General features: G+C 38.1%; 1 protein-coding gene across 1 annotated transcript; it reads left to right on the plus strand.

Moving 5' to 3' along the window:
- Positions 1 to 11,692: 11,692 nt before the first annotated feature.
- LOC146001286 (uncharacterized) lies at positions 11,693 to 41,299 on the plus strand. The gene is made up of 3 exons (XM_083138587.1): positions 11,693 to 11,936; positions 31,253 to 31,310; positions 40,796 to 41,299. Exons 1-3 carry the CDS (start codon positions 11,715 to 11,717, stop codon positions 41,077 to 41,079), a joined length of 564 nt encoding a protein of 187 aa, XP_082994713.1. The 5' UTR covers positions 11,693 to 11,714; the 3' UTR covers positions 41,080 to 41,299.
- The last annotated feature ends 30,790 nt before the right edge of the window (positions 41,300 to 72,089 follow it).

Below are 72,089 nucleotides of genomic sequence, written 5' to 3' on the forward strand. Positions count from 1 at the left end.
TTTAATTCACTCGAATTCACAATGACTAATATATACTTGACCTATATTTTTAAATGCAAAATCTGGGTGACAAAAATGTGCCTCAACACGAAATGAAAATGCAATTTTCATTAAATACACTAAAACTATTGACGAAAGCAGACTTTATTATATAAATATTATGAACAACACTACACACTTAATCCTCTAACAGGGTTTTCTTCGGAATGAGATTCACGAGGCTTAATAAGATTATCATTCTCTACAAAGCAATAGCTACAAACATGAAATAAACCTGAAATATGGGGTTCCTTTACACCATAAAGAGAAGTGCAGCAGGTAAAACGAAATACATATTTAAGGAAGAGGTGTGTAAGTGTAAGTTTCTATGTGAAAATTATCTGAGTGGTAGCACTAGACGCTTTTACGGTCCCAGGTTCGAATACCGACCTGTTCATTGGTGTTATTTTTGAATGTTCTATTTATCATATGTTCACTCATCTTCATCGTTGCGATTGCCCAAAAGTGGCAGAAAAGCGACGGTAAGTAACAAAAATAAAAATATATGTGAAAATTCAAAGGTGAATTAAGAGCTGATAGGTAAAATATATTTCATGAGCGATGTTCGATAGAAGTTCTGTTAAGATGTCAAACCTGTAGCAAGCAAATAGCGAAGTTGTGATAAGTTGAAGATAATTTCTATCACATTTCATCTAAGCTCACACGAAGAATTAGAGCAATGCAAAGCAAAGCAAAGCAATGCAAGGCACTTAATTATTGAGAGAAACAATGAATTTCAAGGCTGCAAATTTCTGCAAACGTCCTAATTTGAACTCTTAAATAATAATATGTGACGAATAGTATCATGTTGTAAGTCAGTGGGGATATGAGGTGCTTTGCATATTGTTGCTTTCGAAATCATTTTTCGTTGTTACCATTCTTGACATAGGCAGCATTTCACAATAAGTTCTTAATTAGTTTGGGTTTTTGATTCAAGTCCATTTTATGCACAGATAGGCTGATCGAAACTGGGCATACAGTATAAAGTGGGATCCAAACCTTTATGTGTCTCCACCGGGTATGGAACCCAGGGCCCCTTGATTGCAAGGCTTGACGTTATCACTACGTCATCGTGAAGGCCCTCCGTAATGGGTTACATCTGCATGGATTAACATAAATTTATTTTATTTCGGACACTAAATAGAGTTCATTATCACCACAGACTGGAAATCAGTTTTTTTGTGAAAATACGAGGAATACTTATCGCTCTTCTCTTGTTTCTATTCATTAGAAAATAAGAATAATTGCATTTCACTCTCACGGTCTATCGTTGCTATTAATTGACGAAACAGCAATGCTTCAAGCTCAGAAGCAGACACCGAAGGTTCGATTTATGTGATTTCACGCCATTGTTCTACCAGTCTCAGTAGTATAAAATACTATAGGATGAGGACAAAAATCATACAAATGAAGAGCTCATATGATTAAACAGACTGATTTGGCTATACTTAAAACTATGTCAAGATGCCCATATGAGTCAATTGCCCAAGTGTGTTACACAGTTAAATCCAAAGAATCTTGAGCCCTAGTGTACAAATGAAGAATTACAGTGTACAAATGAAGAAGCCTCAACAGAGTGATTTGGCCATGTGTACAAAAGCTGCATCTGTCAGTCTGTTGTCTGTAAGCCTGTTAAAAATATAGTCTTCTTGACATTGTTATGGCTACACTTAAAACTAAGCCAAAAATTCTCATGTAGGTGCCTCTAACAACTTACAGATCTAATACAATACAGGATTACCTTGGACAAATTCAGGCTGCAAATTGAACTGTTACCTGCTTGTTTCCTAACCTTTGATCAGTTTATTGCCCGGGGCACTAATTACTTAGCTCAGAAATACTTCAGTCTGCCGCCTAGACAGTTTCGATCGGGGAGATCGATGCATTGCTTGGCCTGGAAATAAATTATGCAGGCTTGGGACTTTCATATTCCCCTTTGCATGCTTCCATGCAGACCTGACACACGCTTCTAGGAATTCTTACTAAAAGGACATTACCCCTTTGCATGCTCCCATGCAGACCTGACACACGCTACTGACTCCAATTCGCTGGAAGGGCGAAACTTTAATTGATATTTCTGTATAATTCTAGGAAAAAAATCTTACTAAAAGGACATTACCCCAGACCTGACACGCGCTACTGACTCCAATTCCAGAAGTCTATGCTCTGAAATAATATCCCCACACGTGAGACTTTGAGAATATTCACTGCAGATTCAAAGTCCAACTTTGACTGTATTAGCTGATATCCAGCTGATGGCTCCCGGGTTTGATACTCGGTAGAGTGTGGGCTTAGTCCCAATGGCTTATATGCCTTGTAATCAAGAAGCTCCCGGGTTTGATACTCGGTAGAGTGTGTGGGCCTCCTTGATAGCTCAGTACTAGTCTTGCTGCCTTGTAATCAAAGGCTCCCGGGTTTGAGGCCTCCCCGATGGTGAAGTGTTAGTCTTGCTGCCTTGTAATCAAGGGCTCCCGGGTTTGATACCTGGTAGAGTGTGTGGGCTTAGTCCCGATTAGCTTTACTGTGCATAAAGTGGACTTTAAAAACATATGAGCAAATGCTGGGCTGTGGAATATTTATGAATAGCTCTATGCTGTTAAGCATTTGCTAGTATTTAAATTGTCTATTGCTGTGAGCAAATCCAAACTGATTGGCTTTTTGGATAACAATTGTGTTAATTCTATTTGGTATAATATAATTGTACCCAACTAATTTCAAGTCTGTTATACAACAGCATAATAGAGCAAAACTACTCTACATTGGAGATCACCAGAGCCTAGTTACTGCTGTTGTCTGGGTATAAGAGCACCCGCTCAGCCACTAACGGCTGTTATAATTGTTTTGGCATAGTTATGTTTTTTTGGTCCAAGAAATTTTATATAAATAAACAATAAAAATGCCAAACTTGAAATATTGCAATCAGTGTAATAAAAATATATCTAGTTCTAATTGGGCTAGGCACCGGCATAATTGTGATCCTAAGAAATGTAGAAACCCTACTATAATGTGCTCAAAATGCCATAAAATATTTAGCAAAGCATATTACAATAGGCATAAGTATACTTGTTATGTACAGCCTTCTACTTCATCACAGCCATCTAAATCTTTTCTAATAAGGAAACTTGAAACACCCGATAATCATAGACCAACAAAGCAGCCGCGCAATGCACCCATCCATAGCAGTTTTAATGGTCAACTTAGTGATTACTGTTTTGTATCAGAGCCAAAATGTGACATTAAGAATTTTTTTGAACAGTATAAATCCTGATGTGCAGGATATTCTAAATAAACAAAATGGCTCTTATAAGCTGTCCCTCAAATTGTTTACACAATATATGAAAGCAAATGGCACAAAATTTACACAGTCCCACATAACAGAAACTGTACCTGTATACTCAAATATAAACTCAGACAAAATACTAAGCAGGTTGATAGAGCAATTGCTTATCAAACACTCTGAGTTTGCTGCTAAGGAATCGGGTTGGAGCCTATGTGGATCTCCACACAAGTTTTATATTAATATTTCTGAATTCAGCCCACTACAAGGTTCTACATATCAGCCATTACCTGACAATATCAGACACAAAAAAGCTGTGGTCAACCTAAAAAAAAATGATGATCAAAAAAGCTTCTTGTGGAGTATATTGGCAGCTTTGTTTCCAGTTTTAGATCATCCAGAGAGAATAAGTTATTATAAACAGCATGAACATGATTTTGATGATGCTATGGAGGGCTTAGAATATCCAATGTCTGTTCAGAATATTGATAAATTTGAAAAAAGGCCAGAGATATCAATGGCAGGCCATTATCTATTAATGTATTTATTAATTCTACTGGTCGCGGCAATTGCTTGATAGAACCTCTCAGAATCAGTACACTTGATGATGATTCTGCTGTCCCGATTGATCTGCTCTTAACTGAAGAGGATGGCACATACCATTATGATCTGATACACAGTTTTGAAGCTTTAGTCAGAAAACAACTAGACAAATCTAAGACAATATTCAAGTTGTGTCGAAGATGTTTGACTGTATTTGATGGTCAAAAAATAATAAATGGTGTTCATGAACAGAATACAGAAATTGCTGAAAACAAGTTAGTTGAGCATCTGAAATACTGTGACAACCATAAACCTGTTCATATGGTTATGCCTAAGCCAGATGAAAATGCCAAATCCAAAAAATTTGAAGCCTTGTTGGAACACCCAGCATATATAGTCTGTGATTTTGAATCAAACCTCAAACCCCTTGCATTATGCAGCCCAGATCCTGATGAATCTTCAAGTACATCATACCAGCTACATGAACCTTCTAGTTTTTGTTATGTGGTTGTACAGGATGGTGTTGTTAGTAAAGAATATTTATACATGGGACCAGATGACATCAAAGAATTTGCACATAGAATAGAAAATGAGTGCCATTACATAGCATCTAATGTATTATTAAATTCAAAACCTATGTTGCCTTTAAGAGAGGATCAGATTGAAGATTTCAACAATGCAGGAAAATGCCCGGTATGTGATTCTGAATTTTCAGACACAAATATTAAGCAGCATCACCATTCTCATACAGATGGTAAATTCAAAATGGCAACGTGTAATAGCTGTAATATTAAGATCCAGAGACCAAAATTTGTCCCCGGTATTTTGTCACGGGGCATCCAATTATGATTTTCATCATCTGATCAGGTACGAGGGGTTTGAGAAGCAGAATTTAAATATTTTAGCCGAAAATGATGAGAAATATATTGCTATTAGCAAGATAATTAAAGCTAATGGTGATCCCATTCACTTAAGATTTCTTGATTCATACAGAATTCTGTCGGCTAGCCTAGCTACTCTGGCCAGTCAATTATCTGATGATCAATTCAAAATCACATGTGCTATGTTTCCAAATCAGGACCTGAAATTAATTAGGCGGAAGGGTGTATACCCATATGACTATGTTACAGATTTTTCTAAATTTCATGAGTGTGCTCTGCCACCACAACAAGAGTTCTACAGCAAACTCAGGGCATCTGGAATCACTGATGAAGATTATCACCATGCCCAGTTGATGTGGACCAACTTAAAATGCCAGACACTTGGTGATTATCATAGGGCATACTTGAAACTTGATGTGACTCTCTTAGCTGATATACTTCAGGCATTTAGAAAATCATCGATGGAAAATTATAAGCTGGATCCAATCTATTTCTACAGTGCTCCGGGCATAGCATGGTCTGCCATGTTTTTGAACACTAAAATGCAATTGGATCTGATCCAGGATCTGGACATGTATCTGTTTATGGAACAATGTATACGAGGAGGCATGGTGCAATGCTCTCAGAGATATGCCAGAGCCAACAACAAGTTTATTCTTGATTATGATCCAGCACGGCCATCAAACTATATACTTTATGTGGATGCCAACAGCCTGTATGGTTATGCTATGATGGATAAACTGCCATATGCAGGGCTTGAGTGGGTTGAAGATTTCAACATTGAAGATCTTCAGGACTTTGATGACAGTAACTATGGCCTGTTCTTAGAGGTTGATCTGACAATTCCTGATGATTTACACAATCAGTTTTCTGATCTGCCCCCAATTCCTGAGGTTGAGTGTTCACCTGGTTCTAAACAGAAGAAGCTAATGATGACTCTAAAACCAAAACAGGGTTATGTCATATACTACAAAAACCTCCAGTTCCTGATGCATCACGGTGTTCAAGTGACCAAGGTTGGCAAAGTCTTGAGGTTTAAGCACTCAAGATGGTTGAAGCAATACATTGATACAAACACAGAGCTTGGAACATGTGCAGTAAGCCAATTTGATAAGACCTTGTTCAAATTGATGGTCAATTCAGTGTATGGTAAAACTATAGAAAATGTCAGAAAACATACTGATGTCAAGTTGGTTACCTACCCCAGCCAGAGCAAAAAATTGGTGGCAAAGCCTAATTTCAATACAGAAGAATTTATGATGATAATCTGGCACTTTTTAATATGAAAAAAAAACAAAGATTAAGTTTGATAAGCCTATTTATGTAGGGGCTGTGATATTAGAATTGGCCAAATTACACATGCTAAAGCTCTATTATGATGTGCTGAAGCCTTTTTATGGTGATCGTGTAAAACTGATGTACATGGACACAGATAGCTTTATCCTTGATATTCAGACAGAAGATGTCTATCAAGATATATCACAGCCTGCATTGCTTAAATATTTTGATGCTAGTGAACATCCAAAGATTCAACCCTACAACAAAAAGTTGTCTGGCAAGTTAAAAGATGAGACACTTGGCGATGTTATTGTAGGATTTGCTGGGTTAAGGGCCAAGATGTACAGCTTTGAAACATGTAGTGGTGCTGTTGCCAAAAAAGCCAAGGGCATTGGTAGAGTAACTGTGGACAAAGAGCTCCAATTTAAAGATTATGAAGATTGTCTCAAATCATATAATACAATCAGAACATCAGAATGTAGAATTCAGAGTGTGGATCACTTGTTGACTACAAATATTGTAAGAAAAGTGGCTCTGGACCCACATGATGATAAGAGGTGTATTTTATCATGTGGCATACATACTTTACCATGGGGTCATTGTGACTTGATAAGTGTCAATCAATGCCCAATCACATAGCATGGTTTGCATTAAATAAACATGCCGATGAACTTATTTGGGTTCAAAAAACAGGCTATTATGGACCTGCCAACACCAGCACCCTCTACTGATATACAATCTATGCTATCTAAACTAAGTGGTTTGTTAATTATTCATCTGAATAGCATACTTACAGATGTTGATGTTAATACAGGTAAAACATTGTACATATTTAACAATAACTTAAACCACTACCAGTTACCTGTAGGTGGTCAATTACAATTTATTACAACCCCCGAGGGCGATGTCAAGGTTTCAGTAGGCAGAAATATTTACAGAATTAAGCACTCAAACATGGTTTCTGGCACTGTATATACTGTCTCTGCCGGTGACTGTTTCTATATTGAGATTCTAGGACACTATGACAAGCTTATACCTCTTTTTATAGAATTAAGAATCAGATACTCTATAATAAATAACCGATAAAAAACACAATGCCTAATGATATTTTTGGCCATACAAGGCGCGAAGATCAGAGTGATGAGATTCTGATGCTTGATGTCAGAGTCAAAAAAATTAAGAAGTGATTTACAAGCTCTACAAACTACACTCAATGCCAGTCTTCAACTAGAGATTACCAATTTACAATCACAATGCATGGACCCTCTTCTTAAAATTGACTCAGAACTGAAATTGCTGCTTCAAAAATATACTGACTTGGCCACATTAGATAATTTTCAAAGTTTAGAGGAGGCTATAGTAGCTCTTCAAACCAAATTTAAGACTCAGGCTACCAACTCTGAACAATTGAAACAGCAACTAGAAGAGCAGATTGGTAGTGTCCAGACACAGCTCCAAACAATTGTCAAAAGCATAAAGTCACAAGAAGATTTTGATCAAGTAATTTCTACTCTTAAAGAACAGATTCAGTCACTGGAGATACCTAATCTGGACCCCTTAAACAATGCCATAGCCGAGGTCAAAGAAAAAATCGAGACACTTGAGAATTTTATGGACAACCTACCATCTTCTGATGCTCTGAGTGCTATCACTCGTAGTGTTGCCAACATCAAGCTGCAACTCGAGACATGAAGATTTTGGAAAAATTCAGAGCACCACAAGCCATCTTGAGGGTACCATAGCAGCAGTACAAAATGATCTAACAAATGTACAAGAAACTCTAGAATCCCGCTTACCTGGTATTGTAGACACCCTTGTCAGTGTCCAGCAAAAGATCAGCAAACTTGAAAACCTCAACACTGAATCTGAGCTATCTCATTTTCGTCACTTGATCGATGATATCCAAACAAAGCTTGAAATTTTACAACAATCAACACCTACTCAGGCAGACATAGCCCTGCTCCAAGATGCTATGCGTAGTGTGGTTGATGCTACTGAATTAAATGCTGTGAAATCAGCCCTGGAGTCTTTGCAGAATACTGTAGCCAATCTGCCTACATCACAGGAGCTGAAAAATATTAAAAGAGCCGTACATCGCATATTGAAATCTGAAGATATCAAGAATATCCAGACAGAGATCAAACAGCTTACTCAGACAGTGGCCACTCTACCAACTAATCAACATATTAGTGAACTGCATGCCCTGTTTGAGGATATCAGAAGCCAAGTCCACGATCTTACAGCCCAAAGTTCAAAATTGGCTGTTGTTGAAAATCTACAGCAAATTGTAGCCAACATCAAACAACAGCTAGGGACTATAGAATCCAACTAAGCAAATGCTCTGTTGTGTTTTTACCACACAGCTTCAAGAGATTGTGTAACAATACAAGAAACTTGCTGTGGACATAAGAATCAAACCAGGCCACGATGAGATCGTTAGGACTATCAACGAGCACCTTGAATCTGTAACAAACCAAAGGTCACCAGGGTGGAGTTAGAGGATTTTACAGACAGATTCCTCAAATTATATGAGGCCTATACAGCATACAAAAGAGTTACAACCGGGAATACTGACATGTATTACTCACCAGATGAATTCAAAGCACAGAGACCCATGTTTGTCATCAACACCTCAAAAAGGAAACAGGTTGTGGTTAATGACAGGACAAATATTAAAAGTATCTGTGGATTCCATGATACTCTCACTGATGACACCATATGTAGTGTTATTCTTATGAAAAATCATATGTTTATGATGTAAGAAATGAGAGAGTCACAGAGCAATTCTAGAAGACCTCTGCACAATGCATTGTTTTAGTATTAGATATATGAGTTGAGCCTGGTCCTGAATTAAAATATTCAGCATATTCCAGGTAAACATATTAACATAACAGTAACAAGTATTTAAGCATATATTACAGTATACTACTGTGTAAGCAAAAAGCTCTTATGAGCATTTTTGGCTTAGTTTTAAGTGTAGCCATGACAATATCAAGAAGACTATATTTTTAGCAGGCTTACAGACAACAGACTGACAGATTCAGCTTTTGTACACATGGCCAAATCACTCTGTTGAGGCTTCTTCATTTGTACACTGTAATTCTTCATTTGTACACTAGGGTTCAAGATTCTTTGGATTTAACTGTGTAGCACACTTGGGCAATTGACTCATATGGGCATCTTGACATAGTTTTAAGTATAGCCAAATCAGTCTGTTTAATCATATGATCTCTTCATTTGTATGATTTTTGTCCTCATTCTATAGTATTTTATACTACTAGTCTCCGTTCATTTCGTTAAAAAAAGATTAAATATGTGATAGGTGCAGGTGGGATGAAGGCCAGGTTCTAAACCAAGCTATTCGACTTTGAAGCGCATTACGCTAACCAATTTGCCACGGGGTTGGCTTTTCAGTTCATCAAATCACTCTATTCGTCATTCAAATTCCAGAGGTTGCAAAGCAACGTAAAATAACTTAAACAGAAAACAATAACAATAACAAACACACACAAACTTCTTCTGGTATTCGTTTTGCAGAATGGACTTGATTAAAGATCGCCCACTTCCTGGTTCAGCTCGAGACAATTCAGGTGCCTTATCAAAGCTGCCCTGAAGCAAGGAGGGTTTCTAATCCACTTCGCCTTGGCTGGCTGTGGGGTCTACTATTACCTTTGCTGTTGCTTGTACAATCAAATGTGGTCTGACATGTGTGGTCTTGCTTACTTTCGCATCACTTCGATACTTTGTGGCATTCAAATGTCAGCATTGAAGCTTACACCGCTGGCTATGTTGAAAGATTATTTTCAGCATACACTGTGTATATCCTCACAGAAAAAAATTGCGGAGTGTGATTGTGGATAACATGAAAAACAATGTTTACCTAACTGTATGGCGAAGAGTGGATTTTAATATCAAATTCTCAATGGTAAGTTCTGCCATTGCCATAGGAATAGGCAACACATATAATGTTATGCAAGATAGTGCGCATTTCAGGATATAGGTGTCCCATTTTCATTGCCGGTGACTATACCTAATCAGCGTTTTTCAAGAATTTTGAACTATTTTAAGTTTTTTGAACCTACTTCAGGATTTTTCGACCCTAACTTAAGATTTTTAGGACCTCTTTTAGGATTTATAGAACCTATTTTAGAATTTTTAGTCTATTTTAGGAACCTAAAAGCACACTTTTTAGAACCTAAAATTCAGAGGTCTAATCATCACTCAACCTGCCAGAACAAGTGGCTGCCATTGTTGCCAGTGATAGCTAAATTTTCTGACTGAAAACAATGAATTTCTACTACGCTATGGACAAACTGTGCAGCCAATAAATGCAAGCACTGCTCTCTGGAATGTGAGTAATTCCGTACAAAACTTACGGAGACATTCTTAAATCCAAAAACACAAAATAAGACGTGTATCGTCTATCTTAGTAATAGAAAATAATAAAACAAAATTACAATTATATCCTTTTTCAAATATATTTTTCAATATATTAGCTAAGATTCTTTTTTATAGTAACTGAGTTACAGTTACTGGAGCTTAACTACATAATAGGCTATGTCTTCATATATTTATATTATTGCAACAATTAAATGATGGTTGGTTTAATTTTAGGATCCGGATCCGGGACTTTCGGATCCAGAACTTTCGGCTCCGGATCCAGAACTTTCGGATTTTTCAGGTCCGGATCCGTTTTGCCATCCCACATGAGCGCTTTTTTGGAAAGTAAGAATGTGTTTATAACATATTGTTACCTGCTAATATACATATATATATAATACACACACACACACACACACACACACACACACACACACATATATATATATATATATATATACATATATACACACACACACACATACACACACCCACACACACACATACACACACATACACACACACACGCACACACATTTCGTGTGTTAAAATAAAAAGCGTTTAGTTCTTATTCTAACCTATGAAGCGTTCCGTTGCGTACGGCCAGAATAAAAGCACTGTAGCGCGCGTGTGTGTGTGTTTTGCAGTGGCGTACGCAGAGGTGTCTGATGGGGCTAGCCCCCTCCGAAATTTTCATAAAATCAACATTTTGAAATAGAAGCAGTGAAGAACTCAGGAGAAAGCAGAGTAGTAAATACACCCCCCTTAAAATGACCCCCGATTTCCATTTTTGAAAGTGGAAAACTAAAAATATAAGAAATATATTATTGTTTATGCCGCCCCCTCTAGAAAGCAGCTATGTACTACCTACCTTTACAATTCCAGCCCCTGCGAAAAGAATCCTGTGTACGCCAGTTTGTGCGTGTGTGTGTATGAATCATTTGGTTTATTTTACTTCGTCTTTCTGTCAGTTTTGGCAAATCTCAAAGATGAGGATGAAGATGAGTGATGAAATTAATGAAGGGACACTCACAAAGAACACTCATGCGCAGACTGGGATTTGAACCCGGTACTCCCGACTTCGTAGCGCACTGTTCTAACTACTCCGCCACGGAAATCGGTAATTACTATTTTAAAATTATTATTCATTTACTTTACAAAATATGCTGATGTTTCGAAGCAAGGTACTTGAATCACCCAACTAATATTCTTTTCAAATACCACACTGCGCGCGCGCACGCGCACACAAAACTACTTTCCCGCCAATATTTAATCTTCCTTCATTTCAGAACAACACATCATCAACAGTGCCAACAATGAATTGCAACAATGGCAACTTCGGCGAAGGCGGGAAGAAGAACTACGGTCTGAAGCACATCCCGTCGCTGTCCAGCCTGAAGGAGGTGGTGGTAGGGGGGCTGGTGTCCCCCACCTCCTCCCTCGGCAGCACGGCCACCCCCCGCAGCAGCGTGGAGGACCTCAGCGAGTACACGGACGCCGACGAGACCATCTCGGCTCCCACAGAGTTCCTGGCAGAGGTACGCTATGCAAACATTCAGAGTCGACACCAAAGACCGATTGACACGCAACAGGATGCCCAGTAGGAATGTCCTAGTTGGCGCTGGACTGGCTACCCATTTGCTAGTTTTCGCCTCACACGATACTTGTTACTGTACTTGTGGTCATGCTATTGTTCCCATAAGACATTGCGCAGAGCAGACAAGCTAAAAAGATGGACGAGCAAATTGAAGAACGTTGTAAGAGAATTACTGGTCTATTAAAAATTAAAAAAGAAAAACTATAGACTAGAAATTGGTTCGAAAGAAAATATGGTAATGAATGCGTACTGAACAAACTTTTTAATGAACTCGGATATGCATTTTCTGCACGAAGTTCGAAGGATTCTTTTATAAAAAAAAAAATATCTTGTTCAACAAAATATATTAAACATTTCATACACTTAAAGATTTTCATTATCGTCTAATCATATTTATCACGTACAAAACTATCGCTTTGCATAAATACCCTAATGAACTGAACACGAATGCACATCGTTTCTATTACTCGTTCTTTTATCGAGAAGCGAACAAAACAAACCAACACTCGGAAACCACAGACAAAAACTTTCCTTCGACGAACACAGATTATCTTCTCATGGCAAAACTTCGCTCTGATTGGATGTTACATAGAATCCAACCGGGAAAGCCAGTTGCAATTAGAACATGGCCTATTCCTCAAAACTAGTCAAGTTGTCAGCCAGGCAGTCATCACTTCCGGTCAGGTAGCCAGTTCAGCGCCAACTAGGGCATTCGTACTGGAAATCCAGTTCCGTGTGATTCCACCTTAACACTGGTCAACATTTTGGAAAAAAAAATTACGTTTTCAAACCAATAGGTGATTCTGGATCTGGAAGTATTTTGAATGCTGATAACGGAAATTACGTCCATTTCTTCCCATCATGTCAGGATATTTCCTCACGCCACACCAGGTTCAATCAACCCAACATATTACAACATTGAGTTCTAGACATTTTGTTAAGGAAATTTTTATGAGGGATTTCGAAAATAAAACTTACGTAACAAAAGTCTGTACAATTTTTATGCCAATTATATACGTGAAGGTGGAAGAGGATTAAATGTTTATTTTTCTATATTAATTTGTAGTTCAAAATTGGAGGATTTGTATTGTAGAGAAACAATATTTTATCACCATCTAAACAGAGCCATCTATTGAGGAAATGATGAAACTACACATTTTATTGTAAAATTGAGGTAGTTAATATATTGCTGTTTCCTGGAAAAAAAAAAAAAAACAGACGTGATGCGTAAAAATGGATTTCATTTTTGGATTTAGCATGCTGGGATTATTCAGAGCCAACAGTTATCTCCCAGACATCCAAACTCATGTCGACCAGTGTAATTGTTTGTGTACGGTTTAAAACGAGTTTAGAGGACGCTGGTGCTTTCAATTATTTTTCCTGATTTTATGGATTGTTTTGACATAAAAATATCCAAGTTTTTAAAAATCATACTTTAAACTAAGTACTGCCTGCATAAAAGTTTTTTTTTCAAATATTTCAATTAACATAGCATATACCTTTAGTGTAATTATAGTATGCACTATTCATTTAATTATGTAATGAAATCATATGAAAATATTATTTTATGTGAAAAAAGTGCCAATTCACTACAGCGTCAAACTAACTAACTAACTCTCTAGCCTTCTTAAACCCAAAGGGCCATGGCTGCAGCAACTACAGCGTCAAAATTCACTGAAAATCAAACAAAAGGGAATGGATTATGATAGAGAATGTTACTGGATTAAAAACTGCCACTTTGATAGGTAAAATAATAGTTTGATTTCGAATACATCCAATTTTGTAATTATATATAATTAACGTCACACCAGTGGTACATCAGAAATGTAAGGAAACAATAGTTAAAAAACTTTTAATAGCCTTCTATAAATCTTGGTTTTAACCTTCAACGTACAGCTTATTGCTCTTAGATAATAACAAAATATATAATCATCGTCAAAATGATTATATTGTAATGGCTAATGGTATAGGACGCCTGTGCTTCAGAGTAAGTAGTACAGCAAAGAGAATTCCACGCCCGAAAATGAGGTATAGTGAGGTACACAGTGTTGCCAACCTCTTACTCGAAAAAATAACCAAGGTTTTTCTTTTTCGGTCTAACCTAACCTCAAACAAGGAGCTGGCAACCTTGCTTGAGGCTTTTCTCGCAGTGTTGCCAGCTGGGGCTCGGTGGGGCTCAGTGCCAACCTCTTACTCGAAAAGTTACCAAGGTTTTTATTTCTTGGGCTAATCTAACCTAACGCGAGGAGCTGGCAATCTTGCTTGAGGCTTTTCTCGCAGTGTTGCCAGCTGGGGCTCGGTGGGGCTCGCAGTGTTGCCAACCTCTTACTCGAAAAAATGACCAAGGTTTTTATCTTGGTCTAACCTAACCTCAAGCAAGGAGCTGGCAATACTGCTTGAGGCTTGTCTTGCAGTGTTGCCAATATTTTACTCGAAAAGTTACCAAGGTTTTTATTTTGGTCTAACCTAACCTAAGGCAAGGAGCTGGCAATCTTGCTTGAGGCTTGAGGCTTGCTTTAATTAATTGCATAAATCAAGGTTGCCAACCTACTGGTATTTCTACCATGGTTTTTTTACAAAAAAAAAAGAGAGAGGGGGAAGAGTTAAACAACCGACAATGCTGCCAACACCTACCTATAGTTTTTCTTACTTGATAAGGGTTTAGCCAATTTATACACTGGCGTAACATACACACACTGGGCAATAGAGCCGGCAACAAATATATACTGCCGTAAAAGAGAGAGATGGATGGATGGCAACACAGTATGTGTGTGCGTGTGTGTGTATAATATGTAGCATTATTAACTAGAGTGTGTTGGCAACCCACCTGCAACTAAAAAAAAGATAGAGATACCAACATTGCTGTAAGATGAAAAGAGAGAGACCTAGAGCTGGCAACAGTGGTGAGCGAATACGTATTATTTCCAAGTCCCGGGCGCCAATGTATATCGGGATTTTTGTAAACCTCTCTCGCGGGAACGATGTGCTGCACACGCACGCGCGTGTTTTTTATTATTTTCGTATTGTGATGCAAACAAACAAATAATAATTGTTGTTTTTTTAGGATTTCTGACCCCTATAACCTCGCCAGGGTGCGTGGGTGCTCAACACCAGTTCTAACGGTCATGGCTATCAAAAGCCCAATGCCTCTGTAGAGTTTTGTGAGTTATTATTTTTTTTAATTTGCGCATCGAACTAACTTATATTGGATTTTGATCGTAGTGTGCAGTGTTAATTTGATCAGAGGTGTCTTATCGGCTGGATTGTTGTTATTCTGCAGCACTGTCGAGGTGAAATCCAAATTGTATATGTGCTTGTCGAAATGTTTTCGTATGCGTGGAAGGGTGTGCTTGGACCAGTGGGGAAATTTATTTTTCGCACCGAGGTCTGTCGCGGAAGTCTTCGTGCTCGAATTGTGCGAGGGGGTTGTCGTCGAAGATTCGTCCAATAGGAGTTGGCAACACTGACTAGTTGCTTCACAATTTTTTTTGTTTTTTTAAATATATGATATTTCACAGGCGAGGCTAACCTACAAGTTACAAGTTGACGGCGTAATCTTCTATAAGATGATAAGTATGCAATAAGATGAAGAAGACGCTAACTGGCAATAGCGGTGTTAATGTTTCTAGCTCTCTACCCTCTCTCACTGGGTTTTTTTTTTCTATGGCGCAGTGGTATTTAAGGATTTGATACTCGCACAAGTGGTTCTTGAAACTGTAGGTTTGATTTTTTTTTATTTCTAGTTCGATATGAGATACACACAATTTTATTTTTTGAAGTACAGTTAATATTACCTAGTTTGGGTTAAGCTGTAACATACAACTAGCGATCGACACGACCACCTGACACACAGACAGAGAGAGTGTGAGCAAATTCAAAGTGTGATCTATCGTGAACTAAACTAACCTCACTCACCCACCTACATATAGTTTTACAGGTAACTCAAAAAGCAGAAAGTAGTATATAGCATGACAGGTCGATCTATTGTAAACTAAACTAACCTCACTCGCCCACCCACATATAGCCTTACAGGTGACTCAAAGGCAGAAAGGCAGCTATATCACTTGTAAGGGTCAACACACAAGATCTAAATTAACCTACGACATAAGCCATGGACATATTTTCCAGACAGGGTATAAGCAACTTACCTCTTGCAATTGTATAACGGGAAAATTAACCTACAGCTGGCAACACTGTTTGAGTTGCTTTCGACGAGCCAAACTTATATTTTGCAAATAGGCTAAAGCTAATCTTCTACAGCTAGAAGCTTGAAACATATACTCTTGCAGATTATGCCAACTTACCTCATGTAAAAATATTACCTAGTACGGTTAAGCTGTGATATTCAACTAACGATCGACACGACTACCTGACACACATACGGAGAGAGTGAGACAGCTTATATGCAATATATTCCTACACATGTACTGGGTTTAAAAGGTAACTTGCAACAACTATTTCACTCACCCCCTATCAAAATTTCCTAACCTCATGTTTTTGATACTTGCTGCCAGAACATGGTGGTTTTAGACTGTAAATTCAACCCGATTATTCTATTTGTGCATGATGCCTGCATTTGGAATATTTTATTCTTGGCATACGGTATTTTGCGTGCTCCAGTAATTTTGCGCTCGATTCACGGAAGCTATGACGTGTATTTCCTGTTTCGCGAACATGCGAGAATTTTTCATAATAGATAATATATTGCAAGAGCGAGTTGTTTGTGTATATAAATCTAAATCTAGTTTTGGAAATGGACATGAATATAATGTCAAAAATTATTGCATAACTTAAAAATATTGATATTTATTGTACTAGCAAAGGTAAATGTGGAATGCCCTGCCCCCCTCAGCTGTTAGGTTAAACACCATAAAAATTTCATTACTGATAGCAAGCATTCTCATCTTGACAAAACAGATCTAGTAATGAGCTGTCTTGCAAGTCTCCCGAGTGAAGGAATATGATGCCACTATAAACTGTAAACAAGATATGCAGTCTCTTGCATGAGATGTACGAGGCTTATGAACCTCGACCTATAGAGTTGTACAATGGATGTTTTTCTTTTTTAAGCATAGCGGTGTGTTTTTGCTTATTTCAATGTCATCGAGCGGGCATGTAAAGAAGGGGAGAGAAAAAAAAGAGGAGGAGGGGTTATAACGGATAATTCATATTTCGATTTCAATATTTTTGCTAGTCACGATTCACCTGCTATTTAGAAGGATACTGGACGATGGCTAAAAGCGAGTGAAGGAGAGAAATGTTATTTTTTTTTTGATTGTGTGTGATGAAATAGTTTTAGATAATAATAGTAGGCTAATAGAATTGTAGAAAACGGCTGTATCGTGATGCGAGGCTGAAAGCAATTTCGAAAGCAGTCTCGGGCATCTTCGTGTTCATCTAACAAGGAAAATGCACATGGAGGGTGTAACGGTATTGTCCATGGATGGTTTTTCTGAATAAACATACATATCAGTTTTTGCAGTCTCCAGATGGGACCGGAGCTTTTGTTTTGGTTGGACAAGGGGGTTCAGATAAATGCATGGACATCAAAATAAAAGAAAAAAAATTTACTCCACCGCTCACATGTATTGAGTCTTCCAATAACATACCTCGCGGGGGCGTACCTACATGTATGCAAAATATAGTTAATGTCTTATTTCTCGAACCTGTGGTCTGTAGATTTGCTTTTGTTGGCAACAGAAACAGAAAAAATGCCACCATGTTATTGTATGCTGATATGGGTGTACTGTAATCATAACAATTTTTCTAGTTAAAAATCTATGTCGAAAAGCAATGTTGGGTGACTTGTCTGTGTTGGGTCTTATTAACAACTTCACAGCTGTACCTGCACAACTCATCGACTACAAGGCAACAATGTTAGGAAATGTGTGCATGGCTCCGAGAATACAATTTAAAATCACTAATGTGGCATGAACCCCCTCCACTTGTGTGTATTTGAATATGCGAAAATTAGATATTTTGAATAATCGAGGAGAACAATCACAAAAACAGCTTGCACCGGTATGACGTGTTCAAACTTCAGATGATTTTTGTTAATCTACAAAAGCCAAGTGCGAACGGAGATCACTACGAAAATTGGGAAAAAAGAAAGAAGCGAGGCTATTTCGGCTAATGGCAACAATGAGGATGAATAATGGTTGTTTTGATAAAATTGACGAAGTCAATATGCCTAGCCTAAAATAAAATTCAACAATTAATGTTAAACATTTGCTACTCTGAAATGGCGACGGCTATCATCATAACATCACTTGTTTCTAACTTGTCCATATTGACCCTCTCTCTACCCCTCCATAAATTTGATTCGAAAGGTACAATCATTCCAGTTCTTGAATAAGACTCGCATATGCCCTCAGAAAAAAAAAACAAGAGAAGAAATAAATAAATCAAGTTATGTATATTCTTCATCCCCCAATTTTCTTCCCACAACACCGCACGAAGCCTCGAGTTTCGGATATTGTTGTTGTGCGACAGGATAGGATAGATGAACCGTATGTTTACCGAGGACCAGACGTAATCAAATATTTTTTTTTGAAAAGATAGTTGAAGAGGTTGAGACCATTGGCAGCCTCTTATGTGAATCGAAACCAAAATGCTCTTATTATCCAGCGATGAACTTCAATCTCACAATAACATTGAAATGTGTCTGGTGTGCGATCAAAGGTTTCACCGACGAGAACCGGAAAGTAATTTCATCATAATTATTTTACCGGAAACTACATCGGTGGAATCTGTAACATAATGTATTCATGTATGTGTTTGACAATCATATATCACTTACTAGAACAATTTTCATATTGTTTTCACTACGTGAGATGATATTTTTTATTTATATTTACGATAAAATAGAGGTTTGGGTGTAATAACAGTTTTTATTAATTAATTTAGAGATGCATTTTTTATTTGTTGAGTTAATGATTAGGTTAATTTGTTATTTCTCGCGAAAAAAAAGAGGGAACCACAGCTGAAAGAAAATACACAACTTGTATTATTGAGGTCAAGAGTTTGTTTTAACATTATTTTTTGCACACATAGGCTAATCACGACTCGGGATACGTTTAAAATGGAATCTGAAATATTGATTATGCGACCTGACTGGAACTCGGAATAGGACACACTGATTACAAGACGTCGATATATTACCACTTGGTAAGAAATTGTAGTGTTTCAATTCACACACACACTCACAATTTAAAACAACTAAACTGATCGCAGGCCCAACTGGTGGCTGGCATACACAACTATCCATCCACCCGTCGTCTTCTGGGGTGTGTGTCTTGATGAGTGTCAACAACCTCTATTGTGAAGTAAAATCTGTAGGGGTAACATCACTCTCCAATTACAATGTTGGCAAACTTTCCAACTTCATCGTGAACGACGACAAGGTATCGGCTACCTGATCAAAATTATCAACATACTGCCTCCGAGATTCTGGAACGTTGCCGAAGGAAGGGACTCGTGAACGACATCATCAACAAGTTATTTTTCGAGATGCATTTACTTGGCTACCAATACTGCGGACCGGGTACCAAACTCGAGAAAAGATTGGAGAGAGGAGACAAGGGTGTGAATCCGTTGGACACACCATGCAAAAATCACGATATTGCTTACAACACGCACACGAATTTGGATGCACGTCACGAAGCAGACAAGAAATTGGAGCATGCCGCTTTCAGGAGGGTCATGAGCAAAGATGCTTCTTTGCGAGAAAAAGTTGCAGCATTGGGCACTACCATTGCCATGAACACGAAACAAAAATTTGGATGGGGAATCCTACCTAGAGTTATCTTTAACTGGCAACGAGGTGATCTTGGTCAGCACGACGAACCCTCAGCCGTTATAGAAGATATCTGAAACCAGCTTACACCAGTCACTCATAGCCCCTCCAATTTTCTCACGATGGTGGGTTGCTACCGACCCTATACGTAGGCCGAATAAATTCCGACCAGAGCCGGATTCGAACCTATGCCATCTCGCAGCGAACAATCTCAAGACGAGTGAACGTCGTAACTCGCTCAGCTACGGAGGAGGACTCTCTTTCTCTACTTTTTCTCTAATTTTCATCATTATTGTTAAAATTAATCCAAGAGAAAATATATATTTTGTGTTGACATGGGAAATATGCAATAAAAAATGCATGATCAATAGTTAAGGTCAAAATCTGAATAAACAGTGAGGGTGATACACGCAAGCTTCCAGGCATGTGATTTGCACAGAATTAAATATAAAATGAGAGATGGAAGGTTTTTGTTACTATTAGAATTTAAGGACGGAAAATATGTACAGCGAATGAATACTACGTTTGACTAATCGTGAAGATGAGTATTACAGTACGTTTTTATCGTTCTTATATAAACGTTGAAACGTTTAAGAACGTATAAGAACGTTTACCGAAACGTTTCAACATGTTGAAACGTTTCGGTAAACGTTCTTATACGTTCTTAAACGTTTCAACGTTTATATAAGAACGATAAAAACGTACTGTAATACTCATCTTCACGATTAGTCAAACGTAGTATTCATTCGCTGTACATATTTTCCGTCCTTAAATTCTAATAGTAACAAAAACCTTCCATCTCTCATTTTATATTTAATTCTGTGCAAATCACATGCCTGGAAGCTTGCGTGTATCACCCTCACTGTTTATTCAGATTTTGACCTTAACTATTGATCATGCATTTTTTATTGCATATTTCCCATGTCAACACAAAATATATATTTTCTCTTGGATTAATTTTAACAATAATGATGAAAATTAGAGAAAAAGTAGAGAAAGAGAGTCCTCCTCCGTAGCTGAGCGAGTTACGACGTTCACTCGTCTTGAGATTGTTCGCTGCGAGATGGCATAGGTTCGAATCCGGCTCTGGTCGGAATTTATTCGGCCTACGTATAGGGTCGGTAGCAACCCACCATCGTGAGAAAATTGGAGGGGCTATGAGTGACTGGTGTAAGCTGGTTTCAGATATCTTCTATAACGGCTGAGGGTTCGTCGTGCTGACCAAGATCACCTCGTTGCCAGTTAAAGATAACTCTAGGTAGGATTCCCCATCCAAATTTTTGTTTCGTGTTCATGGCAATGGTAGTGCCCAATGCTGCAACTTTTTCTCGCAAAGAAGCATCTTTGCTCATGACCCTCCTGAAAGCGGCATGCTCCAATTTCTTGTCTGCTTCGTGACGTGCATCCAAATTCGTGTGCGTGTTGTAAGCAATATCGTGATTTTTGCATGGTGTGTCCAACGGATTCACACCCTTGTCTCCTCTCTCCAATCTTTTCTCGAGTTTGGTACCCGGTCCGCAGTATTGGTAGCCAAGTAAATGCATCTCGAAAAATAACTTGTTGATGATGTCGTTCACGAGTCCCTTTCCTTCGGCAACGTTCCAGAATCTCGGAGGCAGTATGTTGATAATTTTGATCAGGTAGCCGATACCTTTGTCGTCGTTCACGATGAAGTTGGAAAGTTTGCCAACATTGTAATTGGAGAGTGATGTTACCCCTACAGATTTTACTTCACAATAGAGGTTGTTGACACTCATCAAGACACACACCCCAGAAGACGACGGGTGGATGGATAGTTGTGTATGCCAGCCACCAGTTGGGCCTGCGATCAGTTTAGTTGTTTTAAATTGTGAGTGTGTGTGTGAATTGAAACACTACAATTTCTTACCAAGTGGTAATATATCGACGTCTTGTAATCAGTGTGTCCTATTCCGAGTTCCAGTCAGGTCGCATAATCAATATTTCAGATTCCATTTTAAACGTATCCCGAGTCGTGATTAGCCTATGTGTGCAAAAAATAATGTTAAAACAAACTCTTGACCTCAATAATACAAGTTGTGTATTTTCTTTCAGCTGTGGTTCCCTCTTTTTTTTCGCGAGAAATAACAAATTAACCTAATCATTAACTCAACAAATAAAAAATGCATCTCTAAATTAATTAATAAAAACTGTTATTACACCCAAACCTCTATTTTATCGTAAATATAAATAAAATATCATCTCACGTAGTGAAAACAATATGAAAATTGTTCTAGTAAGTGATATATGATTGTCAAACACATACATGAATACATTATGTTACAGATTCCACCGATGTAGTTTCCGGTAAAATAATTATGATGAAATTACTTTCCGGTTCTCGTCGGTGAAACCTTTGATCGCACACCAGACACATTTCAATGTTATTGTGAGATTGAAGTTCATCGCTGGATAATAAGAGCATTTTGGTTTCGATTCACATAAGAGGCTGCCAATGGTCTCAACCTCTTCAACTATCTTTTCAAAAAAAAATATTTGATTACGTCTGGTCCTCGGTAAACATACGGTTCATCTATCCTATCCTGTCGCACAACAACAATATCCGAAACTCGAGGCTTCGTGCGGTGTTGTGGGAAGAAAATTGGGGGATGAAGAATATACATAACTTGATTTATTTATTTCTTCTCTTGTTTTTTTTTTCTGAGGGCATATGCGAGTCTTATTCAAGAACTGGAATGATTGTACCTTTCGAATCAAATTTATGGAGGGGTAGAGAGAGGGTCAATATGGACAAGTTAGAAACAAGTGATGTTATGATGATAGCCGTCGCCATTTCAGAGTAGCAAATGTTTAACATTAATTGTTGAATTTTATTTTAGGCTAGGCATATTGACTTCGTCAATTTTATCAAAACAACCATTATTCATCCTCATTGTTGCCATTAGCCGAAATAGCCTCGCTTCTTTCTTTTTTCCCAATTTTCGTAGTGATCTCCGTTCGCACTTGGCTTTTGTAGATTAACAAAAATCATCTGAAGTTTGAACACGTCATACCGGTGCAAGCTGTTTTTGTGATTGTTCTCCTCGATTATTCAAAATATCTAATTTTCGCATATTCAAATACACACAAGTGGAGGGGGTTCATGCCACATTAGTGATTTTAAATTGTATTCTCGGAGCCATGCACACATTTCCTAACATTGTTGCCTTGTAGTCGATGAGTTGTGCAGGTACAGCTGTGAAGTTGTTAATAAGACCCAACACAGACAAGTCACCCAACATTGCTTTTCGACATAGATTTTTAACTAGAAAAATTGTTATGATTACAGTACACCCATATCAGCATACAATAACATGGTGGCATTTTTTCTGTTTCTGTTGCCAACAAAAGCAAATCTACAGACCACAGGTTCGAGAAATAAGACATTAACTATATTTTGCATACATGTAGGTACGCCCCCGCGAGGTATGTTATTGGAAGACTCAATACATGTGAGCGGTGGAGTAAATTTTTTTTCTTTTATTTTGATGTCCATGCATTTATCTGAACCCCCTTGTCCAACCAAAACAAAAGCTCCGGTCCCATCTGGAGACTGCAAAAACTGATATGTATGTTTATTCAGAAAAACCATCCATGGACAATACCGTTACACCCTCCATGTGCATTTTCCTTGTTAGATGAACACGAAGATGCCCGAGACTGCTTTCGAAATTGCTTTCAGCCTCGCATCACGATACAGCCGTTTTCTACAATTCTATTAGCCTACTATTATTATCTAAAACTATTTCATCACACACAATCAAAAAAAAAATAACATTTCTCTCCTTCACTCGCTTTTAGCCATCGTCCAGTATCCTTCTAAATAGCAGGTGAATCGTGACTAGCAAAAATATTGAAATCGAAATATGAATTATCCGTTATAACCCCTCCTCCTCTTTTTTTTCTCTCCCCTTCTTTACATGCCCGCTCGATGACATTGAAATAAGCAAAAACACACCGCTATGCTTAAAAAAAAAAACATCCATTGTACAACTCTATAGGTCGAGGTTCATAAGCCTCGTACATCTCATGCAAGAGACTGCATATCTTGTTTACAGTTTATAGTGGCATCATATTCCTTCACTCGGGAGACTTGCAAGACAGCTCATTACTAGATCTGTTTTGTCAAGATGAGAATGCTTGCTATCAGTAATGAAATTTTTATGGTGTTTAACCTAACAGCTGAGGGGGGCAGGGCATTCCACATTTACCTTTGCTAGTACAATAAATATCAATATTTTTAAGTTATGCAATAATTTTTGACATTATATTCATGTCCATTTCCAAAACTAGATTTAGATTTATATACACAAACAACTCGCTCTTGCAATATATTATCTATTATGAAAAATTCTCGCATGTTCGCGAAACAGGAAATACACGTCATAGCTTCCGTGAATCGAGCGCAAAATTACTGGAGCACGCAAAATACCGTATGCCAAGAATAAAATATTCCAAATGCAGGCATCATGCACAAATAGAATAATCGGGTTGAATTTACAGTCTAAAACCACCATGTTCTGGCAGCAAGTATCAAAAACATGAGGTTAGGAAATTTTGATAGGGGGTGAGTGAAATAGTTGTTGCAAGTTACCTTTTAAACCCAGTACATGTGTAGGAATATATTGCATATAAGCTGTCTCACTCTCTCCGTATGTGTGTTAGGTAGTCGTGTCGATCGTTAGTTGAATATCACAGCTTAACCGTACTAGGTAATATTTTTACATGAGGTAAGTTGGCATAATCTGCAAGAGTATATGTTTCAAGCTTCTAGCTGTAGAAGATTAGCTTTAGCCTATTTGCAAAATATAAGTTTGGCTCGTCGAAAGCAACTCAAACAGTGTTGCCAGCTGTAGGTTAATTTTCCCGTTATACAATTGCAAGAGGTAAGTTGCTTATACCCTGTCTGGAAAATATGTCCATGGCTTATGTCGTAGGTTAATTTAGATCTTGTGTGTTGGCCCTTACAAGTGATATAGCTGCCTTTCTGCCTTTGAGTCACCTGTAAGGCTATATGTGGGTGGGCGAGTGAGGTTAGTTTAGTTTACAATAGATCGACCTGTCATGCTATATACTACTTTCTGCTTTTTGAGTTACCTGTAAAACTATATGTAGGTGGGTGAGTGAGGTTAGTTTAGTTCACGATAGATCACACTTTGAATTTGCTCACACTCTCTCTGTCTGTGTGTCAGGTGGTCGTGTCGATCGCTAGTTGTATGTTACAGCTTAACCCAAACTAGGTAATATTAACTGTACTTCAAAAAATAAAATTGTGTGTATCTCATATCGAACTAGAAATAAAAAAAAATCAAACCTACAGTTTCAAGAACCACTTGTGCGAGTATCAAATCCTTAAATACCACTGCGCCATAGAAAAAAAAACCCAGTGAGAGAGGGTAGAGAGCTAGAAACATTAACACCGCTATTGCCAGTTAGCGTCTTCTTCATCTTATTGCATACTTATCATCTTATAGAAGATTACGCCGTCAACTTGTAACTTGTAGGTTAGCCTCGCCTGTGAAATATCATATATTTAAAAAAACAAAAAAAATTGTGAAGCAACTAGTCAGTGTTGCCAACTCCTATTGGACGAATCTTCGACGACAACCCCCTCGCACAATTCGAGCACGAAGACTTCCGCGACAGACCTCGGTGCGAAAAATAAATTTCCCCACTGGTCCAAGCACACCCTTCCACGCATACGAAAACATTTCGACAAGCACATATACAATTTGGATTTCACCTCGACAGTGCTGCAGAATAACAACAATCCAGCCGATAAGACACCTCTGATCAAATTAACACTGCACACTACGATCAAAATCCAATATAAGTTAGTTCGATGCGCAAATTAAAAAAAATAATAACTCACAAAACTCTACAGAGGCATTGGGCTTTTGATAGCCATGACCGTTAGAACTGGTGTTGAGCACCCACGCACCCTGGCGAGGTTATAGGGGTCAGAAATCCTAAAAAAACAACAATTATTATTTGTTTGTTTGCATCACAATACGAAAATAATAAAAAACACGCGCGTGCGTGTGCAGCACATCGTTCCCGCGAGAGAGGTTTACAAAAATCCCGATATACATTGGCGCCCGGGACTTGGAAATAATACGTATTCGCTCACCACTGTTGCCAGCTCTAGGTCTCTCTCTTTTCATCTTACAGCAATGTTGGTATCTCTATCTTTTTTTTAGTTGCAGGTGGGTTGCCAACACACTCTAGTTAATAATGCTACATATTATACACACACACGCACACACATACTGTGTTGCCATCCATCCATCTCTCTCTTTTACGGCAGTATATATTTGTTGCCGGCTCTATTGCCCAGTGTGTGTATGTTACGCCAGTGTATAAATTGGCTAAACCCTTATCAAGTAAGAAAAACTATAGGTAGGTGTTGGCAGCATTGTCGGTTGTTTAACTCTTCCCCCTCTCTCTTTTTTTTTTGTAAAAAAACCATGGTAGAAATACCAGTAGGTTGGCAACCTTGATTTATGCAATTAATTAAAGCAAGCCTCAAGCCTCAAGCAAGATTGCCAGCTCCTTGCCTTAGGTTAGGTTAGACCAAAATAAAAACCTTGGTAACTTTTCGAGTAAAATATTGGCAACACTGCAAGACAAGCCTCAAGCAGTATTGCCAGCTCCTTGCTTGAGGTTAGGTTAGACCAAGATAAAAACCTTGGTCATTTTTTCGAGTAAGAGGTTGGCAACACTGCGAGCCCCACCGAGCCCCAGCTGGCAACACTGCGAGAAAAGCCTCAAGCAAGATTGCCAGCTCCTCGCGTTAGGTTAGATTAGCCCAAGAAATAAAAACCTTGGTAACTTTTCGAGTAAGAGGTTGGCACTGAGCCCCACCGAGCCCCAGCTGGCAACACTGCGAGAAAAGCCTCAAGCAAGGTTGCCAGCTCCTTGTTTGAGGTTAGGTTAGACCGAAAAAGAAAAACCTTGGTTATTTTTTCGAGTAAGAGGTTGGCAACACTGTGTACCTCACTATACCTCATTTTCGGGCGTGGAATTCTCTTTGCTGTACTACTTATCATGTTTTCACACCTCTGAAAAATTTTGGTTATAGGCCTCGCTTGTATTGTATGCTTCAGGTCCCGCACCCATCTAGGGCTGGCTTTGAAAACATTACAGCAAGAAATGTGTTATAATTTTGAAACTAAAGTATTATTATTATTATTACTCAGCGTAACGCTCTGTAATTTTCAGGGAGATTTCAGAACAAAGGGACAGACGACACATCTCGCTTGAGGATTTCACCAATCGAACATAAGCTTGTGCGACCTGTCGTGTCGCTACGGTGTGAAACGTTGTTGCTGATTGGCACGTTCCAAAACGACATGCGCGTACCTCCGTGGCTTAGCACACCACGTTACGACGTCAAGGGTCTCGGGTTCGAATCTCGTCCTGGGCTTTGGTGTTCTTTGCGAGTGTCCCTTCATCCATTTCATCGTTATCGTCACTCATCCTCATCTTCGTGATTAGCCAAAAGTGGCAGAAAGCCATGTAAAATAAACCAAATGAATCAATCGAACAAGCGACATGTTTCGAGTGTGGCTTGTCGCTTCGGTCTGAAATCTCCCCAAGGGGCAGGCGACACGTGTGGTCTGAAATCTCCATAAGGGAGGATTCAGACCGAAGCGACACGCATGCGCTTTTTTTTTTAATTGTACTGAAGGGGCACGTGATGCTTGTCGCTTCGGTGTGAAATTTCCGTGTGGATTGTCGGCTTCCGCTTGTCGCTTCAGTCTGAAAGGGACTCTAGACTCCCCTCCCTTGAAATATGGGAAAATGCACACTTCTCCGTCCCTTGTCATTGTCTTTTCCTATATCTTCGTTCTAGCATTTCACCTTTTCTCACTTTTAGTGCCTCTTCGTTGCTGTTCACTTAATCTCTTCTTGGCCGTTTTTTTTGTATCTCGTCTGTTAGTTTTCTCCATTCTTCTTCTCTATCAAACTCCTGCCACTCTTCTACCTTCCTCCTCTCTCTCTTTTTCATGTTTTTCTTCTAAATTTCTCTTTTGTTTTCTCTTTGGATTTCGTTATTTCTCTTTCCTTTGTTTCGCTTCTATAGTTGTTCCTCTCTCATCTCTTTCCTTTCTCTATTCTCTCTATCTCTCTCTCTGCAGCTTGCCCTTTTTCTCTTTCGCTTTTCCGTTTCTCTCTCTATATATTTCTTTGTCTTTCTCTCTTCTCTCTCTCTGTTTTTATTTCATTGCCTTTCTATCTTTTTTCTATTTCTTTGTCTTTCTCTCTCTTCATTTCTCTCTGCCCGGCTTCTCTATTAATTTCTCTGTATCTCCTTTCGCTTCCCTCTTTGATTCTCCCTCCCCTTCACTCTGAGTTCGGGCGTGTTGTCTCCCTTCTTTATTTCTTCTTCTTCAACTGTCACATTTTCCTTATTCCTGTGCTCTCTCTTTGTGTCTTCTTAGACATTTCCCTTCCCTCAATTTCTACCGCTTATTTCATCTCACTTCTTTCTCCTAACACTCGCTTAAAACACTTCGTTCTTGTGATGGCATGTATGATATCTAAGGATGGAAACTTTATGCAATGAAATTATTTTATGCCACAGTTTATCCGGTGCCTCAGATTATATTTATGTTATAATTCCTTGATAACTTCTTTCGATTTTCTGATGTACATCTTCATTTGGAAAGAAAAAAAAATTCTGTATCACGGCTAATCTATTTATTCTTCTTGTCGTACACACTGCTACCTTTCGGAAAAAAATGTGAAATTGTCTTGATTTCTTTTTGTACAGGCACAGTTTCAGACTTTTCGAGATTTCAAATAACATCCCTGTCCAACGACTTTCAATTGTCAATTCTGTTTTTTTATGAATGCTCTGTTTGAATGAAAATGGACGGTATTTGACGCATGACCCGTGTACCATAAAAACTTGGCACCTATCTCTCCAATGCGTGGATAGTTTCATTGATTGGTTTGGTTTATTTTATTTCGCTTTTCTGCCACTTTTCGATAATCGCGAAGATGAGGATGAGTGATGATATGATGAAACTGATGAAGGGACACTCGCAAGGAACACTTATGCGCAGGTCGGGATTCGAACCCGGGACCACTGGCGTTGTAGCGTGCTGTGCTAACCACTCAGTCACGGTGGTGAGCAAAAAAGTTAATAACGCAATTTCGAAGTCTGAATCATAAATTAGAAAATTTTAGTCAATAATGTGTAAGACCATAATATGTAAATTCAAACTATGAGAACAACGGCTAAAATGATGTTTCATTTATTAACGCACAATCTTCTAATATAAAAATGGATGTATGTGTGTGTGTGTGTGTGTGGCTGTTTGTTCCGGCATAACTCTCGAACGCCTGGAGCGATTTCAACCAAACTTGGTACACGTATCACTTGCAATCTGGAAAGAAATACTGTGGGGGTAAGATACCCCTGGCACCCCTAGGGGTTGGGGTGGAAAGGGGTGACATGTAAAAATAATCGAAAACGACCCATATTAGTGTGGAATCCATAGTTTTCGGGGTCGCTAAGATGAATAGTGACACTCCCAATGCCATTCAACTCCAAGTTCATCACCTATCGGGATGGAGGGTGAGAGGGGGTGAAAAATAAAATGTCAAAAATGACCTAGATTAGTGTCGAATCCATAGTTTTCGGAGTCCCTAAGCTAATTGGCGACATTCACGGTGACCAAACTTGGTACATATACTTACAATCTCGAAAGAAATACTGTGGGGGTAAGACACCCCTGGCACTCCTAGGGGTGGGGGTGGGAAGGGGGTGACATGTAAAAATAATCGAAAACGACCCATATTAGTGTGGAATCCATAGTTGTCGGGGTCGCTAAGATGAATAGTGATACTCCCAATGCCGTTCAACTCCAAGACACCCCTGGCACCCGTAGGGGTGAGGGTGGGAAGGGGTGACATATAAAACGACCGATATTAGTGTGGAATCTATAGTTTTCGGGGCCGCTGAGATAAATAGTGACACTCCCAATGCCGTTCAACTCCAAGTTAATTTTACACTATAGTTAGGATTCATTATATTCCTGTCTAATAGAAGATTGGGATAAATAAATACCCGGGCAACGCCGGGCAATCAGCTAGTAATAATAATAATAATAATAATAATAATAATAATAATAATAATAAACTTTTGTGGGAATTCTGTAGGGAAGTAACATATCCCCGAATTTTGACCCACGCCCAGAATTAGGGCTAAGGAAGAGAAAAAGAAAACACCTGATGAAAGCGTTTCTAAATATATATTGGGTCGAAGGAGTAGGGGGCGACATCCTCCGGGTATGCAGCAACGTTAGGTTTACAGTTTTGTTTACAGGCTCCCTTAGTCACGAGAAGGTCACGTGATATCGATTGTCAGTTGTCTCACATGCACAGTCAAATGGATCAATATAGTATATTTGTGATGCAAAATATTTACTAAATTCTTTTTAAAAATGCCCTGAAGTTGGATATTTTGAGTTCCTTGTGACGTCACTTTTACGAGTCTTCCTAAAGGTGAAATATTTAGAGAAGGAGAAGGGGGGTATGAGAGAAGGGCGGAGGGAGAGAAAGAACTGGAAACAGGATTGGCAAAATTTTTTGTCTTTCTTAATAGAAGCAAATAAAACTTTTTTTATGTACGCAGGATTTCTATTCGGAGGGGCTGGAATTGGAAAGGTGGATATTATATAGCTTCGTTCTGAGGAAGAAACAGTATAAAATATTTCTTATTTACCATGTTCAACCTTCGTTTTAAAATTGTCATTTTAAGAAGAGTTTGCATTTATGACTGTACCCGAGTTGTTTACTTTGCTCAAAATTTTCTCAAAAAGCTCCACCTGCGTACTTCATTGGTTTTAAACATGTTATTAACAGTGTTTTGATAAACAACAACAGAAACATGTTTTAAACAAATATAACGTTTAAAACATAGTGCCAAGAAGACTTATTTTCCAACGAAGGACAGTGTTTCTAGCAAACACCTAAATAACTTCTCATAATACCTATTTACGTTACTTGTTAATAACAATTTTACGAACAAATCTCACGTATTTTTTTTAAAGTATAAGCGTCTCTTTGAAATGTTGAAGCATCTACTGTTTCGTACTTAAACACAAGATGTTTATTATGACTTAATTAAAACGGTCATCAGTAGAAAAAAGCACAACTCCACTGCAGTTTATACATGTAACACACACTACGAGTTACAGCTTATCTAAGATTAAGTAAGTAATTTACAGTTACGTTTTAAGGTAGCATTAACTGTAATTGGGATAGTTTCAAAACAGTAACTCAACTGTAAAAGTTGTAGCTTTTAAATGAACTTTACAAGGAAAAACTTTAGCTAACAACAAGGTTTACATTTTCACGTCAACAATTGTGTGAATTTCACTCACACTGTTGCCAACATGTATCGTATTTAATTTATCTCTTTCTCTCTGCAGTTCCTTTCGGCAATGATGATGAAAGATTACGGAAACGCTCTGAAGTATTGTAATCTAAGTAAGTATAGTCACATTAAGATAGAATGCATACTGGTGGAAGCCAGTAGCGTGCGAAGAGTGGAGGTAATCGGGTCATAATCCCCCCTTTTGCCTCAGTTTTCCATTAAGAAGGTTGAAAGCAGGGAAATTTTGCAAAATGTAGAAAAAAATTACTAAGAAAAGATATATTATATATAAGGGTTGTCCAAATGAAACAAAGACTTATACATTTTATATTTTAACCACGCATGTTCTTCGCTCAGGGTATCCATACCCTTGTGACGCGCGGGGACACTTGCTTGAACAGACAAGGTGACTATGTGTAGAGGATGGATCACTTTTACTTCCTGTATGTTCACATATTCCAACCAATAAATCATAACAGAAAAAACCAAGAGTCTCACTTTCATTTGGGCAACTCTTATATAAAAGAAGTTAAAACTTCCCTCTTAAGGTCATATCCATACTTGTGAAATATCTGAGCATGCCAGTAGGTGGCGTCGTCTTATATATGTTTACGTTCAGGATTTTTCGTATGACGTACCTTCAAAAGTCTAAAATCCTTGCGCAAGTGGTGCGAACTGCAGTGCTTGGTTACAAGTAAGTCTTTCCAAGTATAATTCAATCTAAACTAATGCATGTGCAGGAAATTAACTGATTTAAACTCACAAAATTATAATGCTAGTTTTCTTCAGGAAATCAAGAACCTCAGTCATTTGTATAATTTTCCTTGAAGATCACGGAAGAAACATCTAACATCATTGATCCCGGTGTGTGATAGTTTATTACGAAATATAATAGCTAGCCACTTCACGGGATTTGCGAAAGGGGTGTGTAATATGGCCATAAGAGGGCGTTATATCTTCTTTTTCTGCAGTCAGTACTACATTTTGCAATCTTTTACAGTATTCAACGTTCTTTTGTTCAGGAATGCTGGCCCAAACAGGGGAATTATGCACCCGGCAACCCTCCTTAGAGACCTGCACAAGACCCGGAAAAAACCCGTCTGCGAGGAGGCGCGCCTACAATAATATACAACACGCACCTCAAGCCCAGGTGTTTATATAGCGCAAGCGAGCTTCACGTCACAGTTGTGCACAGGCATCGATGCCTGTCAGGCTTTTCTATTACCCGGGTCTTAAGAAGACCCGTGAGACTCGATGTAGTTCTTGCAGGTGGACGCGAGCCCTGCAGTCAGTGTTGCCAACGGCCGTTATATTTCACTACGCATGGAAATATTTGAATTTCTGCTAGCCGCAGGTGCCTTGAGGTTGTATAACCATTGGCGTAGCAAGGGGTGGGTGAAGTGGGCGACCACCCTGGGCCTCGTGCATGTAGGCGTCTCGCGTCCCATGAGGTTGATACGAAAAACGTAATAAATGGAAGTGAGAAAGATAGAAAAGGCTCATTTTTGTGGGCAATAAAATTAAAACATTTTTTTATCTGGCTTTATATTCTAGTTTAACGTTATAATTTGAATGAATACGTCAAATCAGAGGCGGGCGGGAGCTCTAAGCCTAAGGGGCCCCAAAAAGTCAAAATAATTCTCATTTCTCATGTGAAACATTAACGCAAAAATTGCTTGGACAATTTTATCCAATTATTATTTTCTTGAATAGAAAGCGCTTTGTCTTGGCTTTTCTTCTGTCTCGTGACCTTGCATAGCCTACACAATTTTAATATGTTAATGATAAAGCACCTCAAACTGCCACGGAGCAAAGTATGGGGCATTTAAATGATTCCGGTGTTTTAAACTGAAGAAGGGTATGGATAATATTAGCAGTTCTTCCTTCGTTCCTTCAACTTCAGATGCAGCTATTGCCCTCTGTAACGGGCACGATGATGATATGTCTTCCAAATTTCCTGATCAAGTTCTACGTTTCAGGAATGTTCTTAAATCTGAAATCAAGTGCTTTGGCAAAGTTACTTCTCCTTGATAGCTCTACACTAGCTTCCAGTGTTCTCTGTATCCTGTACTGCCTTCTGTTTGTTTCCTACTCTTCAAGTAACAACCACGAAAAAAGAACTATCTTTCTCAAAATTCAAACTTAGGAAAAACTTCTGGAAGGTAGTGTCGAATGGTATGATTCAGCCCAAAATTTACCGGACTCAGTAATCTCACTCTTGAATGAGAAAGGGCAAGATCTAATGTAAAAGTATCATTCGCTGCCCAGAAGCCAGCTTTCTGTTAAGCAAGGTGGTTTGATTTAAATCAAAATTTAAATTGGGGAATTCTATTTTAAAAAATCACTTATTGAAATCACTTTAAATAAAATTACAGAATAATGTACACAAGAAATTTGTAGATATCAGAATCACTTTTTGTGAAAGTATATTAATCTCGTAATCATTTAATGGTGTTTATTATACTCTAAGAAAGGAAATAAAGGAAACAAAATATATGTCCTGATGGGGTGAAGCTCATATGAAAATAAATGTAATATGTCATCTGAAAAAAAAAACACTTAAATTTCTCTTGATTTAGAATTCAATAATTTTTATAAGCAAGAATAGTACATTTTTTAAAGAGAATAATATACAAAATACTAATCATGTTAAATCGTAAATAGTGTCATTTTAATTAAACTGTAAATAAATATGGCAGCTGATATTTGGCTAACTATAATTAAAAGCACTAAAATTCGGCTACAAAGACTGTAAATATTATTTTAAGTTAAAATTATAAAGTACATCCAGAATTTATATTTTCACTGTCAGAAAAGTTACTGAAATTATAATAGTTTCATTAACACACTCAACAAACATTTTCATATTAGGTTCATTATGTTCAGTTCCAGAAACAGAGAAATGCATATTTACATGTAATTTGTTATTTGCTTTAATCAAACTGTTCAAATATTTTACAGGGCCGTTTATCAGAAAAAGCCTTTCTATTTAAAAAATATGTCTATGTGTACGATGCCAAAGAAAATATCGATTTAAATAAAAAATATAAAAATATATTAAAAAAACATTATTTTTATCCACCCAGCTGTTTAGAGGGGCGGGGAAGGGGATAAGTAAGTATTTGTATTTTCTTCTTTTGAATACATAAATGTCAAAGAAAGATATGTTAGAATATGTGAAAATTCAGAGGTAGAGCATCGATTTGTATAATTATTAATGTAAGTGTAGCCGCAATCAGCCATTCTAAGTAATTACATACATTTCCTGGAAGAATCTGACTGTACTTGAGGGACCCAAATTTGTTTCTTGCGGACGCGTACTTTACGATTTTGTTACCCCACTGAGTCAAATATTTAATATTACAAGAACATTAAGACGTAACAACAAAATGAGATTCACAATTATTATTATCATCTAAGCCTTAAAATTCAAAGTAAACTGGTACAATTAATGTGCAACAAAGTCAAAATTGCTAATTAAAAAAAGTCAAATTAGCTGTATCAATTGATTACACAAAGATTTCACACTTACGGTGCAAATGACTATCGTTTTAAGATTTCTTGATGTTGAAACCGATTGTGTCGAAGACCTTGAAGGTAGATGCTTTGGGCCCCTAGACAGGATTGTGGTTTAGCGCAGCTCCTTCTCCCCGCTCTATCAAGCACAGACATTTGATGTGCGTCCTTCGATATTTTCTACTTCAGCCATGGTTTGTGACATTTACATCCTACAAATTTTGAAATGACGAAACAAAGAACGACTCATTAAATAATATATAGGTTATATTTAAAGGTTCTTATTTAAGGATATTTCAGTTGTCTTACTGTCTAAAGAACATCTTAAAAACGTATTATTACTACTGCCTTGGTTAATGAAAATTCCAGCAGCGTGTTAATGTAGCTCTGCCAAGTGTAAATTTCTCTGTCGCGTACTATTAAATATAATTCTTGTCAGAAATTAATTATTATTATAGGCTATTATATAAATATAATAATTTGCTGACGTTTCCTTGATGACTGTATATCGATTCACATTGATATTTCAAACTTAAGAACGGATGGAGCCTTGCATTCTAATCTAGCCCAGGGCCTCGCGATATGTTGCTACGCCACTGTACCTAAGATTTTTGTAACTCCTCAAATTAGTTTCATTATTATGTCAAACCAACTACAACACATTTTCCAAATTTGTTTCGAAGGTCTTCAAATAGGTTTGTGTGTCTTGTTCATTTTATGTCACTTTGCTGGTCTTTAAATCGTAAATCTCCTCTCGGTTTCATTTTTACGTTGTTCGTTTGTTTAAATGTGTAAATAGCATTGCCTGCTATTTGCACTCGTATGAAGATACAAGCTAACAATAATTATATTTTGCATCGTATTACTATCAACGCGGTCTGTAGAACTAGATAACTAGCAACAACATTTTTTTTTGTACTGGGTACAGAGTCTGAAGAAAACCTTTCTAGAAGATTGAAACGTTATGTTTAGTTTATGTTTTAAAATAAAATAAATTTCTGCGTTGGTCGGCATATTCAGTTTTTCATATCATGGAAACAAGACTTACTGGTGTTACAACAACATGAGCGAACGACGATTTGTTGAAAGAGATGACAATATTCAAAAACCTCTTATAATGCAAATTCTGATGTCATGTTCCATTTTATGAACCATCGTGCCTTAGTGTTCGGAGGGGGGGGGGGTCTTGAGCAACTAATTCGGATATTGAATTGGCAAATTTACACCAGAGAGAAAATCTGTTTGATTGATTGATTCATTTATTTGGTCAATTTATGCACAATAAGGCTAATCGGGATTGGACCTATAGTTTAAAGTGGGATCCGAACCACCATGTGCCTCCACCGGGTATCGAACCCGGTACCCCTTCATTACAAGGCGACGACACTACCACTGTGCCATAGGGGAGCACCACCCCAAAAAAGTATAATGTAGAACAACCACCAGTCACACAAAGTTCCATAATATTTACGATGGCACTTTTTGCGAAACTTGGTTCGTACTCCTTTACAGGTGTCAGCAGTGGCGGCGATTAGGGGCGGGGCCGAGAGAGTGCAGTTGCACCCCCACCCCTTCCCGACTTTTTGAAACTTTTGCACCACGCTAACCTCATGTATCAAGGGAAATTAAACTGTCCTCCCCCCCCCCCCACTTTTGCAGCTTGACCCCTTAGTTTTAGAACCCAATCGCCGCCACTGGGTTTGAGTGATACAAATGTTTTCTACCAAGGAATAAATGTCTGCAATTTCAAATTGATAAAAGTGATGAACATTTTGAGTGCTCCTAGAACAGTTTAGAATCTAAAAGTTGGCAACGGTGACTGCGTGACTCGTGTATCTGCAAAACCGGAATGAGCGTTCGCTGAAGATAAGCGAGCTTCTTCTTTCAAGGCCTTCCAGTTACCCGTGGGCTTTCGATGCTTGACGGGTCGAAACTCAGGTTTATAGTTTTACTCGCCCGCCCGACCAGCCAGGCGGGCCTAGTAAGCGATTCTGACCGATATGCGGCCCTCTGCACCCCACTACTAAATCTCTTTTACAGTCTTACGGAGGACGCCCTATATGCTGGCAAGGGAAATGGAGAGCGGGGAAGCGACAAATCCAGCGAGATAAGAAATGCAGCAGCCTGTAGAACGAGGTGCACTTATAATGGAGAAAATAAAATTAAGTAAGTGTAATGTAACTAACCTATATTGTTGTTGTCATATGTGTAAAGCTATTGAGTATTTGTATGTGTGCATGCATTTGGGGTATGTGGATATGTATGTGTATACAGTGGCATAACTAAGGATTTACTGTAAAGAAACTGCAATCTGTAAAGAAAAAAAAGCATCACTGTATTCTTATTATGAATGTTGAAATGTTTTTGATTCGCATCTCTCTATCATGTTCGATTGTTAGAAGCATTCGTCTGGTATCAGAGTGTCATGTAGTGTTATTCTTTGTACGAGCAGCTAGGGACAGCATTAGCAGCTTGGGAAATACATGCTAACAGCACCAAACCTGACCTGTCTAACCTATCCACGTATGCACAAAATAGCTTAAATAAACAATATATAACTTGCCAAAACTATACCTAACTAATGCTGTCCCTATCCGCTCGTATTCTTTTTTTGTTTAGTGTTGGAAATTTCTGCTAGAGGGCTTTGTGATCGAGTGATGCAGTCTGATTGGCGGGAGTCCATAATACGATTGGGCTCCTCAGAAGTTGTTGCAAAACGTGTTCATTACTGACAGTTTGGTCACGTCACGTTATCATTATTTTGAAGTGTTCGGATGGTGTGTAGAAAGTGTGACATTTCCCCACGTCAGCAAGAATTGTTTTTGTGCGTTTTCGTTCCACAAAGCAATATTTTAATTTTTGTTATTGATTCTGCAAAATGTTTCATATACTTAAACCGTGGCTTAAGTAATAAATATATATTGTACAGATGTTGAAAATAAATCGTCAAGTCGAATGCAATCAATAAAACATCTGAGAATGCAGAAGCGAAATGTTGAGCACTAAAAATAATGAAGTTAGGGATGCTGTCTGAATTTTTTTCTACACAAAGTGTAAAATAAGTCACGAACTTTGAACATTATAAAACAGTTTCGATCAGTTTGCCATTCATCCGAGAGCTCTTCAAGATTATTCTGTTAGTATTTCTGATGATGTCAGACAATAGTGATTGGCCTGTATGTGCACATCTTATAAAACCTGTTATCATAATGTTCATTCAATTTAGCCGAACCCGTGGCGGAGTGATACGACGCCAGGGGTCCCGGGTTCGAATCCTGGGCTGGGCATGAATGTTTGTGAGTGTCCATTCATCAATTTCATCATATCATCACCCATCCCCATCCTCTCAAATTAGCCAAAAGTGGCACAGGAAGCGAAGTAAAATAAAGCAAATCAATCAATCAATGCTCATTTCATTCATTTTAATTAACCCCACTCCCCAAATGTAATAGTCACAACTGTGCAACACAAATATTTCCATTAGATTTCCAAATAATATTAAAATTTTAAATCGAATAAATGAAATAATATTAAGGTTTTATCTTGTATACACTGTTAAAAGATCCGCGGTGGTCCAATTGGTATTGCACGTGACTACCACTCGAGAGATTCGGGTTCGATTCCTGGGGTTTTTGAGTTTAGGTGGGGATTTTTCAGACAATATCCTTGCACAAAGCGATTCTGAGGCTTACCTGGGGGAATATAAGTGGCCGGGGCGTGGTGCTGATCACATCACCTCCACTATGGCCTAAATTGAGAATTTGTTGACCTTCATACCCTGCATGTTCCTTTATTTCACGGTGCAATGAATAGCGGATACCTTTTTTTTAAAAAAAAAAAATCATGTAATCTTGTTCGTCAAGCAACATACGTATTGTTTTGTACTTTCATACGTCATTAGAGCAGTTGTTGACAACATATCTAAGTATAGTGAAGCTGATAGCATGTGTATCCAGATAAGAGAAATATGTTAATGAAAGCAAGACAGAAATTCCTAAGATGGGATGCAAGGCTTGAAGTCCTTCTCACACAGTGGCGTGCCCAGGATTTTCGAAAGGAGGGGGAGGGGGTTACGTATTCATTTTTAGTAGACAGTCCTCTATTTTGCCATCTTTTGCTGCCTTTGGCGTTCTTTCCTTTTCAGGAATAAAGGACCAAAATAGGAGTTTATGACACCCACCAACCCTCCCTTTGGCAAGGAATTGTTCTTACATTAATCCTTACATAAGAAGAGGGGGTTGATGAAATTATATTCAAAATTCATATGTTACGGCTGTTACAAGTATAACGTTTTGGGAGAACACAAGCTCCCTTCATCAGACATTTATTCTTAGTTTGATTAATGTTTCAGAATGGGATAAATTTAAGAGAAGCAGTTACAATGAATCTTTTTAATAATGTTATGTTACATCGTTGGAACATAGCAACTTAACTGTGAAAGAAGCTTCATTATCATGTAAATCTTCATTTAAATAATAATAAAACTATAATAATTATTATGTAACTACACTTATATAAACAAAAAAGGAAGCAGTGATTTAATAACAAAATGGCTTACTGATAAGTGATAAAAAATGTATGGGACTCACAAGTGGGATGCACAAGTATTGCTCGGCAAAGTGTCCATGAGCATTTTCATTAATTTTCTCTTCCATCCTACGTGTACAGCAAATTATACCTAAATAACTTTTTTGATAGCAGCACATACAATAATTAGTGGATAATTTTGAAAATAACGGATACAAATGAAAATTTCATTAGTAAATTAATATTTGGTTGTTATTAAAATTTCCTATGGCTCTTTTGAAATTTTATTTTTAACGGTTATACGTAATCAGTGTTTTTTCGGAATTTTGAACTACTAAGTTATTTAGAATCTAGTTCAGGATTTTTCTAGACTAATTTAAGATTTTTAGAACCTATTTTAGGATTTTTTAGCTTATTAAAGGAATCTAAAAGCACACATGAATAGACACAAATACTACTACTACTACTACTACTACTACTACTACTACTACTACTACTACTACTCCTGCTGCTGCTGCTGCTGCTGCTGCTGCTGCTGCTACTACTACTACTATACTACTACTAATACTAATAATAATAATTATTATTATTATTATCACTACTGCTACTACTAATACTAATACTACTAATAATAATTATTATTATTATTATCATTATTATTATTATGATGATGATGATGATGAAAGCTTATAAAGGTAAGAAAGGTGAAGCGCTCCTCTGCGCTATGCACCACGCCATGAAGGCGTACAGGGGGTGTGGAGTTAGGGCCCCACACTTTCTTGGTCACGGCCGAAGGTGGAGGTGATGTAAACAGCACCACGCCCCTGGCCGCCATTACCCCCCCCCCGTTTCTTCCAGGTAACCACTTTATACGACGCTGGGTGGGCGCCGGAGCCGCTTGAACAGGTGGGAAGAAATCCCGGTTCTCCCCGCCGGGGATCGAACCCGGGTCTCTCGCATGGTTGTCAGGCGCCCTATCGAAAATAGCAATGGCGTTTATTATTATTATTATTAGTAGTAGTAGTACTGGTATTACATCCAAAGTAAATATAGAAACACAAGATCTATGAAGTCTGACATTTCAGGAAATTACGTTCGCATTGACATCTCAAACGAATAGCACTTACCAAAATATATTATTGGCCTCCCCGATGGGGCAGGGGTAGCGTGGTCGCCTTGTAATCAAGGGATCCCGGGTTCGATTTCCGTTGGAGGCACCTAGTGGTTCGGATCCCACTTTAAACTGTAGGTCCAGTCCCGATTAGCCTTACTGTGCATAAAGTGGACTTAAAACAACAAATCAGTCCAATCCAAAATATATTATTGTTTCAAAATTTTCGTATGGACCAACAGGAGCCAAATTTAGCACAAGAACCTTTTCTTTTCCACTCTAACGTTTTCTTTCGAAAATTAATGTAACAATGAATTAACTTTCGTAAAACGTATTAAAAAATCAGCGGGAACTGAGTTCCGATTTAATTTTAAACTCTGCCTTTTAGAGCCTCAAAATACGAGGTGAGGTCTAAATGTTGGTGCGTCTTCTTTTTCGTTCCAGTGCATGACGAGACGTCGAGTAGCAGCGAGAGCGAGGAGAGCAGCAGCGACGACAACCGCCCCCTCGGGAAGTTCCCGGAACCGGAAGACTCCGACGCCACGACGGCCAGCTACTCCAGACTGGAGGACGAGGAGGTGGACACCAAGCACCCGGACGACAACGCCGACGTGGGCAACGGCAACGGGAGCACCCCTACGCCTCCCCAGGGGAAGCCTTTCCTCGCCAGCAGCTCGGACTCCGAGAGCCCCACGGAGCCCATCAGCCAGACCATCGCCTGCATATGACCCGACGCATGAGTGCGTGTGAATGCGTGCGTGCGTGATACTCGTCCAGACTTTGCTCTTCATCTATATCATGTGTCCACGAAAAAGACTGAAGTCGAAAGTAATAAGTGGTAAAGTAAACAGAGCAGTTAATATACAGGGCGTTCCAATATAAATGTATAAACATTTTGAGTGATTATGAGGTCAGTGTTAATTAATATACAGTTCATTTTCAAAATTTAGCAGAATCTACAGACACAAATAATTTTCTCCGTCAACGTCTGTCTTCAAAGTGATGATCGTTCTGGTACAGGCGCTGCTCAAAAACGAAGAATCATCATTGCATTCGGTGCTTGTGCTCATTCTCGTTCAATGGCAGCTTTCAATTCGTCGACTCATCCCAGTTTTGTACCGTTTTATATTTTATGCATCCTCTACAAAACGTCTAGTGGCGTAAGGTCTGGTGAACAGGGAGGCCATTCTTCTGAACCTCTTCCTCCAATCCATCTCTTCAGCACATTCAGCCAAGCAATACTTACAAAACTGAACTCTCCGGTCCAGTCATCTGCATCGAGAGCATGGACTCCTCTTGGAACGTAACTCTTGCAATGGGTTATACGTCAAAACATCGACGCAAAAACATCGACAACAAAAACATCGCCTACATTTCATCGACAGTACAAAACATCGACAGCACAAAACATCGACGACAAAAACATCGACACCAAAAATATCGACGGCAAAAACATCGACGCCAAAAACATCGACGGCAAAAACATCGACACCAAAAACATCGACGCCAAAAACATCGACGGCAAAAACATCGACACCAAAAACATCGACGCCAAAAACATCGACGGCAAAAACATCGACAGCAAAAACATCGACGCCAAAAACATCGACGGTAAAAACATCGACACCAAAAACATCGACGGAAAAAAACATCGACAGAAAGAACATCGACGGCAAAAACATCGACAGCAAAAACATCGACACCAAAAACATCGACGGCAAAAACATCGACGCCAAAAACATCGACGGCAAAAACATCGACACCGAAAACATCGACACCGAAAACATCGACAGAAAAACATCGACGCCAAAAACATCGACGGTAAAAACATCGACACCAAAAACATCGACGGAAAGAACATCGACGGCAAAAACATCGACAGCAAAAACATCGACGGCAAAAAAATCGACACCAAAAACATCGACAGCAAAAACATCGACACCAAAAACATCGACGCCAAAAACATTGACAAAAACATCGACGGCAAAAACATCGACGCCAAAAATATCGACACCAAAAACATCGACGCCAAAAATATCGACACGAAAAACATCGTCCGCAAAAACATCGACGCCAAAAACATTGCTATTTTTTGTCATTAAAACCGTTAATTTATAATGCAGTCATGTTTCATTATTATTGAAGGATGGCGGAAACTAGGAGGAGCAGAATAGAAAGACGGGGGTGAGTAACAGGGTGGAAAGTAGAGGGGTGCTAAAACTCCAACTCGCCCAGGTGAAATTTACATCTTGATTCGTTCCATGAATTGGATTTAGTGTTGTGATAATAGCATCGTGAAGCTACAGCTCTTCTTTGTTTCGACCAAACATGCCTACATTGGTCGATCTTGTTTTTAGATTTCTTATCAGCCATGGTTGTTGCGCAAGAGCGGTATTTTCATTGATTCGATAATTTCGCGCTGCACGCGCACCTTCTGACATCAAAACAATATAATTATTAGCACTTGATTCTTGCCCCAAAGCTCAAACAATGGAATCGTAAACAATGCAAAGTGTCATTTTTCCTTCTGCTTTCTAGCAAGCTGCTTTTAACTTCATAGACGGGATCGTTGTATGCTCGTTATATTGTGGACGTGGAAGAAATGTTCCTTGATGACTATGGTACTACGAAACCGACTGAGGGCCCCTTTGCTTTACCTCCCCCGCCCACCTTCACGCAGCGGTATCTGTAGACCCCTTGTGACAGCCACTGGATAGAAGCCTTCAAAACATCGTCTCTCCCAAACATCAGGATTTGTTAATCTGCAACTGATATCAATTCTGCCAGTCACACCAGAAGGGTTGCTAGAATTTTTTGTCCCAAATGTAGATTGTGCATGAGGTGTTTTTAACAAACAACGTGTTTTTTTTTCAAAATACACAGCCTTATATGAACATAAGAAAATGAGGAGAATAATTTAAGGAATTCCGTCCATTGGAATTTATTTAGCTGTAATTTTTGGTACTAGTTTGTGTTGGACATAAATACACATAGGCGGAACTAGAATTTGTTTCTGGGAATGGCACAGAATATATATATATATATATATATATATATATATATATATATATATATATATATATATATATATACTGGCCATGTGTATTCTTTGTGAGTGTCCATCAATTTCATTATATCTCTCATCCTCATTGTCACGATTAGCCAAATGTGGCAAAAAAGTGAAACTAATTAACAAAAGCAATATATACCTATTGTCCTCCTCCGTAGCCGAGCGGGTTAGGGAGTTCCGTGGAAGCCTTCAGAGAGAGCGGACGCGGAAACTAGTTGCTCCGTGAAGGTCAGTGAAAAGTTGCCTTCAGGAAACAACGAGCGGGAGTGCCGTGTGTGTGTTGCTTGTGGCGTTTGGTGCAGCTGGCTGGCGAGTAAGTAGAATTGGAAAAGTACTTTAGATTAGTGAAAAGATGAATATCATTAGACAACATACCATCCAGACACGTTTTCCGTTCGGCGCGAGAAATTCATGACTTTATACATGGACAATTTCAACTCCACGTAGATGAGATCTTGGGAATACAAATGCCTACGCATTTTCGATGTGTTTTCGTAAAAATTGCAGTGAGCCTGAGCAGTTTTGTAAGTTTTATGTTTGAAAACATGAAAGTGAGCCTACAGTACCTAAAGTAAACATATATTGCTTAAATATAAGGTGGGTGAGCCAAAGTAGCCCGTGTTCCAAAGGTGGCCCACATTACGAAAATCACATTAGTACTTAACACAGCTAACAAATGGCTCTACGTTAAAATACGAAGTCCCCCTCAGGTACGCCATGCAGAAAACGAACTGTCTCGGGCAGTCGCGTGCGGTGCTAACTCAGACAGGGGAACAGGTGACCTGCACTTACCCCCTCCCCTCCCATACCCGTCGTAATATAATACAGTAGACCAAGTAAAATTCAACCCTTATTGAAATGAACTAAATACAGGGGTGCCCCCCAAGGCCAATGGCGCATCACCTCCAAATCATATAATTTGTGCCCTTAAACCATATCGTAATCCCCACAACGTATTTAATTACTACTTTCTTAGCTTTACTGAACACTATACTTGATGTGCCCCTCCTTCCTAAACAGGGGTGCCCATCACTCAAGACCACCCCTAAAATCGTTCATCATAATCGAGAATATATCTTGTCTTGTAATGCAGCTCTAGTAGGTTATAGCCTATAAACTTCACATTCACCTCCTTCAAGCGCCAAACACGCATCCTAGTAACATATCATTGCGATCGAAGCGAGCAAGAAAATCTTGAAATCCATTCCTTTGCAGCCTTTCAAGAATATTAATTTAATGGGATATCAATACTTTCTTAAGATCCAGAGATATTTAGTTTTTTCTAGCTTCCCCTTTGGCACGTTCGGGGTCAAAAACGTGTGGATATCATATCGCTAAATGCAGCCTTCAAAATTTAATTTTCGAACTCTCTCTCCACTACAGAAATCTCTCGACAATCTGAGATTTCACCAAAGTTTCCATGCGAATTTTAGACTTACTGTTGATATTGAAGAGTGGATTATGCCTCCTCCAAAAAATTAATTCTCAGTCTCCACACCAGAATTTCCGCAATAGTCTGTCTAAGACAATAGTAATACACAATAATTGTATAATTTCCCTCAATATAAGACTCAATCCCCCTCTAACTAAAATACCCGCAATAATCTAAGACCTAGAGTTGGATACTGTTCCCCCCAAAGTTTAATTCACAATCCCCCCAGAACCCCCGTGTCAATTAAGGCCTAATATGTAAGAGTTGGATATTTCTAACCCCCCCCCCCCTTTCGATAATACCCTTAAACACTTTCTTTTCTTCATCTAATGGTGCATTTAAGGTGTAAAATTTTTACATATATTTTGGAAAAAGATATAAATGTTGAATTTTATATTATTTGAAGGGACCCCCCCCCCCAAAGCTCGATAGTGCAACCTGCGCCATAATCCCCCTGTTGGCACCCCCTCCTGACCAAATAAACATACGTATAAACAGTCCTCGAAAACTTTTCTTCAAAGCTTGGCGCCAACTCTGAAAATCAGGCGCCAGGGAACCACCTAATAGCAATTGTGAATACTACAGATTGTTTCAAAAGTCACGCAACCCAAACTTTGAAAATGTATATCATGAAAACGTAAGAGATATTTATACCTGGTTTTCTGCACTAAACTGATCATGTAGGCTATCACTGGGTTAATAAATTTATTTTAGCATTTATCCAAATAAAAACAATCACATTATTTGAAAGAGCGTTGTTAATTTGAAGAGAACATCTGAGAATTGATTTTCAATAATAAATACCAACTCTTAACAATTTGTGGGATCATTTCTTGGTGTTTGACTTGTCGTAAAACAGTTGCTTTGTGAGGTACAGCAGAAGCAGGGCATTTTTCTTTGAAAACTTCTTGCACCTGAGTGTAAGAATAAGTAGTAAAATACTCTTCAGCAAAGCACACACGCTGCTCCAATGTATACGCCATGCTGAATCAATTTAAAAAAAAAAAAAAAAAAAAAAAAAAAACGCACAGTAGCGGCGAAAGTGAGCGAAGAGAATTCAGGATAACCAGGGCCAGTCTAGAATTCTCTCAAGAGTTCAATTTCGGCACAAAATCTTGATTTATGATTTTTCATGTAAAAATGTATGGCCAATACTTATGCACCCTTCGATAATTTTGTAGATATTTTTCTCACTCAAAAGTTCATTTCTGGAAAAAATTTAACCCTGCCTTCCGCCAGTTATTAATTTATCTAATTTTTTGTATGGCGTAAACTGATAATTTTATGCAATGAAAAATATCTCAATGGATGAGGCTTCATAATGCATAAAACCCGGTGTAAATATATCTTACGGTTTTCATGATATACATTTTCAAAGTTTGGGTTGTGCAACTTTTGAAGCATACACGGTATTCAAAACATCGCTAAATCATTTGAGAAAGCAGGAAATGTGGGACAAAGAGTAAGAAATTGTTACTGACTCTATGGAATATTCACAACGTTGATAAAAAAAATGCTAACTTACGCTGTACTGCAATTTGAACTTAGAATCTTCAAAATTTCGTACAAAAGATCACAGTTGCCAGGCTGAAATTTTTAGTCGCCATGGCGACCGGGATTTTTCGAGCCCTGCGTATAAATAAATATATAAACATACATAGCTATGTTACAAATTGTCAGCAGTAACATACATGAAGCACGTTAAAATTTGGACAATAACAATGTTAAAGCAAATATGATACTGATACTATAATGTAAAAATAACATTAAAAACAAAATTGTTGATGCGCAACAAAGAAAATAATAATAAAAGCAATTTATGATTCATCTCTCTATTTGTAGATTAAGTTGACTTCTTTGTAGAGTTGAGCATTCTTTTAATTCAAACGTCCTCAATGCAATAATGGCATTCAGATGGCCGAGTTTTTTCATGACGTCCGCTAAATTTGTAGAAATTGTGACAAAACGCGAACTGTTCCAAACTCCCTTCTCGGGAATAAACAAGGACAACAATAATTTGCCAGTATCCAGTTAATCATTTTACAGAGTTGTAGTAACTTTTTATAAAATGCCTTGTGTACGATTTCGTTTATGTTTTTAATTCGGTTAGGATAGGTGTTGGTTTGAGTAGTAGGATTGATGATATAACCAGTGCCACTTACAAGTGTAGAAAAGAAGAGGTTATTTGATTGAACAGCCCGATTTGCCTACACTTAAAACAAAGGCAAGAGGGGCTTATACTCTAATTCTTCAAGTGTGATATGGTTTTAATTTTAAGAAATTTTGAATTCTAGTGTAGAAAAGATGAACCCCCCTCAGACAGATTTGCCTACACTTAAGACTATGCCAAGTTCCCATATGATTTTATTGTTTACAGTGTGTTTTTCTGTCAAAATCCCAGGAATCTTGAATTGATATAAAGCTCATAGCTACTGGGTTCTGAGACCCAGTAGAGTGTGGTGCATAGCCCCATGGTTTTTATTGCCTTGTAATCAGGAGGCTTCTGGGTTTGAGTCCTCATAAAATGTGAAGCCTCCCCTGATGGCAAAATGTTAATATTGTTGCTTTGTAAACAAGAGGCTCGGGTTTGAGTCCTGATAAAATGTGTAAGATTGAAATACATGTGGCAAAATAATATGTCCACACGTGAGATTTTGAGAATAATTATTGCTAGTTGATATACAACTGATAGCTCCCAGATCTGAAACCTGGTAAAAAGTGTTATACAACAGCATAAAAGAGCAAAATTATTTTATATTGGGGATCACCAGAGCCTAGTTATTGCTGTTATAATTGTTTTGGCATATTGTCCATAGTTCTGTTTTTTTGGACCAGGAAATTTTATATAAATAAACAATAAAAATGCCAAAACAAAAATATTGCAATCAGTGTAATAAAAATATATCTAGTTCTAATTGGTCTAGGCACCGGCATATTTGTGAGCCTAAGAAATGCAGAAAAGCTACTAAATTGTGCCCAAGATGCCATAAAATATTAAGCAAGGCATATTACAAATGGCATAAGTGTAATTCTTATGTACAGTCATCAACATTGCCCCCACAACCATCTACATCTTGGCTGAAAAGAAAGCATGAAGCACCTGTTAATGCTAGACCGGCAAAGCAGCCACGCTATGCACCACCTATCCATAGCAGTTTTAAGGGCCAATTAAGGGATTATCGGTTTGAATCAGAGCCAAGATGTGGTATTAAGAATTTTTTGAACAGTGTAAATCCTGATGTAAAGGCAATTCTAAATGCACAAAATGGCTCTTATAAGCTGTCCCTCAAATTGTTTACACAATATAAGAAACCAAACGGCACAAAATTTACACAGCCCCACATAACAGAAACTGTACCGGTATATTCAAATACAAATTTAGACAAAATAATAAGCAGTTTGATAGAACAATTGAATATTAAACATTCTGAATTTGCAGCAAAAGAGTCTGGATGGAGCCTATGCGGTTCTCCACACAAGTTATATGTTAATATTTCTGAATTCAGCCCATTACAAGGATCTACATATCTGCCATTACCTGCCAATATTAAAAACAAAACAGCCGTGGTTAATATTGAAAATAATGATGAGAAATGCTTTTTGTGGTGTATTTTAGCTGCTTTGTTTCCAGTTTCAAGGAATCCAGAGAGAATAAGTTATTATAAACAACATGAACATGATTTTGATGAAGCAATGGAGGGTTTAGAATATCCAATGTCTATTCAGAATATTGATAAATTTGGAAAAAAGGCCAGGAATATCAATGGCAAACAATTATCTATTAATGTATTTATTTGTTCCACTGGCCGTGGCAATTGTTTGATAGCACCTCTCAGAATCAGTACACTTGATGATGAATCTGCTATTCCAATTGATTTGCTCTTAATTGAAGGGGATGGCACATATCATTACACTCTGATACATAATCTTGAAGCTTTAGTCAGAACACAACTAGACAAATCTAATAGAATATTTAAGTTGTGCAGAAGATGTTTAACTGTATTTGATGGTCAAAAAATGGTGAATGGGGTTCGGGAAGAGAATGCAGAAATTGCCAAAAACAAGTTAATTGAACATTTAAAATACTGTGGCAACTATAAACCTGTTCATATGGTGATGCCAATGCCAAGTGAAAATGCCAAATTCAAAAAGTTTGAAGCCTTGTTGGAACACCCAGCATATATAGTCTGTGATTTTGAATCAAATCTCAAACCTCTTGCATTCTGCAATCCAGATCCTGAAGAATCTTCAATTACACCATACCAGCTACATGAACCTTCTAGTTTTTATTATGTTGTTGTACAGGATGGTGTTGTTAGTAAAAAAGATTCATACATGGGAGCAGATGCCATCAAAAAATTTGCACATAGAATAGAAATTGAGTGCCGTGACATAGCATCTAATATCTTATTAAAATCAAAACCTATGTTGCCTTTAACAGAGAAACAGATTGAAGATTTCAACAATGCAGAAAAATGCCCGGTATGTGATTCTGAATTTTCAGATACAAATATCAAGGTGAAACACCATTCTCATACAGATGGTAAATTCTTAATGGCCCTGTGTAATAGCTGTAATATTAAGATCCAGAGACCAAAATTTGTCCCTATATTTTGCCATGGTGCATCCAATTATGATTTCCATCATTTGATCAGGTACGAGGGGTTTGAGAAGCAGAATTTAAATATTTTAGCTGAAAATGATGAGAAATATATTGCTATTAGCAAAATAATTAAAGTTAATGGTGTTCCTATTCACTTAAGATTTCTTGATTCCTACAGAATTTTATCTGCTAGCCTGGCTACACTGGCCACTCAATTATCTGATGATCAATTCAAAATCACATGTGCTTTGTTTCCAAATCAGGACCTGAAATTAATTAGGGGGAAGGGTGTATATCCATATGATTATGTTACAGATTTTTCTAAATTTGATGAGTGTTCTCTGCCACCACAACATGAGTTTTACAGCAAAATCAGAGGATCTGGAATTACTGATGATGATTATCACCATGCCCAGTTGATGTGGAACAATTTAAAATGCCAGACATTTGGTGATTATCACAATTCATATTTAAAACTTGATGTGACCCTCTTAGCTGATATACTGCAGGCATTCAGAAAATCTTCCATGCAAAATTATAAACTAGACCCAATTTATTTTTACAGTGCCCCAGGTCTAGCATGGTCTGCAATGTTTTTGAATACTAAAATGCAGATGGATCTGATCCAAGATCAAGATATGTACTTGTTTATGGAGCAATGTATAAGAGGGGGCATGGTGCAATGCTCTCAGAGATATGCCAGAGCAAATAATAAATATATTTCCGATTATGATCCAGCACTGCCATCAAATTATATACTGTATGTAGATGCCAACAGCCTCTATGGTTATGCTATGATGGATAAACTGCCATATGCAGGGCTTGAGTGGGTTGAAGATTTCAATATTGAAGATCTTAAGGATTTTGATGACAGTGACTATGGCCTCTTCTTAGAGGTTGATCTGACAATTCCTGATGATTTACACAACAAATTTTCTGATCTGCCCCCAATTCCTGAAGTTAAGTGCTCACCTGGCTCTAAACAGAAGAAATTAATGATGACTCTGGAGCCAAAACAGGGTTATGTCTTATATTATAAAAACCTCCAGTTCCTGATGAATCATGGTGTTCAAGTGAGCAAAGTTGGCAAAATTTTGAGGTTCAGGCACTTAAGATGGTTGAAGCCATATATTGATACAAACACAGAGCTTCGAACATCTGCAATGAGCCAATTTGATAAATCTTTGTTTAAATTGATGGTCAATTCTGTATATGGCAAAACTATTGAAAATGTCAGAAAACATACCGATGTTAAAATAATTACTGACCCCAGCCTGAGCAAAAACTTGATTGCAAAGCCTAATTTCAATTATAGAAGAATTTATGATGAAAATATGGCACTCTTCAACATGAATAAAACAAAAATTAAGTTTGATAAGCCTATTTATGTAGGGGCTGTAATATTGGATTTGGCCAAATTACACATGTTAAAATTGTATTATAATGTGTTGAAGCCTTTTTATGGTGATTGTGTAAAATTGATGTACATGGACACAGATAGTTTTGTTCTTGATATTCAGACAGAAGATGTTTATCAAGATATGTCCCAGCCTGCATTGCTTGAATATTTTGATACCAGTGAACATTAAAAAATTCACCCCTACAACAAAAAGGTGCCTGGCAAGTTAAAAGATGAGACACTTGGTGATGTTATTGTGGCATTTGCTGGGTTAAGGGCCAAGATGTACAGCTTTGAAACATGTAGTGGTGCTGTTGCCAAAAAGGCCAAGGGCATTGGCAGAGTGACTGTTGACAAAGAGCTTGAATTTGAGGATTACAAAAATTGCCTCAAATCATGTAGCACAATCAGAACATCAGAATCCAGAATTCAGAGTGTGCATCACTTGTTGACTAGCAATATTGTAAGAAAAGTGGCTCTGGACCCACATGATGATAAGAGATGCATTTTGTCATGTGGAATACATACTCTACCATGGGGTCATTGTGATTTGAAAAATGGCAATCAATGCCCAATTACAGAGCATGATTTGAAATAAATAAACATGCCTATGAACTTATTTGGGTTAAAAAAAAACAAGCTATTATGGACCTGCCAACACCACAACCCTCTTCTGATATAATATCTAAACTAAGTGCTTTGTTAATTATTCATCTGAACAGCATACTTACAGATGTTGATGATGAAACAGGCAAAACATTGTACATATTTAACAATAATTTAAATCATTACCAATTACCTGTAGGTGTGCAATTACAATTTATTACAACTCCTGAGGGTGATGTTAAAATTTCAGTAGGGAGAAATATTTATAGAATTAAGCACTCAAACATGATTTCTGGCACTGTTTATACTGTTTCTGCTGGTGACTGCTTATATATTGAGGTCCCGGGATCATATGACAAACTTATACCTTTTTTTATAGAATTAAGAATTAGATATTCAATAATAAATAACCACTAAAACAAAATGCCTAATGATATATTTGGCCATACAAGACATGAAGATCACAGTGATGAGATTCTGATGCTTGATGTCAGAGTCAAGAAATTAAGAAGTGATTTACAAGCTTTACAAACTACACTCAATGCCAGTCTTCAATTAGAAATTACAAATTTGCAATCACAATGCATGGACCCTCTTCTTAAAATTGATTCTGAACTCAAATTGCTGCTTCAAAAATATACTGACTTGGCCACATTGGATAATTTTCAAAGTTTAGAAGAAGCTGTAGCAGCTCTTCAAGCCAAATTTAAGACCCAGGCCACCAACTCTGAGCAATTGAAACAACAATTGGAAGAGCAGATAAATAATGTCCAGACACAGCTCCAAACAATTGTCAAAAGCATAAAATCACAAGAAGATTTTGATCTAGTGATTTCCACTCTAAAGGAACAGATTCAATCATTACAGATACCTAATCTGGACCCTCTGAACAATGCCATAGCCGAGGTTAAAGAAAAAATTGAGACACTTGAAAATTTTATGAACAACTTGCCATCTTCTGATGCTTTGAGTGCAATAACTCGGAGTGTTGCCAATATTAAGCTGCAACTTGAAACATATGAAGATTTTGGAAAAATTCAAAGTACCATAACCCATCTTGAAGGTACCATAGCAGCAGTGCAAAGTGATTTGACAAATGTACAAGAATCTCTAGAATCCCGATTGCCCGGGATTGTAGATACCCTTGTCAGTGTCCAGCAACAAATCACAAAGCTTGAAAACCTCAACACTGAATCTGAGCTATCTCATTTTCATCACTTGATTGATGATATCCAAACAAAGCTTGAAATTTTACAACAATCAACACCCTCTCAGGCAGATATAGCCCTGCTCCAAAATGCTATGCAAAATGTGGCTGATGCTTCTGAATTAAACAATGTGAAGCTGGCACTTGAATCTTTGCAAAATACTGTATCAAATTTGCCTACATCACAGGAACTTAAAAATATAAAAAGGGCAGTGAATCGCATATTGAAATCAGAAGATATCAAGAATATCCAGACAGAGATCAAACAACTTACTCAGACAGTGGCCACTCTTCCAACCAATCAACATATTAATGAACTGCATGCCCTGTTTGAGGATATCAGAAGACAGGTCCATGATCTTACTGCTCAAAATTCAAAATTGGCAGTTGTTGAAAATTTACAGCAAATTGTAGCTAATATCAAGCAACAGCTAGGGACCATGGAATCCAATCAAGCAAATGCTCTGTCTGTTTTTGCCACCCAGCTACAAGAAATTGTGCAACAATACAAGAAACTTGTTGTGGACATAAAAATCAAGCCAGGCCATGATGATGTTGTTAGGACTATCAATGAGCATCTTGAATCTGTAACAAGTAGATTGCTCACAGCAGAAAAAGAAATAACCGGCATAATTGAAAATCCTAAACATACAGTAATTCTTGAATTGTACAGCATCCCCAACAAAGAATATGATTAACCATTTACACCAGGTGGCAAAATATATATGCTGTCCCCTGCACAATTTTATTACCAGTTTTTTTGTTGGGGCACACTTAGGCCAATCAAGATCAAATATTGGCTACAACCACAGGCACACCACTACCCTACCTTATCAATAACAAATGCTGATAACAAAGCAAAAATCACCCGTGTAGAATTAGAGGATTTTACAGATCCCAATACATTAGAAACAGCATATGTTGAAGATGATGGCTGTCTGGAATTTAAAATACAAATAGGGGACAAATTATATTTAGAAAATCCTGTAGTATCAGCTGCTGAAAACCCTATAGTTGCAATATTCTTGTTTACATATTATGTCTAGACAAATTATTGTTGATGAATTACACAGACAAGCCAGACATAATTTTAAGAGACTGCCAGTAGTCACAAAAGGCATAGATGATTTATGGCAAAGCGACTTGATTGAGATGGCAAGTGGACAGCTGAAAAACTTAGACAAAATCAACAAGGGCTACAAGTATCTACTCACTGTAATAGACACATTTTCAAAATTTGCCTGGGCTGTGCCACTCAAATCCAAGACTGGAAAATGTGTTACAGAAGCCTTCAGGACAATCATCAATCAGAGTGGAAGATCACCGCGCTATTTGCAAACAGATAATGGCAAAGAATTTTATAATTCTGTGTTCCAACAATTTATTAAAAGCCAGGCAATACAACATTACTCGAGTTACAGTGATCTCAAGGCCTCAATTGTAGAGAGATTCAACAGAACCCTAAAAATCATATGTATAAGCAATTTACCCTGCAAGGTAATTATAAATGGATTAATATTCTTCCAGAACTTCTACATAAATATAACAACTCGGTCCATTCCACAATCAACATGAAACCCTCTGAAGTAACTTCATCTGATGAGCAAAAATTGATCAGCACTGTTTATTATCCTAGATATCAGCCAACAACAAGAAAAGCCAAATACAGGGTGGGTGATCAAGTAAGAATCAGCAAATATAAGCACTTATTCAAAAGAGGCTTTACAAGAAACTGGAGCACTGAATTATTTACAGTGGTTCAAGTTAAACCTGGGACCCTTAACACATATATAATAAAAGACCACCGAGGAGAAATTCTCAAAGGCAGGTTCTATGAAGAAGAACTCACCAAAACTAAACAGCCTGACACATATCTCATAGAAAAAATCATCCGCAGAAAAGGCAACAAGTTACTTGTCAAATGGCTAGGACTCCCAGAACACAGCTGGATCGATGCAAACAAAATAATAATATGAGCACCTGGGATGTTATAAAAAGGCTGCCAGAACCTGAACAGCAGAATAAGAGAAATGGCAACTTGCTACCTGATAATATTAGATGTCTTATTGTTGGGCCATCTGCTTGTGGTAAAACTACACTAATGGTTGATAATTTTTTATTGGCACCCAACTGGTTAGACTGGAAAAACAGGCACTTTTATGTCTTCTCTAAGAGCTTGGAGCAATTAAAATATCAGCAGCTGATGAAGCTATATGATGGATTGGATATTGCCACTTTTGAACCAGATGTTAAGCCACTTCATGACTGTCTCGATAATTCTGTTGTTGTGTTTGATGACATTATACTGGATAATCAAAACACGGTTAGAAATTTCTTTACACAGGGCCGACACAAAAACATTGATTGCTTCTACCTGGCCCAGACTTTTTCAAAAATACCCAAGCAGCTGATCCGAGACAACAGCAATTTTATATGTGTGTTTCATCAAGACCATACCAACCTCAAACACATACATGATGAATATGTAGGTGGGGACTTGAGCTGCAATGATTTTTCTAAGTTTTGCAGCAGGTGCTGGAACCAGCACAGTTATGGGTTTGTCACAATTGATATGACAAGAACACCCAATAGTGGCAAATATAGAAATAAAATCAACAATTTTCTAGACATTGAAACATAAATAAATAACCATGAAAAGGCCAATTATTGATGATCTTAAATTAAGAGATTATCTTGTAAAAAGATTTAAGGGATGGAAATCAGAGAACCGAGGAATTTATGAAAAACACAAACAAACAGAACAGCCTATTATTGATGCTATTAGTGAATTAGGTAAAAATATCAAAACTGTTACAGAGCAAAATCAAAATTTGATCACAGAGCTTGTACCTGTAGCTGCTAGGAACATATTATCCATTCACCCCACTTTCTAGTATTCATACACCTAGTCCTATTGCTCCTAGAAGAATTGAAGCTACTCAGGATCCTATTGAATTGGGTCTTCTTGCTCAAAAATATTTAAGCACATCTAAAGACAACAAAGATGAGGTTTTTGGCTTATATGCTGACACAGAGCGTGATGGTAGCATCATACATAGAATTGGCAATTTCAGAGTAACATACATGGGAGATGATCTGATTGTATATTCAGAATCTCGTCTTGGAGAAAAAGGTGCTTTTGTTAAGTACCCCGGCACACCTGGATTGTGGGAACTGATGACTAGGAAAAGGCCTGGCAGCTATACAGATCAAGATTATGAATATTACAAAGAAATATTATTAAAATCAGATGCTCTATACCAGAACAATGATCCCACACAAAAAAGAGTCAAGTCTAGCAGTGGAGCAAAATACAATAATTTAATCAAGCCCATATGGTCACAGATCAAGACTGGCAGTGGAATCAAACAATACAACACCCTGCCCAAAGAATTTGTGTGGGTTGATGATGTCAGGAAACTTGTAGATAGGTTATTGGTGATAGCTGGGGAGGAAAATGCTGGCAACCACAATTTTTACAATGAAAAAGTTGGAATTATGGACATGATAAGCACCAAATTGTCTAATTTTATAGTGAATGACACTAAGGGGATTGGATATCTTATAAAAATTATTAATAATCTACCCCCCAAATTTTGGAATATTTCTGAGGGTCGGGGGCTGGTTAATGACATTATAAACAAGCTGCCATTTGAACTACACATTCCAGGTTATCAGTATTGTGGTCCCGGTACAAAATTGGACCATAGATTAAACAGAGGTGATCCTGGTGTTAATCCCCTAGATGCTGCTTGTAGAGACCATGATATAGCATACAACACACATTCTGATCTTGACAAGAGACATGTGGCAGACAAGAAATTAGAAGAGGTTGCATTTGGTAGATTTGTAAGCAAAGATGCTTCTTTAAGTGAAAAAATAGCAGCATTGGGGACCACCATAGCTATGAACACCAAACAAAAATTGGGGTGGGGGTTGTGAATATGTATATAATAAACCTACAATGAAGGCCAAGGGTGTTATGTATCAAATACCTTATGCTGGTCTCAAATCTCTTAAAACTATTGATAGCCTTTTGACCAAAAAGCAGCGCAAGAAAAAAAAATTCTTGTATTGCCAAGGGTCATGGTATGAAATTGTTGCTTAGCACCCCCCAATTAAAAAAATTACAGCAATCAAGAAAATATCACATGTGGGGGGATTTATATTTACCATCCCTGCCATCTTAGCTGCTCTCGGGGCTGTGGGGAGCTTGGCTGGGGGATCAGCTGCCATAGCAAAAACAGTAATAGATGCCAAAAAAAATAAGGCAGAATTAGATGAGCAGAGGCGCCATAACCTGGCCATGGAGAAACAAGGCAAAGGTGTTAAGAGAGCCATGAATAAGTTTAAAAAAAACAAGAGCCGCTTACAAACCAAGATATTGAAGCTTTAATCAAGCCACTGGGCATCAAACATTTTAGAGGTGTGTACATGTCTGATTCTTTACCAGAACAACCACTCAACAGAGTGTGGCATAGTTAATTTGGATAAGTACAAAAATCAGGGCACTCACTGGATCTGTTATCTTAAATATTTAAAAGATGAGGCATTTGTGTTTGATTCATTTGGAGGTGTTCCACCTGAAAATTTAGTAAAATATCTAAAATCAACTAATCTTTATTACAATAATACCCGTGTTCAAAATTTCAAAGATGTTAATTGTGGACATTTGTGTTTATCTGTTCTTAGATATATGTCTCAAATAAATAAACCATCAATTGAAAATTTTCAAAAAGCCTTGTGGTATTTAAAACATCATGGGGGTATTCCATCTCACCAGCCAAAATTCAATATTGAAACTTAGATTACATGATGATATAGTATATCCCAAAACAATAGCTCTCAGAGCATTTTATGGCATGTATTTGATCCCTAATATTACACACCACAACAACACAATTGCAGTAGGGGATCAAAAAATTGTCATCACTCCAGGGCAGTATAATCTGTCCACTCTAAATGCTCAATTACCCAGAGGTGTAGTTTTAAGTCAAAATTCTGTCACTCACAGAGTAGAGATTGCATCTGCTACAGAAACAGTGGATCTGGGTACTATAGGAGAGCTGTTAGGATTTGAGAACAACACAAAACTTGAACCGGCCATTAAACACACTGCTATTAATATACCAAAATTCTTAGCCATAGAAACTCTGAATATTCACTGTAATGTGGCCGAGGGTATGATCACCAAATCAAATGGCATAGGCACTCACAAACAAACTGGCATTATTGCAACATTCAAACCTAATTCTGAATTTATGGAACCCATCATCTACAATCCATCCCCAAGATTATATTTTCCTGTGTGCCATAATAGAATAGATTATATTGAATTGATGGTCACTAATGAAAAAGAAGAATTAGTTGATTTTGCTGGAGCCACAACAACTGCTATCATAGAGATTAACATTTAAATAAAAAAACATACAAAAAAATGGAAAATATTGAGAGTTATGAGCTACAATCATTCCCCCCAAACAGGAGGACATTTGCAAATTTAAATCAACCCAACACAGAGATTGAGGTTGATCTTGATGTAGGGGATGGCTTTATACACCCCCACAGAGCAGATTTATACATCAAATTTGATGTTGTAAAACTCGATGGTACAGATTATCCGGCAAATTCAAATATAAGATTGCTGGACAATTTTGTGCCGCATCTGTTCTCTGAAATTGAGATCAGAAAACATGGTGTTGTTATAAACAGAGTGGATTATCCCGGCATTACCTCCACAGCTTTGGCCACACTAAAATTATCCAAGACCGAGGCTTCTCACTACAAAATAGGTGGATTTGAGGCTGGTGATAAGATATTATCTAAGAACCACACAGTGCTGTTCCCCATGCGCCTGTTGCCAGGATTCTTCTCAGATTATAAAGATATTATGTGGAAGGGTGGTTTAAGAATCACATTTAGAAGAGCTGCAAATGATAATAATGCTTTGATGAGGTACAGCACATTAAACTCTACAGGGGAAGCTCTGCCTAATACCCTACCTGATGAGGGCAAATGCATTATTCAGACTATGGAGCTAAGAATCCCTGTTGTTGAATATGAGGCCAGTTATGCTCTTAAATACAAAGCTGATATAATAAAAAATCCACAGATTCCTCTACAATTTTATACATATCAATGTGTACAGAAGCCCGCAACTGGTACCTATTATGAGTTTGATGCTACAAATTCATTCTCCAGTATACAATATGACATGCCAGATTTTGTGGTGGTATTGTTTCAGACTGGAAGACACAATAATCAGGAAAAAAATTCAAGTAAATTTGATAACTGCAACATCAAGAACATATATCTTAAAAATGGCAGAAATGAGGTATTTCCTAGAGAAAATTATAATTTAGACATGTCCAAGGATGATTTCCTCAAATTATATGAAGCATTTTCAGCATACAAAAGGGTCACTACTGGCAATACTGACATGTATTACACACCAGATGAATTCAAAGCACAGAGACCCATGTTTGTAATCAACACTTCAAAAAGGAAACAAGTTGTGGTTAATGACAGGACAAATATTAAAATTATCTGTGAATTCCATGAGGCATTACCTGATGACACCATATGTAGTGTTATTCTCATAGGTGAAAAATCATATGTTTATGATGTAAGAAATGAGAGAGTCACAGAGCAATTCTAGAGGGCCGACTCAAACACAGAATCCCCTTGATTACAAGACAATAATACCTACATTTTGCCGTCAGGAAAACTTTTATATATATTACTTACCCAAATTTAACAGCACTTCTGCTCGTGGCAGGAAAGCTCAAATATAGCACTTCTGCTCGTGGCAGGAAAGTTTTTATATATATTACTTACCCAAATTTAACAGCACTTCTGCTCGTGGCAGGAAAGCTTTTATATATATTACCTACCCAAATTTAACAGCACTTCTGCTCGTGGCAGGAAAACTTTTATATATATTACCTACCCAAATTTAACAGCACTTCTGCTCGTGGCAGGAAAACTCAAATATAGCACTTCTGCATTACAACAGAGCTCATAAACAGCTCCTGTGTATTGCAGGAAAGCTCATATAAACAGCACTTCTGCATTACAACAGAGCTCATAAACAGCTCTTGTGTATTGCAGGAAAGCTCATATCAAACAGCACTTCTGCATATTGCAGGAAAGCTCAAATACAGAAATATGCAATAATATTCTGTAAGTTACAGACTCAGGTTTATATTATTGCGACAAGACCAAACCTAAATGCAATTCAGGCTTGCATGACAACATCCAAGAAGCCAATATTATCTTTACTAAGAATTTCTCTTTGAGCTAATAACATGATGGATGACATGTAATTTTCCCTGAAGGGGTACAGTGTAGATAAGAATTCCTTTTTGAGTAAATAACATGATGGATGACATGTAATTTTTCCCTGAAAAGACACAATGTAGATTATATTTCCTGCATGCCAGCAGATATAATCTCCCAGGCATACAGAAAGAAGCCAATATTATCTTTACTAATTTCTCTTTGAGTAAATAACATGATGGATGACATGTAATTTTCCCCTCTGAAAAGACACAGTGTAGATTATATTTCTTGCATGCCAACAGATATAATCTCCCAGGCGAGCATAATTAATTGCTGACCGGGGCATAGGATTGATCAAAGATTAGAAAGAACATGAAACAGCCTGCTTTTGTCATATTGTATTGATCGGGGGGTTGTAGAGCATGAGAAAATAAGCAAACTGAGAGATTCAGCCTTTGTACAATATAAAATAATTTTGCTCTTTTATGCTGTTGTATAACACTTTTTACCAGGTTTCAGATCTGGGAGCTATCAGTTGTATATCAACTAGCAATAATTATTCTCAAAATCTCACGTGTGGACATATTATTTTGCCACATGTATTCCAATCTTACACATTTTATCAGGACTCAAACCCGAGCCTCTTGTTTACAAAGCAACAATATTAACATTTTGCCATCAGGGGAGGCTTCACATTTTATGAGGACTCAAACCCAGAAGCCTCCTGATTACAAGGCAATAAAAACCATGGGGCTATGCACCACACTCTACTGGGTCTCAGAACCCAGTAGCTATGAGCTTTATATCAATTCAAGATTCCTGGGATTTTGACAGAAAAACACACTGTAAACAATAAAATCATATGGGAACTTGGCATAGTCTTAAGTGTAGGCAAATCTGTCTGAGGGGGGTTCATCTTTTCTACACTAGAATTCAAAATTTCTTAAAATTAAAACCATATCACACTTGAAGAATTAGAGTATAAGCCCCTCTTGCCTTTGTTTTAAGTGTAGGCAAATCGGGCTGTTCAATCAAATAACCTCTTCTTTTCTACACTTGTAAGTGGCACTGGTTATATCATCAATCCTACTACTGGTTTGCTGTCTTTTCTGTAAAGTTCAATGAACTAAAAGCTTTCGTCTTCAGCCTGTCGATCATACAACATTCTCAACCCTCGCTTTCTTGTCCTGCCTCTGCGTGCGTCTGATCTTGGGGCTGTTGGAACAGGTGGATGCGAGCTGTTCCCTCGGAAGCTATTTCGCAGCGTTTAGCCAAGGCATTTAGCAGACGATTAACTGTAGAAGATTTTTCCAGTTCGTTATGAATGTCAGACGCAATTTTGCAATAAGATTAGGCAACTATAGACTTACTACATTCAAAACTATCACTACGACGCAATTAAACTTTAGCACACAGCAAAAACTCGAAGGAAAACGAATTCGCTTTCTCTCGTAGGGAACAGCTATAGAGTTCAGCTTCCGTGGTGGGGGGATTGGGAAGTGGGACCAAGAGGATCGTTTACCTTCGCGCGTGGTCGGAAATACTCGGCGTCAGGCACTAGAGGGTGGAACGACGAGGGTAGGTGAAGTAAACAAACGTCCAGTCACGGTGAAAGTTTTCTTCGGCGTGTTGATTTCGGGAGAAAGAAGTGTTCTTATTATGTTAATATAGATAATTAAAATAGCTTCAATGGGCGATAAGTAAGAGGGAAAAGCTTGTTCCCTCTGTTCCATGGAGGGACCGCCACTGGTCTCGGGCTGCCAGCAGCCATTTTAAGTTATTGAGGAACACCTGGCGTCGTAGAGCCCAACACGTATATTTCTGCCGTGCAATGCGCGACACACTCAAGAAGCAGTGTTGCTAATGGAGCAGATAGAAAAATCGCTGCATTGCGCCGATGCACAGCTGTTACGTACAGCAAGAAAATTAGAGAATTCAGGTCTATCTAACGTTGAGTTTTAAACGTCATGCATTATACCAGGACTAGGATTAATATGTACTAACAAGTGGCTTTGTATGTCGCTACATACATGTGAACTAAATATTCGCAAAATATGGACTAACACATACGTAACATTAACAAAAATGCTGCAAAGAAAACTTCTTCATAGTGATTCCTTATTTGAGTGATTTCAAACAAAATAAACACTTTATTATTTTCCATTGCATTAATGCACTGGTGGCGTTCTAACTGTTCACTCCCAAACCCCGTCTGTACTGGTACGGAACTGCAACGACAGATAATACACTGCTTTGAGAACTAATAATATGCGAACGTGTTAAACCGCGACAATTGGACCACAACACTCCTCCTCAAGCAGTATTATTGCCTCTCTGTGATCGGCGACAGTCGGTTGCCTTTATTGTACATTTACAAACGATGCCGGCTTCCACAACAATAACAAGAACATATACTGCCACTAGACGATAAGCTGCGCGGCTTTTTCTTTTCTTTTACTATGAACTTGTCACCCATCAAAGCATGGCAATTTTAACAAAGAAAACAATATGCATCGCATTAAGCAGCAAAAATGACAGCCTCCTCTGTGCAATTTCTACAAGAACACGTGCCGGAGCCAAGAGTTGAAATGCTCATGGAGCCACATAATTTATTTATTTTGAACAATTCCAAAATTATAAAATATGAACAATTTGTGAATTTCCCGAGCTTGGCTATGCAAGGTTTTTGATTTCAACTTTGACAGAACTGGAGGCATTATGGAATTTAACGTTCATTAACAAACACACACTTTCACATACATACACGCAATACACGTACACAACGTCAAACCGGTCAAATACTTAGTATGAAATAAAAATATGGTGCTTCGAATCCAACAAAACTCACCGTCACTTTAACTGCCTTTCTCCTTCCGTGACAGAAATAGTGCTTCATTATTACAGTTGGCAACACTAGTTACTAGCTAGCCAATGAACATGCACTGCATAAAAGAAGCAACCACTTCGTCATGGTATATTGTCACAGTACTGGATACACAATAGCTGGAACGCTATTCAATTGTTTACGATGATGTTTGCCCGAGTGTGTCCAGGAATGGAATGACAATATGGCAACAATGGCGAAGGTTGGCGAGCAGCGTAGAACACGTGATGCTAAGAGAGAGGGAGACGAAACGAAAATTGGTTTGTGCGCAACGGCAAAGATATGTGTGATGCACTCTAGGGACTGTGCAGACCAGTCCTCCACGGAGGTCGCCTATTCATCGTTACTGTATATAATGCATGTCAACAATCAAAAGTTTGACACCAACAATTTTCTCTAATATGATGTAGAAACGTGAATAAACATGAATGAATATGTTTTCTTGAGCACAAGCATCCTTTTCTAAGCCAACTAGAAGGGACCCATGGCCCACCTTGGAAACAGATGAAACGGTTTTGGATTTTTTTTTTTTTAAAGTTACAAGCAATGTTACAAAATATCCATTTGGTACACGTTGTGTAATTAGTTATAGGAGTTATTTCTTTTAATTTCAGAAATTTATCTCTCATTAGAGATTTGTAAATTGTCCTAGAAGCTTAACTAGGGCCACCTTTGGTTCACCTACCTTATCTGTATTCACATCGTATTCGCAATATTTTAAAATATTGCTTAACTTCAACGTTACTTCCATAAAAGCCATGATCATCCCCGTCGTCGTATAGCCAAAAGCGTAAATAACACCCCCGCTACCCTCGCGGCGCGGGGGAGCGCACGGGCTTCGGGGTCGCAGTACGAATGATAAATTAAGAAAGACCGATAGTTCACAAAAGTTTTACTTTCGACGATAAAACATATTTTCAACCAAACATATTATATATGTTTGTGCCCCTGCAGCTGCAAACAGAAAATGTTAATTATTAGACAAGTAGAAAGTGGATTACCAGATTAGAGAAAACTTTCATTACCTGAATAGTTCAAGTCATTGATTAGGTCGCTGGACAGAAAATAGAGATTTTGGTTATGTTTATTGTGAACCGTGCTGGTTGTTCGCCGATAGTTCGATAAACACTTAAATGATGCATGATGTATGATGCAGGGAAAATTAATGATTGCAAAGGTTTAAGTAAAAAATCAAAGAACACGAAATGTGCCGTATTCACGAGAATGTACGAGGTGTCATTTATAATGCCTGCAAAAATCATAAAGATGTTCAAACAATGTTGGAACAAGGTGGCGTGAAATCTTTAAAAGAATTGTAGATGTAATAACAATATTATCCACCTGTAATTTGGTTCTCAGGGGAAATAGAGAAGGTTTAATCAGTGGCGTACGCAAGGGGGGGGGGGTTACCGGGTTTAACGCCCACCTTGGGCTTTTGAAATACGATTTTTTAAAAAGAAATGGCCAATTTATCAGTGAACGATCTGTGACAATAATAATAAAAATAAACATTTGAATAATTATTGCCATGTAGTTCGGAGGAAGGTATTGCATTCCAAACACGCACGTCTTTAAGAGTGAAGAATGCCTTGAAAACAAACACGAATTCTTTAAAATAAAATATGAGAGCCCCTATGATTTTCAAGAGAATATAAGTTGTTTTTGTATCAGCTGCAATAATTACCAGTAAGAAAGTAAGGAAAATACTTGGTTCGTTGTACTAGCGGCTAATGGAGACAAAGGCTAAGCCGACAAAAATACACAGTCAACAGTCCGCCTTCCCATTGCTTACCGCGGCACGTTTTATTTTCTGAATTCGAACAACAATAAGCGTTAATCTCTTTACAAGTAACTGCTCAATTGTCCTCATGATGCTGGGTCAAAACAGAAATTTTGGGCGTTCTCGCCAAGACTGGGACCGCTCGCATCAAAGCTAGAGTTCTAACCAGTACGCTACGCGTGGCCCCTCTTCACAGTGTTAGGTAACCTTAAATTTAAGTTGTTTTTTTTTTTTTTTTAATCTAAAGGAACTTTCTTCTAATTTCATCTAACCACCATTCGTCATCACCATCAGCCCAAAGAATACAAAAGTGCATTTTTTTTCATTGTGTTGTCCATTTGCTTACATGGGTGTCGATTTGTATTGTAGGCACTAAAACCTCCTAAAACAAGTAACCAAATGGACAACACAATGAAAAAAAAGTTGCACTTTTCTATTCTTTGGGCTGATCGTGATGACGAATGGTGGTTAGATGAAATTAGAAGAAATATTTTATTGTATCCTGCTCCTCCCCTAGAACGCTGCTATACAATGTCCACATTTACAATTCCAGCCCCCCCCCCCCGGAAAAATCCTACATACGTTAGTGGACGCTAAAAATCGTACCTTATTTCTTTATCCGACAACAGTGTTTGTAGTTAAACCTTCCCACTGCTACAGTGGTACCAGACACAACAACTTTTATATTACCAGAAATTGGATAGGTTTGAACAGTAAAGTATTAGAAAGTTCCTTTAGATTAAAAAAAGAAAACTTAAGGAAAATAAGTCTTTTGGGTCCACGTGCAGTCACTTATGAACCACTGCGAAGGACTTTCCACCCATCTGCCTGCGAACTGAGGCCATTGTCGAACTTTCTTCTCTATTATAGTGGAACCACAAGCAAAGAAACCTGCGCAGACCCGCGACTCCTGTGCACCATACCATAAAAAATAATGAAAGTAGGGATCTACGATTTGCCTACTATTATCTTTGCCGTTGATGTACACTCTGGTTGTTACTAGTGAATCTTTGTTTTGCATCAAATGAATATTAAGGTTGTACAGTGGGTTCCATAAGTATTGTTCATCAATTGTTCATGACTAGGGCTCGGATAATTATGCACTAAAAAGATGCAAAATATGCATGCAAAAATGCACTAAAAAGGTGTAAAATATTCACTAAAATATACACTTTAAAACCCGTTTAATTTATAAATGCTGTATATTACAAACTATAAAAAATTACATGCCAGGCAATGAATATGCATTATTCTGAATGCTCATTCGCTACACAGGTTGTTTTTTTTCAATTAATGGTTCTGTGTTTAACGAAACACAATACATTACAGATCAAGATCATGATTGCATTTTATAACAACATGATGTCTCAAATTTTCGAACTTGAAACTCCTGTTTTCAGCTAGAATAGTCTTATATTCAGAACCACACGTTGCACTTCGCAAGATACAAGTGGACTGTTTTTTAGGGCAACAAAGTCAGACGCATCAAGTTCCAGATCATCCACACTTTGTCCATTTGTATGAAGAATTTTGCAAACTTGCACAGTGATGCATACCCACTGTTCTTTTTTAATACTGCATCCAATTTCTGTACATACACAGGATCTTCAACCTGGGCGAGGGCCTCTTTAACGTCTTCTATAATTTTGATGCTTGTTTGAAGTTGTAACCCTTTGTTTTCTAATCAACGAATGGAATCTTTCAGGCAAGAGAAATATCCACATCAACTTATTTTCATAAAAATATGCACCTGCATATGAAATATGCATTTTGAGTTAAAAATCCTTAAATATGCATTTGCATATGCAATATGCATAATTATCCGAGCCCTATTCATGACTATTTTCGTTGGTCTTTATCTACATCCTACGCATTCTTAAGGACTGTAATTTTGCGTATACTGGTTCAGAGGTTGTAAGCAGATTGTTTGGTGTTTTGTGTCAATTCTTGAAGCTGTCATTGCATAAAACAGATGGAGTAAACGTGGTGGTGGTGAATTTGAGTGGTAATACTTATGGATCCCACTGTACCCATGGTCTGTAGTACGTAGCTCTACGACTGTTAATGTCACAGGCCCAATTGTTAGTAAGGGCCTCCTCGATGGCGCAGTGGTAGCGTCGTCGCCTTGTAATCAAGGGGTCCCGGGTGCGTATCTCACAAATGCACATGGGATTCGCAACCGGAGAGTTATCAGCCAGTCAACAGCCAGGAGGGAAAATGACGTCATGTCGAACTTGTCACCACCCACTTTCTCTCCAGTCGCTCGCGACTCGAAAGAGACATCGCAGTGCAGAACTTGAATCACTCTTCCTTTCCCTTTGGAGTTGAAAAACCGCCCCCACCCCAAATAAAAAGTTAGTGAGATTTGTTCTTTTCCTGAGTTTCTTTTAATTTTTACTCCTCTTGGGAAAAACTCTTTCTAATTCGCACAAAAGTTAACATTTTAAATGACTTGCGGAAAAGGTGAATTAATTTACTTGCTGTTTTCACGTTAATTACCATTCGGCACACTTTATTTACCTTATTTATATGTATACAACTATGTGTTTACATTGATTGATTGATTAATTTTATTTTAATTCGCGTTTTGTGACTCTTGGCTAATTTGCGAAGATGGGGATGAGTGATGAAATGATGAAATTGATGAATGGACATTCACAAACAACCATGCTCGAGCGGGATTCGAACCCGGTACCCTTGGCGTCGCAGAGCGATGTGCTAACCACTCAGCCACAGGGTCCGGCTACGATATTTACATAGCTAACTAAATCTACAGTAATTCATAATCAATTATGCTTTATGAGAATTCTCTTAACGGGGGAAAAGCATCAGTCCACGTTTCTCCTACTTTAACCACTGTTACCCCCTGAAAAAATCCTGCGGGCGGCTTTGCTTGCATCTACGCGTTAATAGAACAGAAAAATAGAATGAGATTGTGTCCCTCACACACAAAGTGAATACATACAGATTGATAATAAAAAATATTCCAAATATCAAACGAAAACCACCCGCACACACCCACTCATATCATACATATATTGAAATGCATCGTACATTCAGGAATATATTGAATTATATGTATAAATATATTCATACTACCTAGGTAAAACTGCAGGATTTCCTGTTTCCAAATACGTATGCGCATATATTACTGGACATTTAATGTCAGGATAAGTCGATAGCTGACTTTCGCTTGTAACAAAACTTCAAGAATATATACATGGAACTAGATAACACTATTTTAAAATGAAATACAAGAGTTTTCTCAGATTTTGGGCACATTTTGAAAATTCTGAGTTTTTCAATTGCCCCCCGACACCACATTTTATTCTGCGTCGCCTGTTTTGCCACTTGAACTAATGGAAGCGATGAGATGGCTAGTGACAGGATAAAAGAACACTTAGAAATTCGTCACCCATGCCCAGACAGAAGTCGAACTTGTAACCTTCGGTAGCAAAATCGAGAGTTTATCTTTCGACAGGCTTCGCCACAGAGACGCCGTAATGTGATTGGATGCTGCAGTTATGAAATCATTAAAATATATTCTAAATTTACATTGCTTTTCGGCATGCAATAAACATAATGTTAAGAATCAAAGAGGCAATACAGCATAGGGGTTAACATGTAGGGATTAGAGCATGTTTTTCAATAAGTTCCTAACAGTGTTATGTTTCTTCTTATTGTACACTCGCCTCAATTAGTACTCCGGCAGTTTATTCCTTTATACAGCATATTTGCAGAAGATACAATTCAATTAACAGGTGTATCAATTTACGCTGTGTAAAACACACCTTATTACTAGCTTCGTTGACCCTGTATGACGCATGTATATATTTTTTGGTCGTACCAAATACAACTTTTGTGTAAATTCAAATAGGGGAGTATGGGGTTGGACCGGTTATCAAACCGAAAAGTATGAGTTTTGATGAAAAGGATGAAGGACCACGGGCGCCATAACTAATGGAAGAAAATATATCTGACATTGAAGAGGTTTTCTCGAGCAATCAACCAGGTGATTTCCGGAAAGGCTTCCGAGCTTTCGAGAGCTAACGTCACTCTCATCTTCAGGGAACGAAGTGAAGCCTTTCCGGAAGTCACCTGGCTGATTGCCCGAGAAAACGTCTTCAGTATTCGCCGCCAGGAAAGCTTCAAGAATTATATCTGACATTGTTTGAAATTTCACGTTTATTATCTATACAACAAGTTCATTTGCACATTGGACGTATATCTTCATCGCTCTTCTTCTTTTTCTTCACATCCATGCTTCCTCGCATCCTGGATCGTGGCGATTGCTATGTCGTGGAGTTCCAGTCTTGAGACTTTGCCTCCGAATATGCGTTAGTCGAATTAGTCTTTTGATGTCACTTGCAACTGTCGCAAGTGTAAGTGTTGACTTGGGATTTAATACTTGTCGTATGGTCTAGATACAGTAGTGCTTAGAGAAATCGAAGGTATAAAGGTAGCAGCAGGTGTGCTGCGAAAAGATTAACGTAATGTTGGTGATGCCCCTGAGTGGACTTGGAATAGGTGTGATTTGTTTTGGGTAAGCTGTTTCTGGCTGAGTTGATGAGGTATATTTAGGTAGAGGGTTACTTAGAACAGGGTGTTTACGTGGGGTGAAAGTTGAATCTGGAAGTTCTAGAAGTTCTTGAAGATCGGGCGAATTTCATGGTGAAGACTGAGTCTTCTCGTGTGGAACAGTCAGCCATCCAAGCACTGACCAGGCGCGACACTGCTTCACTTCGAATATCTACTTTTAATTTACTCTTGGCGTCCTGTATGTTCTTCTGGCGAGTGGGACCTGAACAGTAACATTGATTGTGGGATTTTGGTGGTGAGGTTGGAAGGCCCAAAATGTTGTTCTCTCCCTCATCATGAACTCGAACAGAGTTTTCATGTCCAGATCGTCGTGGATTTGAGTGTCTCTGGTGAATTTGCCGGCGCCGTAGATTATGCGGAGCGTTCTGATTTGGACGGATTACAACAGGTTGATGTAGTTTGCAGCGTCTCCCCATGCTACGCACGCATATCTGATGAAAGTGCGATCTTGTAGAGTGCTACTCGGGTGCGGAGTGGAAGTACCTGGCTTCGTAGTAGTGGGTAGAGGTTTCCCAGCAGTTCAGACCCCTTGTTCGCTGTTTCCTGGATACGTTCCTTGAAAGTTAGCCCTTTGTCCAGAATGACTCCGAGGTAACGTGCAGAGTTCTCTAGGGGTATTGTTCTTTGGTTTAATCTTAGCCTTGGGCGGAAATGTTTCGTTCTTCAGGTGAAGAGGACTGCTGTGCTCTTCCCTGCGTTGACTTTATGCGCCATTGCGTTGTCCACTCTTCACGTTGCTGTAGATATCGCTGCATGCACATCTCGCAGTATGGAGCGTTGACGCTGGTGGTGAAAATCGCCGTGTCGTCTGCGTAGGCAGCTGTCATGCTTCTCTTGGGATGTAGGCTTCGCACATTCTGTGGTGTGTTTGGATACGATTCTCTGCCACGGAAGTCTCGGATTGGCTGCTCGGATTGGCGGAGTTATAGGTGTTAACACGTGAGATTTTCCTCAAATAGAAACATAACAAGAATTAGAAATATGCCATATGAATATTGAGGAACATGTGGCATGCGTCTACTATAAGATTGAAAGGGGATGAAGCCAGGGAATTTCCCCTCTCTGTATATTTTCCCCCCAATCTTTACATCATTAATTTATTTTCCAACCAGGAAAAGAATTTCCCCCATCTATATTTTCTATATATTTTTTATCACTGGAATGATGGTAGAGACTTGTGTTATGAGTGAAAGCCCACAGAATAACAAAAACTGAAGCACAGTCTAATGTAAATGGCAATTCATGTATAGTTTAATGAAAGTAAAGTCGCTTCAAGTACCAAAAATTGTAATTACTGATAATATTTGTTCTTTTATATTTATTTGTCTATTACTTCTTGATAGTTTTTATTGTCTATAGTTTATTGATAGTCATGCCAAGTTTGAAACGCACCATCAGCTATTGGTTGATTGATTGATTTGTTGTTTTAAGTCCACGTTATGCACAGATAGGCTAATAGGGACTGGACCTACAGTTTAAAGTGGAACCCAAACCAGTATGTACCTCCACCGGGTACCGAACCCGGGACCCCTTGATTACAAGGTGACGGCGTTATACGACCAATTGGTGTAATTATGATATAGTAGATCAGCCCAAGTCCTGAATTGTGACTTTTACCTGTATGCAATGCTAATAATAGGCACAAACAAGCTAGATCAATCAGTCATAGGTCAGATTTAAAAACTGAGCACTGTTGCCAACTTAGCTCTTTTGGAGCCCGATCCAGTTCTTTCGTGCACTCGTTTGGCTTGTGAACTGTGGCACCCGCCCCCCTGCCCCACTGTGATGCCATCACTGGCTCCGGCTCACATGGACCAACTTATGCCATTAGTGGCTATACATTTTGCACGTGACGTGATATTGTTATATTGGTTGCGTCGCCCCACCCCTCTTATCTCCTCAGCTCCTTTTTCATAGCCATATTATATTTCGATTTCATACGACCATCGGTGGATTATTGAGATGCACGATGCCGCCGGATCTAGACGGTGAAAACTAAGAAAAAATTGTGTTAATTTAAAAGTCAACTGTAATAGCAGGAGCCGTGGGGAAAACCCGGATCGAACCTGGGTCTCTCGCATGGTAGTCCGACGCCCTAACGATTGTGCTACCGAGGCCATTTTCTACTGGAAATCGCTGCTAGAGTAGAATCTCGAAAGAACAGTACTTAATGCAGCACAAACACTAAGAAATACAATGTTATCAATCAATACTGACAGCTGCCGGTCCCCATGGCGGAGTGATTACCCAGGGGTCCCGGGTTCGAATCCTGGCCTGGGCATGGATGTTTGTGAGTGTCCATTCATCAATTTCATCATATCATCACTCATCCCCATCTTTGCAAATTAGCCAAAAGTGGCACAATAGACGAAGTAAAATAAAGCAAATAAAAAAAATACTGACAGATATATATTTTCACAATCACTATATCGAAACGCCAAACATGCATCTTCCCGATTTTAGACTAGCTGCTACAAATTCCCCTTGCACATACGATTAGTCAATGCTGAGTGCCTTGTTTGTATATCATAACTAGACCCAAGATGTTTATTTAATATCAAAGTTCGAAATAGGTACATACATATGTAGTATCAAAGCATATGATTAATAATAATCGAGTATTCTAGCAATTTCAAGAATTCTATTCGATATTTGTTTTATTTGAACACATTCCACATAATTTTAAGGACATCAGTTGTTCCAATTAAAATATGTATCAAATTTATAAACTCAAAAAAGCACATCAACGTGTACATATTTAAGAAACTAATTGTGTCAACTATTAATTATTTTTCGCATCGCAAGTTATTGTAGAATATGTAAATACGTAAGAGAGCTCTTTCTAACTATCGAAACAAATTTGTTTATAAAACCTTC

This window comes from Lepisma saccharinum, chromosome 17 (assembly GCF_977018435.1).
Source record: "Lepisma saccharinum chromosome 17, izLepSacc3.1, whole genome shotgun sequence".
Taxonomy (NCBI): domain Eukaryota; kingdom Metazoa; phylum Arthropoda; class Insecta; order Zygentoma; family Lepismatidae; genus Lepisma; species Lepisma saccharinum.

Excerpts from the sequence above, each read along its gene's own strand:
- LOC146001286 (XM_083138587.1), top strand. The coding sequence starts at position 11,715 with ATGAATTGCAACAATGGCAACTTCGGCGAAGGCGGGAAGAAGAACTAC. Across the intron at positions 11,937-31,252 it reads CCACAGAGTTCCTGGCAGAG|TTCCTTTCGGCAATGATGAT; the intron begins GTACGCTATGCA and ends TTCTCTCTGCAG. Across the intron at positions 31,311-40,795 it reads TCTGAAGTATTGTAATCTAA|TGCATGACGAGACGTCGAGT; the intron begins GTAAGTATAGTC and ends TTTTCGTTCCAG.